The following is a 71,194-nucleotide window of genomic DNA, read 5'->3' as shown; positions in this document are numbered from 1 at the left end:
TCATCGAAACTCTGAAATCAGCGTCTTTATAATGAAAGCTGATAAGTTAATTACTGATCAGACTCTCTAGACTCTCCAGATTTTGAAAATGAGGGAAGAAAGGAGACAGTGAGGCCTTTGTACATGACAATCAGAGTGTGAATTGATTCCTCGGTCGCTCAAACACTCCCGATCCTTTCATGTGTGGCCTTTGCCTTGTTGAGGCGCTAAAGCGTCACCGCGGAACAACAATGCTGATACCCCCGAGGTGCTAACAGGACGCCATGTTGGTCCAGTGTGGCCAGAGTCAATCAATAATAGCATGTGTGATCAGTGGCATCGCAGCCAGTAGGAATCTGGATCAATAGAGGTACGCAGGGAACTTCAGAAACAGAAGATAAGAGAAAATCATGAGCTGCGGTGGAAACAAAATCATAAGACTTTTTTTTTTAATGGGGGACTTTTCATAGTGTGTCTCTTGCTGTGAAATAATAATGACATTTCTGGAGATTACAGAACAAATACTCCAAAAGTCATGCCTGGAACTTCCTCACAGACTTTGCAACTTCTCCTTTAATGGACCGCGGTTGAGAGCTCCTTGAAACTGCTTTCCCACATCAGCTTTGATCTTTAAATGTCCGTTACTGATGTAACCATGCTGTCTCTGAACGGCCGATGATGCAGATTTTATGCACAGAAATGAGCTCCCAATCAGCTTTACTTCAGATATACCAGAAGCTACAATAATATGCAGACCTTGTCGTGCTTTATTGTGCAAAAGCGACAGAAATGGCCGAGGAATGCGCCTCGTGTTGTTTTTGCACAGCTGTGGTTTTATGGAGGAAATGCACTGTGTGTGTGAGTGCTTCCTCCCTGCGTTGTTCCCTTTACACTAACGCTGTATAGAAACAAGTGTCACTGAGAGGAAGAGTCTGCCCAGCTTTTAATCGGATTCACACATATTTTCTGTGAAATTGTTTCTTCGGGTTGAAAGCGTACCCACCCACCCCCTCTTCTCAAGCTCAATTCTCCTGTCAAATTAATGCCCTGTCTTCCTAATTAACAATCACGAGGCAGATGGATGGGTGTCAGTGGAATAAAAATCAGCCTCAGGTGTGAAAACTTTGCCTTCACCTTTTTTAAAATGTTCCTTATCGAGAGGGCTGATATTAACATGTTCCAGGAACGCATCTTCACAGTGAAACCTGTCTGTTTTACCCACGCACTGTCACTGTGAAAACTACGTCATGAGATCACTTTACCAACTCATTATCTCACATATCTGGCCTATCTTTAACTTCAAGGAGCTCCGGTGTTTGACTAAAGCTCTCAGAGTCTGAAATCACCTGATCAAGATTATCTCCTCTGTTCATTTACACACAATGGTCTGGATCATCAATATCTGCTCACTGAGGTTATAAGGCACCAAAGAGGAGCTGCAGCCCCAGTTTGCCCTCTGACCCATTTGAGGTTAAGTTAAGTTTTAGCCACACACTAAACAAACAGTGTTTTCAGAAATTACAAGATGTTATCTTTTAAATAAAAGATAACAACCTTTCTTAGCTTTTTAATTTGGTTATGCCTAATTACATAAGAAGGGTGAAAGTTAACCTGAACCTAAAGTTCTGTTTTAATAGCTAAACCTGACAACCTGGAGTTTAAAATTACTATCAAAATCTGACTTTAACCCCACCCCAAGCGAACTGTTCTACTCTCGGCCAATGATTTCAAAGGACAAGCCATCTTTGTGCCAAACACTTAAATTGAATGTCATCTTTAAGCAAAATTCACTCAAAATTAGACCCAAACATGATCCACTGGATTATCCTAACTCTAACCACCTGATTTAAATGCTTAAACCCAATTCAAACTGGATTTACAGCCAAACCAGAGGATTATCCTAAACCCTACAATTTCAGACGTGTCCTTAAACCAGAGTTATTCTCAAGTAAAAAAAAACAACAACCCAAAAAACAGTTGACTATCCAGTTCACTCATCCAGTTGGGCGAGCCTTTGAAAACTTCACTTTCTACCCTAAATTGGTAAACAGGTTAGACTTGTGCAGAGAGTATGAAACCACTGGCAGCATCTGATGGCAGAAAACAGCTACCCTGGGTTGGTCCAAAGGTAACACAACCCACCTGTTAGGACCTCTAAAGGTCAGTAACTTAACATGATAGTGTGCACAATGCCAGGTTTTGCAGTGGGTTACGTAGCCTACTGAAGATCAACCTGTGAACACTTCACATTGATTTGTAACATGCACAGCCAGCAGCCAGTCAACTTAAAACCACAGCTTGTTGTGGTTTGGTGTGGGCGAAGTAAACATCACATAAACACACTATGCATTTTACTACCTTTATACAGCATCAGGCTAGGTGGTTCCACTTGTTTATAGTTGCATGGCTAAGCTAACCGGTTGCATGCACCAGCGTCATATTTACCGCCCCAATGTGCGTCATCTGTAAGCTAAGACTTGCCATAAGGTTAACAGTGATGCTATGTGATAGATACAGTTACATAAAAAAAGCAAAAGCACATTTTAGCATTGCATGTCAGCCGATTAGCCTCCCTGTGAATATTTCGATTGGATAACCTGGGAAAAAGTCGCATCAGGAAACTCGGGGAAAGTCCCTCCTGATATCATCACTGACTGCATTCGAACAAAAGCCTGCTACCTGCGCTTACACGCTGCAGCGCGTGGAACAATGGAGACCCAAGAGGACTCTATTTGCAGTTGAAAAATTGCATCCACATATTCTGATCAGTACTCGTGAAGTGGACTTTGAACTTTGCAGTTATTGTTGCATTCTGTGCAGCAGCAGGTTCAGCTCTTTTGGCCTGATACCATCCAAAACATGTGTTATCGTCGCAGGCTGTGCAGCATGAAGGCTTATCAGATGGCCTTGTGGCCTTACAATAACAAGGACTCTATCATGCCTTAGCAGGCCCCTATCTGGCAGCAGTGTCACAGAATAACAATAAATGCAGCAATTCACATAAGGTTACTCAAGATGCTCTTATAAACCTGGATAGGCACTGATTGAATCTGAGATTACATGCAGAGGAAATATACCAAACCTAGTCCGATACATGGGTTGGTTGGTGCAATCTTTTACTTTGATGAATGCTACGAATTAATGTTGTTTTTGAAACAAATTTAAATATGCGTCATCTCACATATGTTTTTTCATATTTTTCCCACCAAAAGTGGACTTCATGGCCTTGGAAGATCTTCTGTCCCTGACTTCCACGTCCCAGATTTTGTCTCAAAGTAAATCAAAGCGGAGAATTTCCTCAGCTCAGAGGAAAACCCCTTGGAGGAGAATGAGTTGATAATGTCCCTGCATGCCCACGGCTTCCTCTCAGATAAATAAATACATAAATAAAAACACGCCTGGCCACTTCAGATTTATTGTTCCTCTGTAGGCTGTGAAATAGGGGCTATATTGTTTATAGTAATTAAGTCCATTAACAGATTTGGCCCAGGTGGGTGAAAGGGGCCTCTGTGACATCCTATCACCCCCTTGTAAGCAGCTAGTCCCCACCAGGGCTGGATCACTTCCATTTAAGGCAGTGATGGCCAAGGAAAAAGGGGGATTACAGAGGTTAGCGTTGGTTTGACTGGGCTGAGACTGTGTCACGTTTTCTGGAGTGATAAGAGCCGGAGCAGGAAGCTGTGAGAGGGCAGGAAGGAAGAGAGCTTAGGTCTGGAAGGAGAGAGGGGAGCTGTGGAGATGGAGGATGAGGGCAATGAGAGATGTAGGAAAGGAGAGCAGAGCAGGGGGAAAAAAGTAAAGAAAGAAAAAGAAACAGTGCTATGTGGTGTATTTTCTCTGCACTGTTTCATGCACACAGAGAGGTCGGGGAGAGAGCTGTGCTCTGCTGGGAAATGCAAAGGGAACCTGGGGTCCAGGGGGAAGTGAGTGGATGACTAAATTTGGTCTGAAAGGCCACGCTAACATACACCTGCTTCCCGCAATCAAACAGGCCACACAATGATGACAATATCAAGCATCAGGCTTTTGTCTGTTAGCACCAGACCCAGCAATATGAAAACATACAATGTTATACCGCAGCTTTTCCTCAAATCAAAGCTCTCAAGTGTTTCTGAAACTGAAATGTGCTTGAGCAGGCATGCAGTTTGTATTATATGCATGGTCATGCTTCAAAACATGTGCAGCATGAACATGTCCTTTTACTGTAATCACTCTTTTTTCTCATTTAATTTTTACACAGCTTAGCAAAGAACAATTTCTTTAGTTGACTCTATGAAAAATGCCAAAGATAACCCAGTTTGAAAGGCATAAAACTGTATTTTTGCACAAACAAGGTGATTCTCAAACAGCTGAGAGTCAAACACTTGACATATCTCAGAATGGTGTCAAGTGTGGTGTTAAGAAAATTGTGGAAACTGGACAAGAAGAGGACAAAGGAAGGAAAAAGGTGGTAGGCATAAAAACTATCTACAGCATATGAACAGTATGTGAATGTCATGCTCTGGAGAAATAGGAAAAAAAAATTCAGAAAAGACCGGCCACGTGAGACGCATCTGGCACTTTGGTGGATTTCTCTACACCCTACAGTGGAAGGGTGGCTGTCAAGAAGCCCATTCTTAAGAAAAGGAAACAGGAAGAAAAGGCTGAGGTATGCCAAATTACACAAGAACTGGACTGAAAATCAGCTGCAGCAGGTTATGGCGTGATGAATCCAAATTTGAATTTTTGTTAGTTTTAAACCACCATTAAAATGCAAGAAGGAGGTCAGGAGAGAGGCACAACATGAGTCTGTACAGCCGTCTGTAGAACACGGTGGAGGCTCTGTCATGGTTTACTGCTGCATTTAAGCCAGCAGTGTTGCAGATTTTGTCAAAATTGTTAGATTTTGATCTGTTATGCAATATCACCTGATAGACAGCGGCGTCATTTTTCAGCATGACAATGATCCCAAACAAACTGACCCTGCAGTAAAAGCATACCTGGATTAACCATGGGTTGGCCTCCCCAGACTCCAGACCTCAACATTATTGAAGCAGTAGTCTGGAATCATCTTGACAGAGAACAGAACAAAAAGCAGCCAACATCCAAAGAAGAGCTTTGAATCCCCTTTAAAAAGCCTGGAGAACTATTCTTGAAGACAACTTGAATAAATGACAAGAAAGCTGACTAAGAGAGTTCAGACTGTGTTGAAGAATAAAGGTGGTCATACCAAATATTGACTTTCAAGCTCATTAGAATTGTACAAACACTGCTTTTGCCTGTTATACTGTATTTCCATGCATGTTTGCACATGTTTTAATAAATTGCAATTATTTCCCATTTTCCTTGCAAAATGTAAAGACATAAGTGGTGGTTCAAGACTTCAAGACAGCACTGTAGCACCAGAAAAAGTGAAATTTCAAAGGCCATATCATTAAAACAGGATTTCACAAAGCAATGCGTGACTTCATCTTTCACTTCTATTTTTTTAAATATGGTTTTCACTGTTCGAGAGCTTTAGACGTGCTCGTAGGTGCATTTTGCTACTTTTGGACAGAGACAAGAATTTTCTGCTTGTTTCTGGCCTTTGTGCTAAGCTTTGTGTTCATTTTACTCTTAGAAAGAAAGCTCACTAGTGTATTTCTCAAAAGGTTAAACAGTTATTTTTAGTAAAAGTTGTGATACCACAGAACTTTGCACATTCATTATCAGCTCTGAGTGAGAGATAAATAAGGCTAACCTAAAGGTAAAGAGAAAACCTTTAATTTGCCTTCAGGTCAAACAGGATTTCACATGCAAGTAAAAACGACGCGTCTTGAAACGTTTGGGTTTTAAATCAGCAAACTTACTAAGCTTTAATTTGAGAACTCCCAAGTGAGAATATCAGCCGTTCAGGTCAACCACGCGCTCATCTTTTCTCATTTTTAATCAACCTGTTCATCTAAAAAGGATTTCTCTATTTTGAGATTTTAATCCAGTGACTGAGTTAATCTCTGAAACTAAGGGATTGGAGGAGGGGAGCGGACGTGGCATCAAAGCCACTCAGCATCAGCTCTGCTCTCACAATTACACCCACAAGGCAACCAATAAATCACACTCTCATAATGCTTCTCAGAAAATTAATTTTTTTTAGGCTCGGGTCTCGGTCATGTAGGTCAGATAGTGGAAGCCGGTTTGGTCGATTTACAGGCATTTTTCAGTCAGGTTAAAACACGGGAAGAGACAAATGTAAGCGAGGGTCAAGCATCTGTCAGGCTGTGTTTGAAAACAGCAGCTCGGCTGAATGCGATCTTTGATTTTTCACCTTTGGTCCAAAGATGATGGATGATTCACATCAGCACAATTACTGCTTCTCTATGCAGAGTTCTCATGGAAAATACATTTAAGTAAAAAGCCTTTTTTACTCTGAGACCAGCAGCTTTGCTTCTCTGTTTTACATTTGGTTTGTTGAGTCCTATAGGGAAGGTCAGCACAACAGAGGGGAGCCCTCTGCTGGAACTCACATGCATTACACTTCAGGTTAGTTTGAGCTTAAACCCTTTTAATCTTCCTTCTTTTTTTCAAATGCACATTACTAAATACATACAAGACATCTATCTATGTATCACTCTATCTATTGCAGTAAAGTGCACATGCAGAGATCTTTTGTCCCTTTAAGTGCATAAATAAGAAACTTCCTCAAACGATAAACTGGTTAATCAAGTTAAGACTATATTACCATATTTTCAGCACTGAAAAGCCCACAAAGGCGGTGTAGGCGACAACAACATCATCTTTCCAAAATTACAAAGGCAGACGCGTGCTTTTTTTGAGTCACAATTTACTCAATGAGAAGATAATTCAATGACAAATATGCCTCAGTTTTCTTCACAACTCTGTATTTTATAACTCTGAATTCTTCCACATTCAGGGCAGAGCCAGAGAGTCTAGCCTCTACTTGCCCTCTGATGTATTTATTAGTGGTCTATTACTGTAAAGTTGCTATCAGCAACTTGTGGGGGTAGGGAGGGGTCTCCCAGGCTGCCACTAAGCAGTAAATAAATATGAGGCTATTGTATTCCTGTAGGCTCACTGTCCTTGCTCTCCCATGCTGAGTAAACGCTCACGTACAATGGGAGGCCGGACTGCCTTGTCATTCCTGATCCCCCCTGCATTGCTCTTCTGGGTCCTCTGCCTGGGAAAGCAGCAGCGGAGGAAAGAGGAAGCAATGAAAAGGGGATCAGACGTTAGAATATGTGTCTCATGCCAGAAATAAGGCTGATCTAAAGGTGCTTTTCCTTTTTTTTTACCCTGCAACATCAAAGGAAACACCACCTGATCTCATGTGAAAAGTAATACAAACTAAAATCATTATCCTATTCTTGTTTTTCATGCAACATAAGTAATGTTGACTAAAGCAATGCTACTAAGTACAGCTTTGAGGTCGGTGTTGACGTCTGATGCTTTTTTAAGCGAGTGTTATATGTTTTATTGTATTTTATCAGCTATCATGCAATCCACTCTTTCATTAAAGTGGTTTTAGTGGTTAGGTTAGGGGGTTAGGTTTTAGGGTTAACCCTAAAAAATATCACATAAATTTCACTTGGTTTAATCAAGTGTTAACCTCCATTCTAGTGTCCACTCGAGGCTGTCTCCAAAGGGGGTCAAACTCCATTGACTCCAATGTTAACATTCTCAATGTGATAGTAGGAACTAGTCTGTCTGAAAGCTTTCCAGATGGAAATAACTGTGGGTGCAAAAAGACTTGTGGTGCTGTAGAAATCTATATGAAACTTTCTCCTCTGACCTCTGTAAACACTTTGCTGTTGAGTTTTGGGTCATTTAGAATAAAAAATGTAATGTATTTTATAAATTTTGGACGTGCTATGTCTCAAGACAAAGGATTAGCAGAAGTATTTTCCACTTGCGTGCTGACTAATGACTTTTTGGCAGTTTCACGGTCAGGCAGTGAACGACAGGGGTTTTTATGTTCACTTCACTTTTGTCTGCAGCTGACTCATTGATCCACACACCAGTTTTGACACTGCCCCAATCTGACAGCAAACACTCTTGTATGATTGGGCAGTGCGTGCTAGAAGGCTAAAATAAGCAAAGAAGACCTTTTAGAAACTTTTATATTTTCTCTGGTAGGAATTAATTTTTTTAACAGTGCATTTTTAAAAAATGGTTTGAGCTCTATTAGCTCTTCGTTATATGAAGGCTATTTTTTTCTTTAACAGTCATTCCTTTGACATTTGACAGAGGAATGGTAACTTTGACTGATGTGAGTCTCTAAGAGGAACCTCTTAATGCTGTTTGCAAAGTTGGTGGCTTTTTGTACAGTTTGTTGTGCTAACAGTGCTAACACTTTCAAGAAAATTCTGTGGTTCAGTTTATTTGAGTGAGTTAATGAGTATTATTTTAGGGTTTTATACCACTGAAGTAGCACATGTGGTTCACTTTGCTAACCACAGTAGCTAGCATTAGCACACATGGTGATAGCTATGATGCATAACGGGGTAAAAGCAACCAGTCTTTGCTTTTAGTTGCAGTCATCAGCTTTTATGATAAATTGTAATTTTTAAGTTTTAGTTGCTTGCATAGCTGCCATTTGCACCTGAATTATCTGCTACTTAGAAGTTAAATGTTCTGACAAAGTCAGGTTATAAATGCACGTCTTAGTTTGTGCTTGAGCAGAGTGTGTTATCTCGTGTAATTGTTTGCTTTAACTAAATGGAAAAAAGCAAGAAATTGAAAGTTGGAGAGGTTTCTTGCCACCTCAGGCGGCCTGGTGGAGCTTCCTTTCCAGTTTCTCCACAGGAAGAGCACCAACAGAGCTGCATGGTCACATAGAGTTCCTTGCATGAAAGGAGAAGTGAGGCCTTGAGCAAGGAAGGTTGTGCAGTATCGTCCCCATGGGACGGTATTATTCAGGCCTGACCCGGTCCCGAAGACCTGGGCATGAGGCTGCCAGTACCAGGCACAGGCGGATGCTGCCGTCCTGTAATCACCGATGACATACATGAAGTAGTTTTCCAGATCAGGTTTTCCTGTCCTTCCAGCTGAGAGTAGGGCAAACAGCACAGGAAGAATAACACAAGTCACAGCCCAGCACAGGGAATGTGGCCTTTACAAACACAGCACAAATAAAAAAAAGTTAAAAGGCGTGCTGCTCTCCTCCTGAGCGCCTCTGAGCGAGGGAAGTGAGGCTACGTCCTGAGAGAAGGCTCGGCCTTCCCAGCACCCCCACAGACTCAACAATAACCTGCCAATCAAACCGAAAACTGTTTACTCGGAGTTACCTGCCAGAGCCGAAGCCCGAATCAAGACCACTTTTCTGACATGCTGGGCTTGTCTTGTACGTATTTTGTCTCAGACTTATCTTTATCTCACCAGCCTCTGGGCGTTGAATCAGCTTTTTCCTGCTAATATTTGCAAAGAAAACTTTCCACACTTTGCAGGTATTCTGACACCTACGTGGTCAGATTAGTTGAGCAAAGTTGTATTCAAAGCAGAAAATGTTGCATTTACTAGCATTAACACAGATTTTGCAGCCCAGATTCATGCCTTTTGTTTCTGACCAGATTACCAAAAGACAAAAGCTAAGCAACTCTACAGTCATGTTGAAAAGAGAGTGTACACCCTCTGTCACGTCTAAGCTTTTACATACCTTGACATAGTGAGCTAGCACTAGCAGTTTTTAAAATAAGGTAAATATGACTTCAGATGAACAACAACACATGACATTTTATACCCTGTCGTTATTTATTTAACACAATAAAACCAAAATTCATAAGCAGTGTTTGAAAACTAATTACAACCTTACTGGTTTAAGAGGGTGTGTAGCAGCCAGGTGCTGATAATAAGATGCACTTGCAGGTCTGGAGCATTCAGGTGTGTGTTAACACAATGACAAGGAGGAAAGACACCAGCACTGATCTTAGAAAACTAATTGTTGCTACCCATCAATCTGGGAAGGGTTACAAATAGTGATTTATGGAAGTCCTTTGGACAAGCAAAAGTTGAAATGTTTGATCATAAGCCACAGAACCACATTTTGAGAAAACCAAACACAGCATATCAGCACAAACACCTCATAGCAACTGTCAAACCCGGTGGTGGAGGGTGTTGATTAGGGCTTGTTTTGTCATAACAAGACCTGGGAACCTTGCACAATGATGACTACTTTAACTTCAATGAACTGAAGCAATGTTGCAACGAAAAGTGGGTTAAAATTCCTCCACTTAGATGTGAGAGACCAATGAAGAAAATCATTACTACATGTTATTGCTACTAAAGGTGGTTCTGCAAGCTATTAAATCATGAGCTGTTCTTAGTTTTTCACACACTTCTTCAGCATTTTGGGTTAGTTTTTTTTAATGTGCCGGTAAAGACTTTTTTAAAATTATGTCCTGATATGTAAAACTGTAGAACTGAGACTGCACTTTCTTTTTACAATGACTGTTTATGTTTTGCTTTCCTGCCATGCTAATCGTGACCTCTCGGATATGCCTTGTGACCCTTTGTGGGGGTTCTTGCCATGAAGACAATGAGGCTTTCCCTCCACTGTAACTGCGATATCAGTGCATTATAACCAAAGCGGTTTTACAGCAGCAGCTTAGCACACAATGCTTTGCTGTCAGGTGCCACCAACTTGCCTCGTGCACACAGTCCGCGACCTGCTGAGGGGCCTGGTGAGCTGTTAGGATTTAGACCCTGCTAAGTCAATCAGCGGAGGTGTAAAAGACGCCACCTCAACACAAACTTACAGGTTCCCTTTGACAAGCTGGAGAGAGGTGGAGGAAGTGCACAGAGGTGGTGGATTTAAAGTGGGTTCAACACAACATTATCAGTGTGTGGAAATACTACACAGGTGCAAAAGAGCTTGCAAACAAAACACATGTAAATGTGAAACAACAACCCCCCTGCAGCGTTTTTGTCCATAAAACACAAACATAAGCATTTGCTATCTTACTTTACTACAACATGATCAATGCTACACTAGAATCTATTATGCTAATCATGAGTCAGCATCTATAAGTGAACAAACCGGGATTTTTCTACACATTTAACATGTCACATTTAAAACAACTAAAACGTGACATGACTATATCAGCGAAATAAAATAAACAAACAACAATAAAAGTGTAAATAATGGAAAAGTCTGTTTATCTGCCCCAACCTAGCATGTTCAGCTAACTGGCTTCTAACAGTGCACAAGTAAACAATCTTTACTTCCAAGGCTAAAACCTCTGCAGGATAATGCTAATAAAAGTCTTCTCATGAAAAAAAATTAATGCTTTTTTACTTCCTTTATGATTAAACAAACAATAACGCAAATAATAAATCCAACCAGTTAACGTTCTGATATTACATTTGTCTAGCTAGCAAAGTCTGCACTGTAATTATAGCTCAAGAACAATGATGTTATTTTCCAATGGCTCATTTCCAGGAGGGGATGCAGACATGTGCAGCTTTAAACTTCAGCCTTGATAATGCACATTTAGTCATCATGTTCATGTTTAAAACAAAAACTGTAATGTTTCAGCAATAAGCCTGTTACAGTCATACTCCTAAACTACATATATGGTCTGTGGAAGTTTGACTGGTGTAGTAGCAGTAAGGTTTATGGACTTAGGTGTCGTGCGAAATGTAAATGAGCTTCAAAAAAGGGGAAATATAAGTAGAGTAATTCTTCCTCACAGCTCTGTTGTTATTCCAGAGAAAAAAACGGGGCAGTATTAAATAACAGGAAATGCAAAAAACGAAATGTGCATAGGAAAAGAAAAATTAAAAGCATGACATTAGGCAGCTCTGTGTCATTTAATTGGTGTCTAGAAACATCTCGCTCTCATCGCACACAAACATGCACGTGTATTTTGCAACCAAGCTTCTGGACATATTTGCACACTGAGTCATGGAGCATCAGGAGACACTGAGGAAGAAGGTGTGACGCTGTTTCCTCATGAAAAAATAAATGATATATATGACGTACATGGCATTCTGATGACATTATCTGATATGTTTTTAAGTTGAAAGAAATAGTAGATGCACATCTGAGGTGTTACATCTTAACAGAAATATAAAATTAATCCAGACACAAATAAACACACGTGCTTCTGGTCAGTTTGAGGATTGTGTTAATCATCCTCTGAGTGTTGTTGACACGCGTTAGTTTCTTTGCTAAGAGTATTGTATCTGCACAGCAGGTTACAGCGCCACACCCAGCAGCTCCCTTCTCAGTCTGCTTGAGCCTTTCCAGTCAGCTGTCTGAATCTTGGCTGAAAGATACCTTTCTGCAGAAAGCTATCTTCTGACTTACTTCTTGCACTCATCAGCCCCTTCATTAGGCACACCTGTTCAACTGCTTGTTAATGCAAATATCAGATCAGTCAAGGGAGTCAAAGGCAGACAAGGGAGAAACTCTGTAAGTTCAGTCATATAGACACGGTCAAGGCGACCTGCTGGAGATGAAACAGGCCATAAGAATGGGGAAGAAAAATGAATGAAGACACTTTGAATGTGGCATGTTGGTATTTCAGAAACTGCTGGTCTACTGGGGTTTTCACACACAACCATTTCGAAGGTTTAAAGAGAAAGATCCAAAAAATATCCAGTGAGCAGAAGTTCTCTGGGTGAAAATGCCTTTTTGATGCCAGATGTCAGAAGAAAGTGGCCAGACTACTTTGAATTGATATGAAGGTAACAGTAACTCAAATATCTACTTGTTAAAATTAAGGTATGGGTTTATAACACATTTCAACTTGCTGCCGAAGACCACACTGAGTGCCACTCCTGTCAGCGAAGAATAGGACACTCCAAAATCTGCATGGGCTCTCCAAAACTGGACAGGAGTGAACTGGACAAATGTGTACCCATCTTCTGATGGCTGCCTCCTGCAGGATAAAACATCATGTCACAAAGCTTAAATGATCTCATTCTTGAACATGACAGTGAGTTCAGCGTACTCAAATAGCCTCCAAAGTCACCAGATCTCAATGCATATTGAGGTAGAACAGGAAAAAGGGCTTCCAACCAAGCTGGGAGGTGAGTATATATCCTCTCATGAGGATAGTTTTGGTTTTATGTAGACAGAATTTAAACACGTTCTCTCTGTTGTTTGTCTGTTGTCAGGGGCATAGTTAGAGGTGTAGCATTGTTGTTTTATTCTTGAATTCAGCTTCCGGCCTGCAGTAAATCTTGCTCGTGTGCTGGTCAACTTGAAGGTGACCTGGGTCTTGGTCCTGCCTGTGAGCACAACTACTGAGGATGCAAACCTGTTAGACATGCTGGTGAAAATCCCTTCTATCTGGACTGGTCTGATGAGGTTATTGTAATCTGATAGGCCCAGTTAGGCTTCATTAGACTGGATCATAATGAAGTGAACAGACAAACACATTTAATTGAGCTGGAAACTCTTCTCTACTGCCTAAAATTTCATGTTATTGGACTACATGTTGTTGCAGTTGCAGAGGGGGGAAATGATGAAGCCTTTATTATTTCTTTAGGATTTAAAAAAAAACTGTTGAGTGTCTCACTTCACGGCTCTTCCTGTTTGAGTTTCCTCACTCTGCTCCGCACAGAGCAGACGTCCCTGCAGGATAATACTCGGATGAGCATTATCTGCAGAAAGCAGCCTCAACTTAATCCAAACTGCACCGAGGGCAGGAAACTATTGACGACCTCCGTGTAGAAGGTGAGACGAGAAAAAAGCTAATTATAGCTCACAAAATCTCAAGAATTCCACGCGTTCATGAACACAAATCTCTTTTTAGCTTTAATATAAACCCCAGCTATTTCTGTGTCAATATTGAACATGCAGAGATTACATATTTAATCTCTGGCACGGATACTATTTTATGGTCGAGGAATGCTTTTGCTGAATTACAGCATGTTTGACATTTCGAGATTCCTCACATTCTTCACCGGTGGTAAACTCCCAGCACGCTTCTGTAAGCCTACCGGTGCGATCCAGATGCAAAAATAACCGGGGAAGAAGATGACATAAAATATTTTGCAGATGGTCCAGAAATTCAGACCTGAGACTCTTGTAATCTGTGAACACTTCACATATTTGTCGCGGTCATTGCCTTGGTAAAAAAGTCACATGTGAGAATTGAAGCTAGGAGTAGGTAATGATCTCACTTTAATTCAGGTTTAAAGATGATTTTAAAAAATACTTTGACTCTAATAAACCAGAAACCTGATAAAACGGAGGCCTGTAAATATTGAAGTTTCATAAAACTAACAAAGATATCTGAATTGCCCATCTGACATTTCCACCGCTGTTTATTGTTGATGATATTTTCACCTGAAACACTGATATCATCCAGTTGTTTTTCCTTCAGGAAGTTCCTGCAACTGCTCATTAATTGTTGCTGAGGGGCCAAAGTTTGAGAAAAACAAGCTGCACCACCAGCTCCGAGTTCAAGTTAACTTAAGAGGGAAAATAGGGGCTGAGGGTAGATTTTATTGTTGCATTAATGTCCCTTTCTTGCACCGAATGTTTGTGCGCTACCGTGTTTTTCTGCATTTCGCCTTGCCGTGTTGTTTTGTAATATTGTCATGGGAGTTGAACTGACGTCAGATTTCTTCCTCTCATTCAGGTGGCGGGTGGACTCTAGCACTAGATCTTCATTTTCCTAATCAGCTCTTCTGCTCTCTCCTCCAGGACGGGTCGTCCTTCCCTCGACCTCCGTGCTCGTCCATTTCCTTCCAACTCTTTTAAGATTTCTTGTCCTTTTCACTGACTCATGATGTTTCCTTATGCAGATCCCTTTTAGCCAAGCAGATTTTAAGTAAGGAAGTATTGGTTGTACTTATCCTGTTAGGGCCACCTTTGGTACTATGTTGTAGCTTTTTGCTGCAAAAAATTCCTAATATACATTACAGGTTTCAGAGCAGGTAAGAATAGATTTGCTTTACAGTTTAGTGGAGTCTAGGAGCATTTCATAAATAAACTGGGAGTCCATCCAACATGTTTCACGTGTCTCACTCCTGTCACAGCTGGAAGAGGCTCCAGTCCGTTCTGCAACCATGAACTTTACAGGCAGCAGAAAATAAATAAATACCTTTATATTATTTTTGCAACAATATTTTGCAAAAGTTGACTATTTTCACATATAAATAAATGTTTTTAGTGTCTTCAAAGTCAGTAGTTACCTGTCAAATGAAGATGATTAACACTTGAGAATCTGTCAAAGTCTTATAATAAGTTTTGACAGTGATCCAATAGTCTAACAACTACAGTGACCAGGTAGCACGATTAATGAGGAACCACGGCTGCAACCACACAACATTTTCATCCCTCTTCCCTCCAAACCAGGCTCACGTGACGCCTCGTGGCCTATTACATGTTTATTATGTGAAAGCGGTGCAGCACGAGAGTTTAAACATAATTTTTGGTTGGATAATTGTTTCGAAACACTGAAAAGAAGTACTAAGAAGTAACACGTGTACAGATAAAGCTTATGCATAAGTCTAATCTAACTTTACATCACTTCCACTTTCCCACACTGTCAAGCTGATTGTGACATCACTGGTATGGTCCAATCATCTTTCTTCTTCAAAGCAATCAGCCTTCACTCCCTGTACATTAAATCTCACTACACATCTGTCATTCTCTCTGCAGACGCCTTCATGCAACCCACCTCCTCCCCATCTCTGCCTCTCCCTCATCACTCAGTCTCCATTTAAGCCTCCATCTTCATCTCCACCACCATTGTCTAGACTCTGGGGGTCCTGCCCTGATCCCTGTCACCACTGGGATCACATTCTGCTGTGATGGGCCATCGGCGTCTGACCGCCAAATGCTTCAAATTCAAGGACAGGACATGTTAATGAACATGAATATACCAAACATAGAAAGCAAAAACATACCAGATTATAACAAAACCACCAACTTATGTCTGGAGTCCCGAGGCAGCTCACGTGAAACTTTATAATAAACAAAAATGTAAACCTGAACTCAGCATTAGCAGATCACAAACACACTGTTTGTCCTGCTTTTAGTTTCTGGAGATCCGGCCACAAATAAATATTTTACAATACATCTTTCAGGTTTCAATCTTCTGGTCTCAGACAAGGTTTTTTTGTTTTTTTGTTGACTTCAGGCCTCTGTCCCCTCACATTCATCCAGCACAGAGTTCAACCTCGAGGCTCTGACACACAAAATATGGGACGGGAAGTAAACATTTTCCTAAATGGGTAAACATTTGGCAGCCAAAGTCGTATGAGTTTGGAGATATGTCGATTTTTGGGGCATATTTTTAGAGCCTTTGTGAAATGTTTTAAAATGAAACAGGAAGTTGGGAAGTTTATGGCCCCGCCGCCCACCCTACTTCCCTCGCTCAGCCATGAAAGACATGTGGAGAGAGATAAAACAGTGTGTCAACAGCCTGCCAGAGGCTGAGCAGTATAGCTCTGACACAGTTTAATGTTACACATATTTAAAATAGTTTGTTATCTGCTTATACACCAGTTCCTGCTGTGACTAAGGCTTACATGTGCTTTATAATCAATTATTAATCATTTAATTTACCTTTAAATGCTGATTAAGAATTATAAAGAGGAAAACTCACAGTAAAAAGTTGCAAGATTGCAGAACAACACTGTGGCCACTTTAAAACCTCGACCAAATAATAATATCATTGAACCATTTGAGTTTCATTAAAAGAAGCTCAGTGGAGAATATGTACAAGCCAAAAATGTTTGTGTTCATTTAATAAAATAAAGACATAACAAAAATGCCAAAAGCACAAAGTTTATTTACCAGCATGCATTTTAACAAAATCTGCAGGATTCATTCCTCAAGTTACTGAGATTGATTATTTTAAAAAGTTTAATTTAATGTAAAGATAATCATAGTTTTCTATCACCGTTTTCAACAAGAACATGATCATAAAAATTAATTTGTTAATTATTATTTGCATTATATTTTTAACAGTAATGACATAACATGGAAGAACGACACGCTCAAAATCTACGAACAGAACGTGACAAAAAAACATATGTAACATATATACTTATGACACCAGATGCTATCTGGTATTATAATTGGAATACACTGAAATAATTTAAATAAATATGCCATTCTGAGCTGTTTCATGAGAGCAAGCGTCTGGCTATGTGGCTGCTTTGCTCTTGGTAGCTGCTGGGATCCACTGACTCGGGCCTCTGGGGGCTTGGACCCAGGTACTGTTCAAACTCGCTGCGATCCAGATCGCACAGCATGTCTGCCTTAACCCGTTCTAAGTAGAACTCCAGGGGTGGCCCAGGAAGGCACTGGGGGCCTCCATAGACCCTGAACTCCCTCTGATTCCCAATGGGAGCTGCGGGACTGGAGAAACCTTCCTGCATGTGGCCCTGCTGAGTGTCAAAATACACTTGAGCCTCTGCAGCGTACGCAGGAGGGTTTGAGTATAAGACAGGATTATTTGGGGCTGTGGCTTCTTTTGCTTGATCTGGGAAGTCAGGGGTATTTGCACAGCTGCTGTGACAAGGGGTGTAGTTTGCTGAGGAGTTTGGGAAGGCGTGTGCATTTTGGAAAGGCTGCTGGTGATTCTGGAGCAGGTAGGTGAGGTTGTAGGGGGGTCGGAAGCCTGAGCTGCATAATGAAGGTGGAGATGCTTCTGGAGTCTTGGGGCTTTTCTTCAGCTGCTTCCTCCTGCGGGGCCTGTATTTGTAGTTAGGATAGTCAATGGTGTGCTGCACTCTTAGACGCTCAGCCTCCTGCATGTAGGGACGTTTTTCAGCCAAGGACATGGCTTTCCAGGTTTTCCCTGCAGAATAACACAGCAGTAACAGCTCTATACATTGACTAGCTTGATAAAACTGACCGTTGACTAATAAAATAAAATCCCAGTTTGAGGCCATATCTGAAACAGTTTGTGTTACTTAAGAAACAAAAGACACAGATTATTATCTTACCTAGTATTTTGCTCAGGTCGGTGTTTTCCAGGTCTGGGTTGAGCTGTGCCAGCCGCCGGCGCTCCTCTTTGGTCCAGATAATGAAGGCGTTCAGGGGCCTCCTGACCCTCTGCTGTGCCGCAGCAGATTTGGGTTCGGGGCTGGTGCAGCTGGAGTCCGAGTTCACCGACAGCGGGCTGGAAGGCCCTGAACTCGGGGAACACACCTGGTTCATCTGGTCTCCGGCCGCGATTGGCAACTCTTCGCTTTTGAAAACGGAGGTGTTCGTGCAGAACTGGAAATCTGCGGGGTCCTGACCGAAGTACATGTTTGCAGATGGCTCTGTTGCCGGCTGTCATCCTCCTGATGATGAAGAGTGATATATGTGGGTGCTCCTCCAATGGGAGGCCAGGAGGAGTGGATTTAAGGTGTGAATTCCAGGTGTGTTCTCAGGTCTGTGACCTGGCGACCCAATCAACGATTTTACGAAACTGCAGATTGGGGTCCGTGTAGAGTCTGTCTAAACCCCGCAGTTGTTTTTTTTTTTTTTTTTTTTATATATCTAATTAGAAAAATAAAGTTTTACCCCCCGAAATTAAACGGAATAAACTCAAAGTCAACGTGATAAGATTTGTGTCTTTTTCCACGTGTAGATGGAACAAGAGGGGTTCTGCAATGGGACAGGATTTATGTTTGTGAGGTGAAAATGTGACACATATCTTCTACATAATCTAAAACGTGCTTTAGGTTTGTTAACATACTCAGATAAAAACCCATGAGCTATGCTCTCTTTAACTGGACAAAACACACACACACACACACACACACACACACACACACACACACACACACACACACACACACACACACACACACACACACACACACACAAGCCTCGTTGTTTTTTCCCTCTGACCCACCTATTAAACACGCGTTAGTAAAACCAAATGACGCCTTTTGATCAATAGTGCCTGAGGGCCAGGGAAGGAGTTGATGAGCCCACATCAAAAGTTCTCATCAGGCAAGGCTGGTTACTAATTACACTGTGTCTTTCAGCTCTTATCGGCCATCCACTGTCTTTATCAAAGTTCATTTTACACGACTGAAAGAAACGTGATCACGGCGCGTTTATAACGCGATTACTGCTCGCAAATGTTTGCGAACACGCACATAGACAAAAGCGTTGATAGGCCCACACAAAGACGCATGATGAGCCATTATGTGGGACATCAAGAAGGAGAAATAGCCTGACCTTATCAGTCTCAGCGAAAAGATGAAATAAATAGTGGAAAAGGCTGACTGGCTCCCCGAAAAAAGTGGATTGAAATCCTCAGACATTCAGACGCACAGAAACTGCAGTTGGCGCATCGCTCTCCAATTCCAGTTTAAACTGTCTGTGCCACCTTCTTCACAAAGTTTTATCCTACTTTAATGCCAGTACACACACTTACAGATTTTATTTAGTTTGCTGCGAATATTAAGGCTTTCCTTCACACTTTATACAGTTTGTAAACGAAGACAAACTGTCAGGACTGCAGTGTCTTTACAATAACACACAAAAAAGGAAAAAGTCACCAATTAAGTCCATGCAATGACATTATAGTGATAACAGCAGTCGTTTACAAGCACATTGGGATAAAAGTGACTTTAAATGAATAGAAATGACCAGCCCAGAAACCCGGGAGGCTCGCGCTCCCGCTGTAATGCAATTGCATGCCATTACAGGTGCTGGCTTCCCCTGTACGGTTTCCATGAATGTCTGTCTTTGCAACTGGCGGCATACATTAGACAAACAATAGGTGCATTAGGCAGACAGTTGCAACTTTGAGTCTGCAATATACTGTGCATCTGTGAGACCTGCACCTGCTCTGCATTATCTCTTCAGCAGAGTCACTTACGCGCAACTTTAAAGTGTAAATGTTCTGCGGTGCTGTTTAAAGTACAGAGGGTTAATACACAAGGGTTTGCACTGATCTTAAGGCGAGTTCTGCTAGAATACACATATTGGAGAAAACACAAGTCCCCACTTTAAAGGGCTTTCCAGTGAGCCTCGAAATGAGCCCGTGATAGGAATTTTTTTCTTTGCTTTTGTTTTGGACTTTGTTTTAGCGTCGCAGTTAATCAGGTGAAATGGAGTCTTTAAGAAAATCAATAATGTGTCATGCAGGCAAACTCAATAATAGACGTGATTAAGGTGAGTTGTTTAAACCGTGTTCCCACTATTGGCGACCAAATATAAAACTAAGAGTCGAAACTGAGAAGCTGGTATGTAGCTTTGGTAGAGAAACCAATAAAAAAAAACTTTAAAAAACCAACACAAATGTGGAGGTTATATGTCAGATTTAAAGTCAAATTACTCGTCAGAATAACTGGTGATTTGGTGGTGGGGGCGGTGGGGGTGTCCTTGTTTCACAGCTTGTCAGAATTATAGGTTGAATCCACATCCGCGGGGTAGAGCGGGACGCATGCTCCAACGCGCTGTGAATTGCGCTAATGGATTTAATCAATTACCTTGAATGGCGCAGCGTGAATACAATAATGTTAGTTTCGGCTGACTATCAGCGCGAACTGAGAGGGCTAAATATTAGACAACCTCTCTGTGTGTGTGTGTGGATGTTAAGACATACTACTATACTTGTGGGGTCCAACAGTTACTTATGGGGACAAAGTGCTCGTCCTCACGAGTTTGACGGCATTTCTTGATGCTCAAAATGGGGTTTTAGTGTCAGGGTTACAATTAGGTTATGGTTAGGTTTAGGCTGAGGGTTAGGATTATGCATTCATGTTTCATGTTTAGGGTTAGGGTAAGCGGCTAGGGAAAGCATTATGTCAGTGAGATGACCTCACTAAGATACGAAAACGAGTGTGTGTGTGAGAGTTTAAGGTGAATACATTCTATATTCCTTTTATTGTATAACCCACTCCAGACCCCACCACCAGCAGGGCTTTCTTTTGCTGAAAAATGTTTGAAAACGTGTTAAAAGTCCTTTATGTTTGACCTTATTAATGAATCCTAATCTATGAGGTGACAGTAGGTTATCAGTGCATTGTTTCATAGCCAAACAAGCAGAGAGCTGCCACTGAATGGGCACTATGCTTTCTGAATAGGGATTGTTCTCTGTGGCTTTCTGATCACAATGTGCCATTGTATTGGACAGAACTCATATATGAGCCACTCCTCTCCTTCTCCACTTTGGATCAGTGATGACCAGGCTGGCACAGGTAGAGCTGTGCAGTCAGGACCTGTAGGAATACCAGAGGGCTACCTTGTGAAGGGACAGGTCAGCAGGATCTTGGAAACGCTGGATGATGCCTTGGTTGGATATTTACTAGGTGTGGAGCATGCACCCATTTGGTTTTGTTTTTGTGGTTTTCCACTTGTGGGCTCTAGTTTTCCATCTTTGACGGTGCCCCAACACCCATGCTCTTCTTGTACTATGGATATAAAGTCATTTAAGTTTGCTGACATGGAGACGCTTTCTTCAGGCTTCTGTCCAAAGGAGAAATCTGATCAAAGCCACAGAGGTGCAATGCAGGAGGCCCGTGTCTTGACCTCTGACACTGCAGCACTGTATTCTGCCTCGGCTTCACTGTCATCCCATTGACTTTCCTTACAGTGCCTCATTCATAAAGAGCTGCATTGTTTCATAGATGGAAGGTGTGAAGAGGATATGATAGTGTTGTCTCAGGTGACCGTGATCTTCACGGCGAGAGGCTGTATTGCATTGTTGAAGTATTGTATGGGCACAGCAGGCCAGCTTGAGATATACTCTGTCAAGTCTCAGACACCATTCTATGCAGTGGTCTGGTTCCCCCGCCTCCAGGTTCACTTCTCAATCGCATGTTTGAGCAAATTCAACAGCAGATGAGGCCTGCAGGGTCCCGAGCGTCAGCCTCCACACTCCCCGTGTAAACAGCGCCCTGCCCGGCTGGCCCAACGTCAAGCCAGCTGAGAGGATTACATGCCCCCTGGTGTAGACAGGCTTAATGTGGCCTCATTAACAGAGCACAATGATGCCCCTACCTCTGAGCAGAGATAACAAGCAGAGCTCAGACAAACTCAGGAGCCCGTTTGGTTCAGAGTGTCCAGGCGAGGCCACGGAAGTCCAAGCACTTCTGCACTACTAAGTAGCAACTGCAGACTTTATCGCCCAAGTGTGCCAAAAAAGGAGAAAAAGTGCCATTTCAGCATCTGGAAATGTGAAGATTTTAATGGAAGAGGACATGCACTTCACCGTGTAACTGAGAGTACAGCAAAAGCACAAATAGCATGAATAAAAATCCAGTAATATAATTTTTTATGGGACAAACTGTCTTGTAAAAAGTGTGAAGGAGGAAATTATTTAATGTTTTAGAGGAAGCCTTTTTAAAGGCCTTCTGCTTGTCAGTTGACTTGTGTGTATGTGTGTGTGTGTGGCATTTTTGGATCTTATTTTATTTTGTGCACTAAGTGACTAATTAATGTAAGCAAAAATCACTGATGAGTAAATTAAACAGTGCTCTTGTGTTCACAGTATTAAATCACAGCCTCCAATTCCTCTGTCTAGCTCCTTCCTCCTTAAACTGCTTTCTAACTTCATTTCATTTGTCTGTCATTCAGAGCTGCTCAGACTGAGACTGGCTAATGAGGCGAAGCTACGATCTCGCCGCAGAAGCAGCTCCATTCTTTGTAAATTAGGAATTGTATCCTACACTGATAAGAGCCTAATCTGCACAACTGAGTTGACATCTTTTACTTTCCAGAGAGCTGAGCTCTGGATGTTGGATGTCCTCTGTCCCACGGTTGGAAACCAAACTTGATCCCAGACCTCCGCCTCACACCTGTGCCCGGCACACAGAGGAGGAGTCGTGCATTTAACTGTAATTAGCCTTGATTATTATCTGAAACTGGCCTGAGACTTGCGAGACACAGCCATGCACAGCGTCTGTCTTAAACGGCTCATTCAAGGCAGCAGATAATCAAATCGATCTGCCGTGCTCAGCACCGACAACAATGTCTGAATGTTTAATTAAACAGTGTGAACTGGTTAGACTCAGACATTAGATTATTTGGAGCAGAAACCAGAGACAAAGCGCCAGTCTAAAACAAATCTTTTTAGCCAGCTGATTGAGGAAAATACTTGATTCCACTTTGTCATTCTTCTGTGCAAACCTTCAGGCAGCCACATGCTCACAGGGCTGATGTTTGTGCCTCTTTGCACATAACAAAAAAAAAAAATTGTTTAGCTCGCTCCTTTTCTCTCTGTTGCTCGTCTGAGACCTGATACAAATTCAAAAGGATCTGCTGCTTTGAAGATAAGAGCTGTAGTTCTGCCATAAACAATGATTGTGCTGTTTCTTTCCTGTGGCGTGATTTATTTAAAGTATTATGCTTTAAGGATTTGGGCAGGTTTTCCTGGCAGGGCCGGCTGTGTATGTATCCACTGGCCGTATTGGATACTTGAGGATTCAGGAAAACACTCAGGGAACCACAAGGAAAGTCATCAAAGTGAAACCTTTGGCTCGCGGGGTGAAAATTGACTATTTAACTGAAGCTCACCTTAAAAATGATCTTCTTTTTTAACCGCTTAACGAAAACTTTGCATCACTCCTTTTTACTATTCTTGCATAATTGAGATCTGCCTGCATTTACTAAGGTGGCAGTGGGGGTGGGGGGTGGGTTTAAGACAAACACAAAGCTCGTGGTGGTGCACACACGCACAGGCATATGCTTCCTTTGATAAAGTGTTTTTATAACAGCACAAATTCTATGGCAGCCTCCCTCAAGACAATATCTGTGCAAAATACCAAGTTATTTATAGGGAGTGTGCCATTTCAACTCCAAAAAAATAAACACGAGCGTAATAGTGAGCTCACGAGAGATGCGATGAAGCCGCAACCAGTGAGATTGGCACAGGCTTAATTTATAGAGTGCGAACAGGGGGCAAAATAAAAATCTCATCAGGATGCACTGAGTTTTATTAGATATGAATGATGTCTTGATTCGGCTTTCATGTCTCCAAAGCATACAGAGGCAAGGTTGTATGTTTTTTGCCTGTGATTGTGTTCCAAAATGGGGGGAGGGGGAGGGATCTTTTGAACGTCCACACCAGGATACAGCTGCCTGTGACTAATTTCAAACTCCCCTTCTAGGGCCTAGGCAACCCATTTCACAAGTAACACACATCACCAGGCATCTGTTTCCTGTTTTCATTCTTTGAGTTATCTTATTTTCCTTATTTCCCCCTCACCTGTTACAGTTCACGTTCCTTCCATCATGCAGCACGGGCCACAGTCGTGCTTGGACACGAGGCCGTCAGATGTTAGTCACCGAGTAGTACTCATCATACTGTTTGTGGCATAAAATCGACTAAATTTAACTGTATTAATAAAAGGCAATACAGTGAAAAATGTATTTTTCAACATAAAGTTTAATGGCAACACACAGACTACAGTTTTCCATACAAAATGAAAACGCTTTCAACACCCCCAGGTCCCTATACATAAACAGTATTTTTCTCCTAACACCTACGATCTGTAATATTTCAGCAGTTTTTCATCAGTTGGTTTCAGGATCTTCTTCTCGGGCATGTTAACAACCCAGCCTGGAGAAAGGCCAAAGAAGATCTGTCGTATATCCTTCCTCATGGCCAGCATGTGATACAGTTCATCCTTTGAAATATCTGGCAGAATGTAACCATACTTCTGCGCCAGGGCTAGCCGGGCCTGCTGGATTTTGTCCGGGTCTGCCAAGTAACCCCGGTTGTCAGCACTTGTGTAATAAGGGAGCATATCCTCCCCGGGCAACATTCGCTTTGGAATCGGCTGCCCACGGACAAAAAACGGGACGGGCTTGATGAGGATATCTGCAAAAAGTGAGAGCACATTTTCAGGCTTTTTATCTTAAAAAAAAAAAAAAAAAAAAAAAATACATCAACTTGGGCAAGTGGATAAGATCAGTCATTAATGAGTTACCAAGACTTATGGGATCGTAGAAACTGGTTGTGATGACCCCTCCGTTCCTTTCAATAGCAGCTATGGCTCCTTCAGTCGCTCTCTGAACCTCAATGTTGATTTTTGCAGCAAAAATGTCAGCACCCTGGAACAGGACAAAAACATGAGCTTTAGTCCGAACTGGCTAAAAATAATAACTAAATAAAAATACTGAGGAGTCAAGACCAGCATCTTAATCTGTTACTGTCACAGTGACATCACTGTCATGTGGTGCCACCTACTGGTATGTGTACTGAAATTCTTCAGTTCTAACCAATTAGATAACTTCACAGTGATTTTAAAGCCATTCTTACAGAATAAAACCTTTGCTGGTCAAAGTATAAGCTGTTCAAATTGTTTTCTTTGTCTTGCAGCAGCTATGCATAAAGTCTTCAGCTCACAGGCTCTACTGATGACAGAGAAAATACATTTGTGTGTTTTCCTCGTACATATTTAAGATGTTCTGCTCATAAAACAGATAAAGGAAATGAACAGGTTATCCATTAAGAAACCTTTTACTTTCAATTTCCATGGAAAGGAGATCCTCTGGTGTTGTAGCATAGCATTCATAATTTATTTGACCTCAATAATCACATCTCTTAAATCTTGTTTCTGTGTTGACACTAAATACGCCAGGAAGTAGCTGTTTGTCCTCAGACGATTGTTAAATGATTTTAAAATCAGCTGTGATGAGAAATCAAGCTGCCTAATTTTGCCTAATTTGATCTCTATGAAACAGATGAACAGATCAAAAACCTCGTCAACAAGCTGGACTCCATAGTCGCGCTTCAGGGGCTGGATTGTGACTCCTCTGGCGTTGACGAGCTGGGTTAGGTCTATAGGCTGAGTCGGGTCCACTCTTCCCAGGTCGATCAGGTACTGCAGCCGTTTTAGCGTCAGAGGGTGGTACTGCGGACGGCGACTGAGGAGGAAGAAGTAGTACAAATCAATATCCACTGCTCAGCAAAATTAAGGGAACGCTCGATCATAGCAGCCTAACACAAACTGAGTTAAACTTCAGGGATATATATCTGTCCAGTCAGGAAGCGGAAACCACTGTGAATTCATTCGAGGTGCACCTCATGACTGACTTTTGTTTATTGCTACTGGCAGCATGAGATGGTAACTGCAGTGCATTCAGGCTGCACAGGTAGTCCAGCTCTTCCAAGATGACAGATATGCAAGTGCCATCGCAAAGTTTCCTCTGCCACCCACCACAATCTCCTCCCTTCAAAATTGTGGAGGACATACAAGGGGATGGGACATTACATGGGGCAGTATTTGATCTTTTGTGCAAGAAGGAGAGGAGCAGCATTGCCCATGCTCTACAAAAGGACCTCCTGCAGGGTGCTCAGGCACATTTCTGGCTGTCAGACTCCATGAATGTGGCATGAGGGCCTGATGTTCTTCAGTGGAGTCTGTGCTCCCATCTATGAACAGAACAAGGTGCCGGTGGCAGACCTGTCACTCCAGGTGTGCACTCACAAATGCCAGTCCAGCTACACAGCATGACTCTAATGCTGGTATTAAGAGATCAGTGTAGGTAGTGCTGTGTAGATAAGGTGTACTGACTGACAGATAAAACAGGTTATAAATAAAGCTTTATGTTTTCTGATTCGAGCTTGGTGGCAACCAAGTGCATCTGTCATTTATGCAAATTCGGCGTTAGCTTCACAGATAGAAGACATTTGACGTTTTTACCTGTGCCCTTCATTGAATCCGTATTTTGGTATGGCCAGGTAAAAGGGGGTCTGCCCCCCCTCGAAGCCCAGCCGAGGTCGGTTCCCTCTCTGCCGCTCTCCTTTGTGTCCTCTGCCGCTCCTGTTGCCACCATGCTGCCCTCTGCCCCGGCGTTTGTCCTGCGACACAGGAACATTTAGGACCATCTCCTCTAGCTTGCACATAACTTCATGAGAACAACTATCTCCGCTGGATTACTTTAGCACACACTAGCTGCGTTAGCCACAGATAGCTACAAAATTTACGAGAGATTAAAACTTACCGTTTGCCGGGCTCCTGGTTCAGGCCGTAGGTTCGCTAAGGTTATCCGCGGGAGGTTCTGCAAAACATCTAGTGCTTTACCGCCTGGTTTCTTAGGGAAAGACATGTTTCGGACGCTCACATGTCAAAGGTAGCAAACCAAGGGCATAGAGGTCACGTGACAAAGAGGGCAGCGGAAGTATTTCTCGTCGACGCTGTTACGTTTCAAAATAAAAGAAAGGGGTTTGGCGCTCCTGTTTTCCAAAATAATCTGTGTCAATATGCAATTTTTATTATTTAGAAAACAGCCAAAATGGTCTGGCTCACGATAACATTAATTAACATATCTTGAAAATGTCCCAAGCAAAACCCAAACGTTGCTAGAATTATTACTAATATTCAACATTATTACACCATTATTATCTTTTACGACTTTTTTGTAGTTTTGCCTCTGCACACCACCACTGTGGATTTTAAATCAAACAATCAGTATGTGCAACGACTAACAAGTGAAAAATGACCTGGGGAGGAGGCAAAAATTACCTTGGGGTTGCATCAGGAATAGCATCCAGTGTGAAAAAAAATCCTCCAAGTCAAAACATGTAAAGCTACCTGCTGTGGTAAGACCACGTGAATAAGGGATCAGCTGAAAGTAGCATATTAATTTTAATACTTAGATAAAAATCCTTTGCAATCAATGATTGCCTGAAGTCTGGAACTCATCAACGTCACCAAATGCTGTCTTTTCTCCTTTGCGACCCTCTGCTTGACCTTTACTGCAGCCACTTTCAGTTGCTGCTTGTTTGTGGATGTTTCTGCATCCAGTTTTTCCATTTCATAACCAAAAAGCATGCTCTGTTGGGTTGAGATCAGTTGACTGTCTTGACTATCGAAGAGTATTCTTTGCTTAAAAACCAAACCTAAATGAAACAAAAACTCTTGAGTTGCCTTTGTAGTTTGCTATGGGTTATCAGTAATCACTTTTGCGGCATTTGGCTGAATCTGCGAAGAGAGTATTTGTACACTTCATAATTCATCCTGCTGGTTCTATCAGCAGTTACATCATCAATAAACACTAGTGATCCATTTCCACTGGCATCCATCCATACCATAACACTGCCGCCACCATGCTTGACAGATAATGTGGTACACTTTGGGTTGTGATCATCCTGGTACAAATTCACCTCGGTTTCATCGCTCAAAAAACATTTTTTTCAGATCAGTATTGGCTCTTTTAGATGTTTTCTGGAACGATCTAGTTACCACAGCTCTGCAGATCATCATTGTTCTTGGAAGTCTGTACCAATACAATTCTCCATTCATCAGGCATTTCCTCACTCTCTAAGATCACGTTTAACAATCTGGTAAAAAAAACATCCACTGCCCTCTCTCTTGGACGTCTCCATACCTCCACAGATATATAATCTTGACCAGCTGCTTTTACACTCTTGATCCTCTTCATAGCTGCCTTTGCTTCCTCCTTAGATATAAATATATATAATATATTCTATATATGCACTGGTCTACTTATTTAAGCTATTTTGCTATACATTTGTTTAACTTATCGTAACAAAGCAATCTCCCCACTTATGCTATAAACAGTATAGCATAGCTTATGTTTAAAATTTGAATGCCAAATATGTAAAGGTTCTTCTTTTTTATTATTATTTTTTATAAAATTTTGAATTGTGTTTCTTGAGCTGTGCAAATCACATTGTCTGTAATATTCAAGTACAGAAGTGTGGTGTGGAGGATTTAACAGCCCTCAAAGAGGCGCTCATCGACATTTCACTCACCCAATGGCTGATGTGCATTTGTAATCGGGCCGCTAACGACATCCAATCAAAAAGCGGAGGGGGCGGGACTACGAAGCGTGCCTGTCTTTAGCGAGTAGAACCCTAGCCGTTGGTGTTGGTGTGGTTGTTTCTAACATCAAATTTCAACTTCCAAGAAGAAATTCACGACTGCCAGCAGGGACAGGGGGCAGCGATACTTTGACCTCCATGGTCGGTCGGTATTTTGTCCTTCAGCTGTTTTATAATTGAACGGCAGAGTTGGACAGATCTCGACACGGATTGACAACAAAGGGGGGGGGGCACCGTTATTAGCTAAGAACAGCTAACTTCTCCCGACATAACAGCTGCCTCAGCGCTGCATGTGCGGCAATAACATGTCAGCGCCCTTACCTGCCATTGTGCCTGCTGCCCGTAAAGCCACCGCAGCGGTGAGTTAACAAGGCGACACAGGTCATTCACATGTTAGTGAAAAAAAGCAGCTGTTATTAGACAATAAAGAGCCTAGTTTGTACCCGCATGTGCGAATAGGTGTTGTTTGTTTTGACAGGTTATATTTCTGCATGGCCTTGGCGACACTGGGTATGTAGAGAGATTTGTTTACTTCTTGTGTGTAATATTGGTGTTCCTTAGTACCCAAGACACTTTTCCTTTCGCTTTAACTGATTTAACTGTGTCCAAAATGACAGACATGGCTGGGCAGAAGCTTTCGCAGGCATCAGGATACCACATGTGAAATACATCTGTCCACATGCGTAAGTATATAGAGCAGTTATAACAGGAAAAGCAGGTTTTGGGAAAGTTTTAGAAAGTCTGTAAGCAGCTTATGTAGACTTGAATGCCATATTAAAGGCTCTGAAGATGTATAAACCTGTTGACACATTTAGGGCAGTTAGGGCAAGCCATAATGTTACTCTTTTCCACTGGTTACAGTCCCACCATGCCTGTTACTTTGAACATGAGGATGAACATGCCTTCTTGGTAAGCCTGGCAGTTAAGGAGGATTTTTCAATTGAGAGTGTGGCTGTTGCATGTCGGTTGAGCCTCACATGTATGTACTCCCTTTCTACAGGTTCGATATCTATGGGCTGAGTGCGAATGCAAATGAAGACGAGGCTGGAATTAAGAGAGCGTCAGAGAACAGTATGTTGATAGAAGGATTTTGATCCTTTTAAGCCTTTTCTTCAGTCACATTCAAACATAAGGGGTTTCCTTAATTTCATTTCAGTTAAAGCTTTGATAGACCAAGAAGTGAAGAATGGGATACCTTCTCACAGGATTATCCTGGGCGGATTTTCGCAGGTAAGTGTGGGATGTGCAGGAATGATATGTTATATAACCTTGTTTTTTGTGTGTGTGATTTACAGGCGGTGTTATGATGGCGCATTACTGCCACTGAAAGTTAAAAAAAAAAAAAAAAAAACACTGAGTGAGGGATGATAATATCTTATGGAAAATTATTTTTTTAAAGTTTGGTGATTTTATAGGAAGAAAACAGCAGATTTACCGGAGAAATGTGTCAAATTAATGAGAAAAAACTTGGAAAGGTTGTGCATTTATTTTTTTTGTTTGAAAGACAAGACATTTACGGATTTTTAAAGTTAAGTTGGAAAGAAATTCACAGCCAATGGAAACACTAAAAGAATATGAACAGCACTTCCTTTTCAGTCATATTTATTCAGGCAGACAAAAAGCTACACTCAATTCTAATAAAATATGTACTCCTTCGACCTGGACTAACAGCACCGGTCGCTGCGTACAACTTTAATCTTGAAAAAACACTTGATGCTAGGTGATGTTTTCTTGCAACTGCAAATGTGCAGTGAGGAAGGTGAGTATAATCATACAAACCACGTAAGCAGTTATAGTAAGCACTTATCAAGGAATTATTAAAGCTACTTTTGGCTGCTCCTTCATTCACAAGGTCGCCATATTGGGTCACTCCTTATGTTTGATTTGGCAGATATTTTACACCGGATGCCCTTCCTGATGCAACCCCAAAGGGATTTGTGTCTCCTTTTAGTTGAATGTGTACATAACTCAGCCATGGAGCCATAGTAGAAGGCACTTATTATATAGTTTATTATTATGCTGTAAGCAGTTAATAGAATGGCAGCCAGCAAACATAGACTGAAATTGGGTTAAACAGATGTACTGTATCTACAGCTTAATAATTGTTTGTTTAATCTATACAAAAACGAACTGAAAATTGAACAATTTGTTCTTATGCTTATGCGCAGGACTATTTTTTTTTGCTTCTGAGCAACACGAAGCCCTCTGATCTGTTTCTTTCAGTTGATATCAAACAGCACGATAACTGGAGAGATTATTTGATTTAAATTATGGATGTATTTTGTGTGCAGGCACATCTTAAATTTAAGCAAGAAAAGCACAGAAAAAACAACTAGGCGCTGTTTTCATGCACTTTAGGCACTTAAAATACAAATAATTTATTTCAAAGTAAATTATTTTGAAAGAACAAAAAAGCACTAGAGCCTTTAATCATGCAAACATACTCATGGTTTGACACCGCTAAATGAGCCCTGTATATAAATGTGAATTCACTTTATTTGACTGACAAATGTGTATTAATGAAGAAGTGTATTTGTCATGTTTCCTCTACACCCGTATTCTTTGTATTTTTAACCTTTAACAATAAGAGAGGCCTGTAGTGTACAAATGTTCTGACTCAGAGGAGTTACTTTATTTTTGTGTTTTCTTGGAGCTGTCATACTTACACTGGGAGTTGTTTAATCTTTATTTAGTTGGGTATGTGGCAGTTAGTTCCCACCCGTGGATTATCCCATAGATTTAAAATCCTGTTCGGACGTTTATCCAATGAAAACTGACACACACTTAGGTTTTGCTATAAAAAGTGGACTGTTTGAACCAATCAAGTGTGGATTAATCAAGTGCTGTCCTCAAGCTGAGGTTATGTTGATGTGTAGTTGTAATCTGTTAGTGTTAGGCTTAGTATCTTTGTGAGAACGACTGTTTTTTTTGTTTTTGTTTTTCCCCAGGGTGGAGCATTGTCTCTCTACACGGCTCTGACGACTCAACAGAAACTTGCCGGTGTGGTCGCTCTCAGCTGCTGGCTTCCTCTCCACAAATCCTTCCCTCAGGTAGAAACATTTCTGAGGGTGCAACCTACACTTTTAGACAGTTACACCTGAAATTTGTAGTTCTTAAAATTTTTGATAATCGACACTTCATAAAGTTGTCAATGCAAGTATTTTCTTTTGGACCGGTTAAAAATAAGCACATATATGAGTGTTTCTTTTTACTTTGGGTTGATGTCTAATAAATTTGGTAAGCACTGTATATATACATGTAATGCTTCAAATGTTTTATTTCTTTTTTTAACAAACTACTCCTTTAATTGGATTACACTACTGGGATATCCCACAGCCAGCTCACATTCAGTCATAATCAGATAATAAAAATAATCCTAATCTGTTCTATTCTCAGGCGGCTGCCAACAGTGCTAACAAGGACATGCATGTCCTGCAGTGCCACGGGGATGCCGATCCCCTGGTTCCCTACGCATTCGGCATCCAGACAGCAGAGAAGATGAAAGCTCTCATCAGTCCTGCCAACATTACCTTCAAGTCATACCGGGGTCTACCTCACAGCGCGTGTCCAGAGGTGAGGGTGGGAATTTAAAAAAAACCCAAAAGGCACATTTGACTGCGGAGCTTTCTGTGTCGGCTCCATCTGAAATGCTTTTTGCATCTTTTTGTGTATTTACAGGAAATGGTGGATGTCAAGCGATTCATAGAAAAGCAGCTTCCTCCTATCAGCGACGAATGAACATGAGTGTGTCCGCTCACCTGATCAATATCAACAGAGTCCTTTGAGCATGACTCCAGTGAGACTACATGGACTCGAGGACCACTGACTTACTTGATAATTAAAAAAAAGAAAAAAGAAAAAAAAAAGAAACCTGCTGCTACTCATAGATAAGAACGGAGCTGTCAGCCTGCGAGAGGCATGACTGTACTGATGCTGCATCCTGACCTGGAGCCACACACGACCCTCAGTGTTACAGTAGAGTAACTAACAGTAGTTGCTTGATTGTGAAGCTACTTTTCATTGAGACGAGCCATTTCTTGCAGGAATTGTATGTATTATAACAACTAGGGCTACATTTCATGGTTTAATACCTACTCTCTCACAATAAATGGCCTGTTGTTAAATGTTTTTCTTTTTCATTAATGTAGCTCTTGTCTGGTGATGAATTATTAATTAAGGCACATCGCCAAGCTAAAAGGCCGAATATTTATTGCTGCCAGCTTCTCAGATTTCTTCTTTTTTCAGCTCCTCCCTTTAGGGGTCACCACAGCGAATCATCTGCCTCCATCTCCCCCGATCCCAGCGTCCTCTGTCACACCAACCCCCTGCATGTCCTCTTTCCCCTCATCCATGAATCTTCTCTGGGGTCTTCCTCTTTTCCTCCTGTCCAGCAGCTCCATATTCAGCATACTTGGTCAAGCATATCCACTATCCTTCCTCTGCACATGACCAAACCATCTCAGCATTGCCTCTCAGACTTAGTCTCCAAACTCCCTCCGATATACTTATTTCTACTCCTGTCCATTCTGGCCACTCCCAGTGAAAATCTTAGCTCGGCCTCCTGTCTTTTTATCAGAGCCACAATCTCCAAACCATCATAGCACTACCATATTATAAACCTTCCCTTTGACTCTTATCTCTAGCCATCTTTCACCCCTAACTGTGATCTCCACCCGTTCCACCCTGGCTTTACTCTCTTTCAATTCTCTTGTGCACTTGTCATTGCTTTGGATGGTTGATCCCAGGCATTTAAAATCATCCCCCTTCACTTTTCCATCTGCCCCCATCTCATTTAAACACATGTAGTTTCTCTTCTGCTTTCTTTCATTCCTCTTCTCCTGCATTTGGGTTTACATAATTGTAGATACAGTATTTGCACCTGGGATTTCATCAGCCTTCTTACCTGATTAAGTAGGACAGCCAATATGTTATTGGCTGTCCTAAAGTGTAAATCGTTTCTGAAAACTGTTCTTAACACACTGCAAAAACTACAGTACTACGTGTGCAATACATAATCAGGTGAAAGCATAGACTCCACTGTGAATGTTCATGACACAAGAAGCAACATATGATTGTGCTTTATTTATGTGAGAACTCGTATAGTTATTTCACACAAATTCCTTTTTAAATACACAAATATATCAGTGGTCATGGTCATGTATTTAGTTTGTTTTTCCCTGTTTTGCTTAAATTAAATATAGACTAGTATCACAGTATTGAAACACAAAGACAAGATCTATATCTGGGTATCAGCTCGTCAAGTTGTAAAAACTTTGATCTTTGAGAAGAGCTAAAAGCACCAACGTGTGAAGTCATTGTCGCACCATTCGTTTTAGACCAAAGGTGCTAGTGTAGAAGATCTTATTCCAAGGCACTTTCCTTCTTCTTAATTTTACCATTAAATAAAAACTACTAGTTTCTACAAGAACTGGATATGCATTAAGGCTCACAATATACCTAAATACAAATGCAGTGCTCACAGATACATGCGTTCCCTCATTAAACAAGGTAGTAGAAAAGTGCAATGTCAAGCGCTAGGGAGTATATAAAAATATAGATATGTTTTAGACAAGTAACTGATGCTGAACCGAGCATTTGTTCTTGTTTGCTCCAAAGGTTTTGGTAAGCTAATCGTGGGTAAATAAACAGCAGTTACAGCTGGATAAGTAGTGTTCATTTTCACGTCTGTCTTTCTTTAAATAGCAGGACTCCAACATGAACACGAAACTCCTTCGGGTGGGACGCATGCGCTAAAAAGCATTGTGTGGCAGTGGAGAGTCTATGGCTCAGAGGGAGACTGAGACTCCTCCAGGCTCTTCAGCAGATCTGTGTACGCAGATGAGTTTATAAAGCGGGGGTACGAGTCTCTCTGCATCAGCGTGTAGATCTGCTGCTGAGCGTCGTCGAACGTGTGCGAGGTCGGCTCAAGCATATTGCGGTTTATCACTTCTCGGACGCGTGAATCCAAACTGACCTGGAGAGGACGAGGAGACAGAAGAATGAGATGGCATTACACCTGAAACAATCACAAGAGTCATGCACATCCTAGTGTTCAATAGCACGGATGATGGATTAAAAAAAATGCACATATAAAAAGACAAAACAACTTCCACACAAGGATTCTATACTCTGCGTGACACTTTGAGATGCTTGTTTAACTGCTCGTTACTGCAAATGCGTTATTAGCCAATCACACGGCACCAACTCAATACATTTAGGCATGTCGACGTGGTCGAGATGACCTGCTGAAGTAAATGTGCCAGATGGACTGGTCTGAATATTTTAGAAACTGCAGATCTACTGAGATTTCTCCACACAACCATCTCTAGAGTTTAAGCAGAGTGGTCTGGTATCAACAAGGCTTTTTCACCCAGAGAACTGAGGCTCACAGATATTTTCTCTTTTTCAGAGCTCAGAGGAGAACGGTCAGCCTGCTTCAAGCTGGCAGGAAGGCGACAGTAGCTCAAATAACTGCTTGTTATAAGAAAGATATACAGAAGAGTGAATAAACAACATGCTGAATCTTGAAGCAGATGGCCTACACCAGCTGAAGACACACCGAGTGATCTGATGTCAGCTAAGAACAGGAAACTGATACTACAGTTCACACAGGCTCACCAAGACTGGATAAAAAAAGATTTAGATTTTTCGATTTTTCTGTTGCCTTCTATCAGCGGTTCAGGCTTCTGGTTTAATAATGTGCGGGATATTTTCTTGGCATACTTTCAGTCTCTTAGTACTGACTGAGCGTTGTGTAAACCACAGCCTACCCGAGTACTGATGCTGACCACGCCCATCTCTTCATGACCACAGTGTTCAAATCATCAGAAACTGGTCTTTTGAACATGGCAATAGATTCCAAGGTGACCAGATCTCGATACAATACAGCAACTGTTTGATGCTGTTGTGTCATTATGGAACAAAATCTCAGAGGAATGATTCTGGCACCTTGTTGAATCTGTGCTATGATGAATGATGGCAGTTCTGAAGGCATAAGGAGTCCAGCCTGGAACTAGCTACATGTAACTAAGTAGTCAGTGAGTGTATCTCAACGAGGCTTCCTGCTACCAGCTTGAAAATGTAAAATTACTGCTTTAACCACCTTTGACTCAAAAATATCTACTTACATGCCTTCTTTTGACATAATCCATAAATTAGTAAGGCGACTTCAACCTGTCAGTTCAGATGCCTTTTATATGTTGTTCAGTTGTCTCTAGCTAGTCTTTTTTCCTTTTTTATGGCTGGTTTATGTTACTGGTAGCTACACTTACTGCTGGTGGGTTATTAACAATACTGTTCTTGCAGCCTGTCATTAACATGATATTTATAGTACTCCACTTGTTGTCATTGCTGTTATACTTTGACACCCTGACTCTATATACACTCTACACCCACCCTAAAAGAGCCCCTTTGAGACTTTTGGTGAAGTTGATCTTAAAGCTAAAAAAGCAGTATAAAATCTGCCTGCCAAACAGCAAAAGCAATCTGCAATATTACGCCTTGGGAGTGAGAACGTGTTGAGTGTCAGCATTTGAACTGTAGTAAAACATATGTGATAATATGGTTCCTACTTGGGACAAAGAAACTGAGCTGATTATTCTTTCATACAAAATTTATTTACAATAAGTTAATTTTCAGATTATGAAAAATGTTTTGATATTTTAAAAATGATAATTTATCATAACATATCTGAGAAGAACAAAGCTAGAGAACACATTTAGGATTTTCTGTTGATAAACTTAGATATTATCATTCCAAGTATTATTTACTCACCTCTTTAGGAGAAAGGATGGAGATGAAGTCCTCATAGATCTGGCGGACTTTCTCCTCGACCACAGTCTTGTTCGTCTCCTTTTTGAGCTCCTCGCAGGCGAGCCAGAACATCATGTTCTCCTCGCTGAACTCTGTTCTCAGGAACTGCCTGAAGCAGCTTCGCCCGGCTGCACTTTTCATCACCTTTTCAAATGACATCGCCCAGGAGCGAGTGTCTTCCAGAGTAGGCTTCGGGCTGGAAAATAAAAGAATAATGGATGCGTTGGTATGTCACCGAATTTCCACAGCAATGTCACAGATTCTGTATCGCTGAACTGTTTTCTCACCTTTCTTCGCAATTAGTGGTTTTGTCCGTCCTGCTCTCAAACGTGGACCTTTGTATTGTTTCATCTTCGTTTCTAACAGTCAAACTGAAAGACAAGTAACACGGAGAGCTTTGACGCTTTGATCGTGAATGTTTTTAAAGCAGTTTGTCACCCAGTTTTCAGTTTTTCACCCTGCAGCTTGAGCTAGACATTCAAAATTGGAAATAAGAATCTTCTAATGTGACCATTTGTTATAAGACAGTATTTATAATTCAATGCATGGCCAAATACGTGTGGAGGCCCTTAAGGAGACATGAAAACATGATAACCCACAACCAGCTGTTGTTTGTGTTTGTGTCACACTGATCTTAAGGCTGTAAACTCAACATTACATAAAACACATCTAGCTCAGGGCTGTGGGCCTATGATCAGAACTAATGGGATCCTTAGCTACATTAGCCATGCAGTGTGCTGACATTGCCATCAGAATTAAAAGTAATGCATTTGTTCCTCAGTTGCTGTGACCTGCATTACGACTGTATTTGTCCTTACAGCCAATAAAAGAACATTTGAAACATTTTGCTTGTGGCTAAACAATTTAGAAATAACGGCCGACTGCTCATAATTTGTTTGCAGGTGTACCAGCTAGCCTCAACGCAGACATTGTGTAAGTATGTTACATGACGATGCAAGTAGCAACCTCTGGAGCCGAAAACTGCATTTCCTCTAGTGGCCACTTGAGGTTGGCTCCATAATCGAGTCAATACCCACAGACTTCAGCGTTAAAATGCCCAAATTTAGAGCATGAAAAAATACGTTTATAATCTGGTATTTTTAATATGTAAAACTCATTGTTCAGGATACTGGCATTAGCAGCACAGCTGTGCGGCTTCACAGCTGTCCGGGAGTCAATGTATGGGTCTGCGGTTGTACTTTTGGAAAAATAGATTATCTGACTAACGTCATGACTTGCTGTGAGGTATAGCCCTCCAAGATGTTTGTGCTTCATCTTTGCCGAGTGAGACTGTAGTATTTTTTCCCTTTTACTTTGGACTCAGTAGATCCAGACTTTTCACACGACTCTATGCAACGTGCAGTCACTGGTTTGACCGCAATCTCCCCGGCATACCAAAAGTATTCTAGAGTCAAATGTGAGGCCATCTGTCGAGCAGCTAAAGCTTGGCCCAAGTTTGGTTCATCCAACAGGACAACGATCCCAAGCACAGGAGCAAATAAAACAGGACTCTATGTAGTCCTGTGAAAATCTTCTTTTTCACATATAGCTAGAGCCTGCTAACTAGGCTTGGTAGAACTAGCTGATCACTTAACACTCCACCCTCTTGTCTAGATACAGTTACTTCTGGCTCCCAAAAAGCCACCATGGTGGTGACCAATACACTAACCTCAAAATGCAGAGGCCAAAAGCAATGTGATGGTTGTTATGGCCTTGTTTTTATGGTGTGCGTTCAGGAGCTGTCACGGTTTGCCGGGGCAAGCCGTGTGGAGAGAAATTAGGACCCAAAAAGCGGCAGCTCAGGTGCAGGTGAGCATTTATTAAACAGGAGTGCTAAACAGTAGTGGAGACAAACAAAAGCGACGAGGGTGAGCATGAACTACAAAAACCTAAACTGGGAAAACTAACAAAACAAACCAGAAACGAAGATGCAGGGAGGTCCGAGGAAACACACATGGAGAGACGCAGGGAGACCGAAGGGAAACAACACAGACGAACCAGCAATCACTAAGACAAAAGACTCGACTAAAATACACTCAGAGAACACAGGGAGATTACACACAGGTGGGGAACACAGCTGGGAGAGATAAACCTGACGAGACAAGGGAGTCAAACTGAAAACACTCACATCAGACGCAGACCTTCACAATAAAACAGGAAACACATACACACAAAGACACAGACTAGGAAACGCGGAGTTAACACAGGAGTAGACGGCAGAACAGAACACTAAACAGGAGGAAGAACAGAACCAAAATAACACTAATAGAAAACGCAAAACGCTGGGTCAAAAGGACCCAGGATCATGACAGGAGCAGTGTTTTCTATGGCAATATATAACTCCTTTATATATAGCATTATAAGTCTGCTAACTCTTGACATTCACAGGGAAAGTGAAATACCCCAAATGCAATAAATGGACTTTAAAATTTCTCCAGCAGCAAACAATCAAAAACGTGAGGAACCACTGGTCTAATATTATACAGTCTAGCCTCATGACTTCCCTTAAATAAAACTAAGAGGCCAATCCCAAATGGTATACATTAAAAATGGACTAGTGTCTACATACCCTATATGTAGACACTAGTCTGAGATAATATCAAAACCCAGAAATACTTTTAATTTCATGCAATCTGCAGTCAAAAATTCTATTGCAAACACTGATTTCCTACAGTGTAGTGCAGCAGGAGCACTATGCATTCTACAGTGGCTTGCAAAAGTATTCGGCCCCCTTGAACTTTTCCACATTTTGTCACGTTACAGCCACAAACATGAATCAATTTTATTGGAATTCCACGTGAAAGACCGATACAAAGTGGTGTACACGTGAGAAGTGGAACGAAAATCATACATGATTCCAAACAGTTTTTACAAATAAATAACTGCAAAGTGGGGTGTGCGTAATTATTCAGCCCCCTGAGTCAATACTTTGTAGAACCACCTTTTGCTGCAATTCCAGCTGCCAGTCTTTTAGGGTATGTCTCTACCAGCTTTGCACATCTAGAGACTGAAATCCTTGCCCATTCTTCTTTGCAAAACAGCTCCAGCTCAGATTAGATGCACAGCGTTTGTGAACAGCAGTTTTCAGATCTTGCCACAGATTCTGGATTGGATTTAGATCTGGACTTTGACTGGGCCATTCTAACACATGGATATGTTTTGTTTTAAACCATTCCATTGGTGCCCTGGCTTTATGTTTAGGGTCGTTGTCCCGCTGGAAGGTGAACCTCCGCCCCAGTCTCAAGTCTTTTGCAGACTCCAAGAGGTTTTCTTCCAAGATTGCCCTGTATTTGGCTCCATCCATCTTCCCATCAACTCTGACCAGCTTCCCTGTCCCTGCTGAAGAGAAGCACCCCCAGAGCATGATGCTGCCACCACCATATGTGACAGTGGGGCTGGTGTGTTCAGAGTGATGTGCAGTGTTAGTTTTCCGCCACATATAGCGTTTTGCATTTTGCCCAAAAAGTTCCATTTTGGTCTCATCTGACCAGAGCACCTTCTTCCACATGTTTGCTGTGTCCCCCACATGGCTTGTGGCAAACTGCAAACGGGACTTCTTATGGTTTTCTGTTAACAATGGCTTTCTTCTTGCCACTCTTCCATAAAGGCCAACTTTGTGCAGTGCACGACTAATAGTTGTCCTATGGACAGATTCCCCACCTGAGCTGTAGATCTCTGCAGCTCGTCCAGAGTCACCATGGGCCTCTTGGCTACATTTCTGATCAGCGCTCTCCTTGTTCGGCCTGTGAGTTTAGGTGGACGGCCTTGTCTTGGTAGGTTTACAGTTGTGCCATACTCCTTCCATTTCTGAATGATCGCTTGAACAGTGCTCCGTGGGATGTTCAAGGCTTGGGAAATCTTTTTGTAGCCTAAGCCTGCTTTAAATTTCTCAATAACTTTATCCCTGACCTGTCTGGTGTGTTCTTTGGACTTCATGGTGTTGTTGCTCCCAATATTCTCTTAGACAACCTCTGAGGCCGTCACAGGGCAGCTGTATTTGTACTGACATTAGATTACACACAGGTGCACTCTATTTAGTCATTAGCACTCATCAGGCAATGTCTATGGGCATGTCTATGGCCCATAGACATTGCCTGATGACATTGCCCATAGACATGAAAATGTCTATGGGCAATGTCATCAGGCAATGTCTATGCACTCAGACCAAAGGGGGCTGAATAATTACGCACACCCCACTTTGCAGTTATTTATTTGTAAAAAATGTTTGGAATCATGTATGATTTTCGTTCCACTTCTCACGTGTACACCACTTTGTATTGGTCTTTCACATGGAATTCCAATAAAATTGATTCATGTTTGTGGCTGTAATGTGACAAAATGTGGAAAAGTTCAAGGGGGCCGAATACTTTTGCAAGCCACTGTATAGTTTCTTCCTCATTTGAAATGAGAGAACATTTACAGCACGTTCAGGCTGATCCACTGGGACCGTTTGCGTAAATAGTATAGTGTGTCAACTGTCCAGCTCATCCTGTGAGTCTCACCTGTGTGGAATTAAAACGTTCCCTCTGCCTGAAGTAGCAGCTGGCTGTCGGCTAATTGGTTCAGGTGAGAGTCCATTGTGAACCATCCCACCTGGGAATGTGGTGTTTGAAGCCGCGCAACGATTAAATTGAAGTCATACAGATGTAGAGTAAAAAATGTATTACTCATCCCCAGCGGAGTGAATCATCGCAACCATGTTCTGCACACAACAGGTCGGCTGTCCTCAGAGGAAGCAAAAGCAAATAGTTGATAATTCCAAAACAGGTTTAAACCCCCCGAGGCCTCCATCCGACGAGAGCCGGCGTCGGTCACGGGACCACTGAGTTTCTGTTTTTCTGGGATGGTGTGTGGATGGTGCTGCTGGTAAATGAATGAGAGGTTGGAGTCAAAAGGGAGGTGCATCTGTTGTTGAGCTGTTACTACAACATACGTCTCAGTTTATTCCAGACTAATGTGGAAACTATTAGATTTTTATTTGATTTAACGTTATCTGGTTTATGTCTCTGCAAATTAAATATCATTTTTTGGACAAACCAAGACAGTTGGCGGCATAAACTTTTGCTCTGGGAACTTGTAATGACCACTTTCTTCATGATTTGCTGTTTTTGGAAGCATTTGGGAGCAGGGACCACTTACAGAGGACAAAATACTCCTAATAACAAGCTGAATATACACATTCACTACCATTTGTACTCATGTGCTCAGCACTATTTGCATTCTAAAACTTTTCAAGCAAAATACACCAGACATGTGATGTGATGACTGAAAATCATATGAGAATTTCCATAGCTTCAAAAGTAAAAACATTAAGCTCATGCTACTGCACAAAAGTCCTGGTTTAGAACATCAGCCAGAGGTGTTGGCATCAAGGTTGATGGAAATATGAATGCCGAAAATTACCATCTGATTTGATCCACTATGCAATACCATCTGAATCACATTTGAATGGTAATGGCTTGATTTTTCAGTATTAAAATGATCACAAACACACTCATAATGCAGTAAAAGCATAGAGTGGTTGTCTGTGAGTCATGGATTGGCCTCCCAGTAGCCTGGACCACAACATTACTGAAGCAGGGTGGGGTCATCTTTACAGAAAACACAGCAAAAGGCAGCTAACATCCAAAGAAGAGCTTTGAATGTCCTTCAAGAAGCCTGGAGAACTATTCTTAAGACTACTTAAAGAAATTACAAGGAAGCTTGTCTAAATAGTTCAGGCTGTGTTGAAGAATAAAGGTGTTCATACCAAATAATAACTGTCAAGCTCATCAAAATTGTACAAACTCTGTTTTTGTCTTATATACTATGTTTCCATGTATGTTTGCACATATTTCAATAACACATGCGCCCGATTTCCATTTTCTGAGGAAAATATACAGACATGAGGGTGGCTCAAGACTTTGCACAGTACTGTCCCTATCTGTAGATATACCCATTTTAGTAATACAAGAATCTTATTGGTTGCAGAGCTCTAGGGATCCTGAATTGCATTTTGAGAATCCTGCAGCTCTGTGGGGAAATGAGTTGTGAAAACACTGGATTAATGTGATGATTGGTTGTTTTCCTGGTCCACTTACTCAGCAATCAATAAACTCAGTGTTACATCAGTTGATTTTTCAGTTTAATCTATCATAAATGACAAAAATGCTATTATAGTCTGTGAAATCTGTTTCACAGAATTGTCAAAAACTATAAACATTAGCATAGTGAAGTCACGAAACCAGAACACTTTAACGTTTGGGCGTTTTTTTTCCATCAGGTGCTTATCAGCTGAACCTCTTCCTTCCCTCATGCCTCTTGACAGGCTATATGTAAAACATTTTGTCATACTCGCCATCTTATTATAGAGCATGAGTGCTTTATTTTCGTTTGACATATTCTTGTTTTTAACTTGAACAGGAAATTCAAGGAAACTGCTGCATATTTTTATTTCTTTTTAAGATCGGTTTCATTTCCTGTGTATATTTCATTGCTTTTAAAAGAACTGTCCTTTTAGTCTTATTGCTCAAGCCAGTAAGCATTTATCTATTATGCATTGCTATAGTTGTGCTTGCATTCTGTTTTAGATTTCTAATTGGATTTTTTTCTACTTTAATTTTACTCAGGTGTAGATAATATACAACACTGTGCGTTCTGGCTACGCTTTAGTGCAGTTCACTGGGCAGGGTTGTTCAGCAGTTTGCGAGTGTGGCGCACTCCTTTCTGTGGAAACTAAAGTGATTTGTGGATCCTTAAACACGTGTTTTGGAAGTAAAAATAACAATTGGTGATCAGTGGGAGACCTGAAAGCAAAACAGAGATACTAAAATTGGTCAAAAACAAGATGTCCCTCTGGGTCCACTTGAGTGGAGCTGTGGCAGAGACATAGAATAATGCGTGAAGACAATGGTATTCAAAGCAGCAGCTCACTCAGGAGCAACAACAGCACTTTGCATCCCTATGCCCAGCCCTACACTAGCTAAAGAAGGCAACTAGCCTCCCATTTGCTATCTGCTTTCACTGCATGTAGCCCCCAACCAGCTGCAAACGACACCCTCCTTCCTGAATTGTACGTAGCCACACCATTTAACATCTTGCTCCTTGTACACACGCATGCCATATGCTCGCTGCTTGCTTAAGTCCCACAGTCTTATTAGCTGTGAAATTAGCCACAGCCGACACCAATCAGTCCTGCTGGATCATCTCAGCCACATAACAACAGCCGGCAACTCATGCAAAACTCATGAACCCGTGAAATTTAAGGAAATGTAATTAATGAGAGTCATCAGTGTATAAATCTGTGTGTGGATGTCCCCCACACTCCCCACTCAATATGTGTGCCTTGGTCCACATCTTTCCTAGCTCCAGCCCTGCTGTGTGGGATTCAGTGGAGCATTTCTCCTTACCAGGAACAGCTACAGCAGCAGCACCAGCAGAAGCAGCAGGCATTTGAGGCGTTGGTGGGGGTGTTTCCCATTCTGTGGCGCGCTTGGAGGACACTGGCAGCTGCTTCTTGATGAACCTGCATCTGTCTCTTACGCATCTCCTCCCGCTCTGAGCCCATGGACTGAAAGCAGAAGACCACAGTGAGAGAGCTGCGCGGAAAGCAGGGTGGTGGTGATGGTGGTAGGAGAGGTTTCAATGGAAGATCATTACCGCATTAAGCGGAAGCATCATACGCAAAACATCACAGTCCAAGAAATCGCAAGAGATTAGAGATCTGACAGTCGGCGCGCAGCTCTAAGGAGGATTGAGGGGAGGGAAAAAAGCGACTCAAGCCTAAATGATATGGAAATCTCGTGCTGAAATCCGTGCTTGCTAAATTGAAACTACCTGAGGTGAATAAACGTGTCTTGCGGAATGCGCGAACACTTCACGATCTGGATGCGAGAGGTAAACTTCTGCACAATGCAACAGCAATCGACATGAAATATATAAATATATATATGAATGCAAACAGCTCGAGAAGCCAGTGGAATTTTTTTTATCAAGGGTTTGCTGGATTATGCTGAATGTAACAAAACCCAATGTGATGAGCAACAACCCCTGCCCCCCCTCTCCTTTCCTCTCTCTCCCTCATCTCCCCTCTCCGTCTGTGAGGGATGAGCAGTAATGATAGCGACAAGGCGTTACTCCTGGACCGCAGCAATCGCATCCTCGGGAGGATACACAATACAAGGAAAACAGTCTCCCTACAGCAAGCAGCCATTTATAGGAACATAATGCAATCATTATGATCAGAAATACTGATAATTTCGCGTCTACTCACATTATTCTCTCTCCCTTTAGAGGCAAAAAGAAGCAGCAGATCTGCTAATATCTAGGTTCGTTTAATGATCGATGATTTTATTTTAGCACGGATGACAGTGTGCACGAATTGTCCAGAAATTAATTCTAATATTCCTGGTTGCTGGAGGAACATCCAGATAAGAATGCTTCAGCCTCACTGGACCCTGTAACTACCCGCCTTATTTTCCAAAAAAGAAAAGAAGAAGAAGAAGAAAACTGCACAAACAGTCGTGCTTTCAGTCGTTTTTAAGAGGCTCTCACTGTTACAAAAATATAAATGTGTACTCACTGTGTCACCATGAATGCCAAAATACAGGTGATTTTTGGCTCGATCACGTCCGTCTGCCTCGGCTTGACACAAACCAGTTGGTTTCCTCTATGCGCATGCGTTTCCTGCAAGTGTGAAAAGATTTTTCTGCGTCCGTGCATTAACTGCCAGAACACAATGTGCGCTGTCTGTTACAGCAATGGCTTCTTCTTGACAGATGGGGCAGGAAGTCTATTGCGTGGCACAGATAATAAACAGGGATTCTTGTTAATTATTATTCATGCGGGGTTTTGTTTTGGGGGGTACTGAAATCCTCCTGGTATATAATCAATAAAGTTTCTGGGTCAATTTCTATTCAATTAAATTACGAAGAAATATTCTTAAGTCGTTGCCTGTATCACTCATAAGATGGTTGGTAATGCATTTATTTTGCAGGGTTCATTTTTGGATTCTGGAGTCAGTGGTGGCAGATATTAACACGCTGTAGACGTCACAGCCCTGACTAATTTAATCAAACATCTGGAAGATCCAAATCAGCATCTGCACCTAGTGGGCTCCCAGTGTGGTCAGCACCACTTGAATCCACCAGAGGGCAGCGGCGCTCTATTTAAAAACTCCAGGGCCTGGCAGCAGACCCCCAGGGGATGCTGAACCCAATGGAGGGCAAATCAGGAGAAGTATAATTTGATTAAGTGACTGTTAACCAAACTGAATCTGAATTATAAAAAGCAATCCCTGCACTTCTTCAGCCATGACAAGATTCTGTTTTATGTAGAGAGCAGGCTGCATAAACCCATCTGTCCTCATGCTGGGTGGAAGCCAGGATTTTAGATCAGTTCTTAGCTCTAAAAGCCTCTGGCTTTTATTAATCATTTATTTTACACAGTTCATGTAACCACTCAGTTATTTGTCTTTTCTGAATATGCAATAGGCTGTTGTGCTGAGAGTTAATATAGAGTCAAATATAATGCTGCAGTTAAAAAATGTGCTGGAGTTTTTTAGATGAATCCTACTTTTTATTGTACGTCAATCCATGTAAACCTATGTAATTTAAAATCATTTAAAATCAAACCTATTGTTTTTGAAACTCTGGCGTCAGTCTCCATACTTATGTTGCAGCTTCTGAGTCGGGTTGTAACACCATGTACTGCAGTGATAGGTCTACATGGTGTTACAGTAACAGATGGGTAAACATAGGTGTACTTCTAAATGACATCACCTCACTAATGCTTAATAGTGTGACATGATTATAAATTGCTACAGAATATAGAATATCTCAAATCATATTTTACAGTGTTGTAAAAAGTATTTGATTTTTTTGCATATTTCTCACATTTAAATATTTCAGATTATCAAACAAATTAGAAAATTAGACAAAAATAACCAGAGTAAATCCAAAATGCAGCTTTTAAAGGATGATTTCATGTATTCAGGATTTTTTTTAGTTATCCAAACCTACATGGCCCCGTGTGAAAAAGTAATTGCCCCCTAAATCTAATAACTGGTTCTGCCACGCTCAGCAGCAAGAACTGCAATTATGCCTTTTTAGTAGCTGGCAACGAGTCTTTCACGTCACTGTGGAGGAATTTTGTCATAGTCTTCTTTGCAGAATTGTTTGAATTCAGCCACATTGGAGGGTTTTTGAGCATGAATGACCTTATTGAGGTCACGCCAAAGCATCTCAATCTGGTTTAAGTCTGGACTCGGACTTAATTACACTCTAAAACCTTCATTTCTGTTTTTTTTAGCCTTTCAGAGGTGGACTTGCTGGCGTATAATCGATCATTACCTTTCTGCATAACCTAAGTGTGCTTGAGCTTCAGGGCCAAACTGTCATGTTATGCTGTGTTAGTAATAAACAAAGCAAGCCCGGGAATCTAAGGTTTCCAGAAATCATTAAACATATAAATATGGGACTAGGAAACCCCCAGCTTAGAGGGATGACTTGACAAAGGACACATGGAGACTGAGACAAAATACACAGAAGGTAATGAAGGAAGAGAAAACAGGTGCACAGCTGCAGAAAACTAACCAAACACAAGACTGAAAGAACAGAATGGGAACGCTAAAGGGAACTAATAAATGAAGTCATCTATAACTAACACAAGAAAATACAAAATAACACCATTAACAAAGAAGTATAAAATAACATAGAACATGAACATCAATTATTTCTCAAATCTCAAAAGGAAAAATGAACTAACAGAAAACACTAAACCAAGGGCATGAGACCCAGGGACCGTGACACAAAATGAAGGCTGGACTTTTGCCTTCAGGTAGAGTTTCTGGTAGAGAGCAGAATTCATGGTTCCATTAATTACAACAAATCACCCGTATCCTGAAAGCAGCTCCAGACCACCACACCACCATGTCTGACTTCTTGGTACGGTTTTATCTGTATGTAGAAAATATGCAGGAAAAAATCAGGACTGTAAATGTGTGTTATTTATCAGTAGTTTCAGCAAATAGAGACATTTATTCTAGAGCAGGGACTAATTTTTTCATAAGCAGAGATACCTGAATTAATTATCACTACAAGACATATCATTTAAAGAAAAACAAATAACAGTGATAAGCTAAAAGTTCACATTGTAAAGGTATTTTTAGCTCATCCCTATTTCCCAGTGGAGTCGCCTTAGTGAGTGGGTCTGTATTTGGTATTTTGGAGTTTGGATGTCTTTCTTAACACAACTGTCACATTTATCCAGGGTCTGGACCGACTCTAGTAGTACGCTGGCTTATGACCATGTGAGGCTGGGGTTGTGTCTTCTTTTGCATGATCTATTGCATGCAGAGCAAACATGCAATTAACTATTTTGGAGCTAAAGCTTCACAGGTAAATACAAACTTCAGAAATAGCGTTTCCTGCCACATTTATCATCTCATGGTGACCATTTGTATGAGTATTGCCCTCAAGTTGTGGGTGAAATGACCAAACTGCATACAGTTAAAATCAGCTCCAACTCCTACAGCAATAAAATGCTGTGTTTATACCTGTGAAGGGTCTAAGTGGCTCCTTCAACACTGCAATCAAAGGTTTAAATACAGAGTTCAAAAATGATTTCAAAGTAAGCCTTAAATAATATTTTGTGTTTATTTGCAGACTGCAAAAGGTAATATAGAAAACACAGTTTTGTTGTCCACAGTTGTAGTCTTTGAACTTGTGGACACCAATTTAAAAGATTAAATCTATTCTGGAGACAGTAGCTTTTCATGCTGTATTATTCTGAAGTGTTGCATAATCTAACCAAAAGAGAATGTTTTCCTGCAGCAGAGTCCCATCCTGCAGTGACCTCGCAGGCTGCAAAAATGAAGCCAAACCACAAGTGCAAAAAAATGCTGTCCCCTGAATGGCCACTTGAGGCTGGCAGTCATTTTCCATAGATTGCCATGTTAAAATACCTGACTGTAGATGAGAGTCAACCATGTTTATGCCCTGGTACAAGTAGGCACAACTACATGGGGGTTATTTTTGCTTATAACTCACCCATTTAAACTAAATTGAGGCTTAAAGTTAAGGATGTGGCCAATCTGATAAACAGTAAAGTTTTACACAAACTGTCTGGTAGGCCTCACCTCAGGTAATCCAGTTCACTAAACTGGACTTCTTATTATCGTGAGAAACCCTTTGGAGAAATACAGTTACACTATATGAGTCAGTCCAAGAAAACGTTGCACCAGTTTTAGTGGGTGAAATCTTATTCTTTGTCTTGTCTTTGCGTATAGGGTTGCAGTTTGCTAACCAAGCTTGCAAGCGTTACCTGATAATTTAATACTAAAATCTATAATCAGAAATACAATCACTTGTGCTGCCCTAAAAAAGCCCCAAACCACAAAAGACAACATGACAACAGCTAAGATGCTAACTTTGAGGCTTCTCAATTTTTCTGACCAATGTGTGACCTCATGCGCCTTCCATACACACATAGGGGAGGAAAACTAATCACCCTGAATATGTTGATTTTTTCACTGTGCTGCACATTTTGTGAAATGAGATTATGCACTTCAGCTGAACTGGCATATGCAGCAGTGGAAATATGCTAGCTGGTTGGCTGACAGCAGAGGGGGAATGCCCATGCCTTTCCACTTTGTATGTGTGACGCAGCTATAAAACATATTCAACACACACAAAGTCTCTCTCTCTAAGGTTCGCAATAAATCAAACATCTCGTCGCTCTAGTAATCTTTAAGAGGAATTGCCTCTTTAATGCCGCCAGCTCTCCGGTGAGATAACTGTTACTGTGATCTACAGCTGGAACATGCAGTTATAAGCACATGTGTGAATCTTTTAATCTTATCACATGGATGCAAGCGCCTGTACCCTGACAGCCAATAGGGCTCTCCGATATGGGTATCATTTTCAATTCAGTATGGTATCAGTCTCAAAGCTTGTAGCCCTGTACAAAATGATCCAGCCTTCCAAAAGACATTCAGTAAATCACCCACCCAGCTGTCTGTCGAGGCAGTTTCCAGCAGAGTGGAACGCACGAAATGTGCAGCTACACTCGCTCCGGTTATTATGTCTCTCATTTCACCATCTTCATTAAAAGTCATTACTCCTTCTTTGGCAGTGAGTAAAAAATCTTTAAATGAGTTGAGGCTCAAAAGTAATTGTTTTTCACTCATTTTTTGCTCAGTGATTTAAAATAGAGTTACACACTGCGAACTCCTCGCCAGACTTTATCTCAGAGTTACAGAAGTTTCCACTATAATGACTCCACTTCCTTGTTTTTTATTATCAGCTCTGCAGCTTGACTGGCCATGTTGGGCTGTTGCATATCTGAGTGAGTGGGAGCCAGAAATATCCCGAAGGCCCCTGCAGGGCACTGCTGCACAGTATGTTTTTTTGGAGGATATACCTGAATGTGTCCTCGGGTGAATCACATCCACACAGCTGAGGGATGTGGCTTAATCCTGGGACTTTAAGTGAAAGTAGAAATGCAGAAGCAGAGTACTTAGTAACACGTGAAAGCCTTGCTCATATATTACTGGATGGGAATTACTTGTGAATTATCTCATATATAACTTTAATGTTGCAGCTGCTAAAGGTTGAGCAAATTTGATTAACTTTATCGCACATTAATTTTCCCCCTGGGATCAGGAATGCCCCGTCTTAATCTATAATAAACATGTATTTAATCCTTTCGGCAGCATAGGGAAATGCCGGTTAGCGCCGTTTCCTCACAGCAAGGAGGTTCCTGGGTTTGAATCCACCAGCCAGCAGGGGCCTTTGTGTGTAGTTTGCATGTTCTTCAGGCCCCATGTGGGCTTCCTCCGGGTGCTCCAGCTTTCTTCCACAGTCCAGAGATGCACATGTTAAGTTAGTTGGTGATTTTAAATTGGTCATGGGTGTGAATTTCTGCGTCTGCATTAGTTCTAGGACAGGCTGCTATCGGTTACTCCACCTCTCACTCTGTGACAGCTCCAGCATCCCTGTGACCCTGACATGGATAAGTAGAAGAAAACGAATGGATTGATTGTTATTATTTGTATTATTAAACTATAAGTAACCAAGGACTAACGTTGCCAAATATTTTGTGTGGTGTTATAGTGACATAGAATAAAGAAAAATACAAGAAATACTAAACTGAAGTACTGCAAAGTACACCTGAGTACAAGTGAGATCTTTTGTGGCTGTCTTACTGTCTTTGGTTGCCACCACATTGCCAGAGTCACCCACAGATTGCGTGGAAGATACTGACTGACACTTGTTAACTATCCAACAAACCGTAGTGAAACTTGAAAGAGTGCAAACTGCAAATGAAGAACATCAGACTTTAAAGTAAAAGTTGCACCTTTTTACAGTTGAAACCGACATGTTTAAACATCTCGAGATCTCTAGGTTTGTGTAACTGGGGCTCGAGCAATCAGTTTAACAGGAACTGCCAGCAACATTTAACAACCGCTCACAGCTGGTCAGAAGTATTAATTTGTCCACAGTGACTGGTGGTTACCGGTTGGGCGCTAACCAGTCTCTAGGCCTGTGTGCCTTGAGCCTTACACTGACATCAATAACTATTGTCAATGCCATGATATGGTGATGTTTTAGCAGATTTTTATGTCTTTTACGGCCAAGGTCACTACTCATATTACATCATATCTCTCAAACACTTTCATTTAAGGGTGTGACTGCTTGTGAGCTCCTTGACTTCTCAGTACTTCACATGTTACAGTAACCTGTGAATTGTGCTGAACTGTGAGCCGGATAAGATACGACGACACTGATGTTTTGGCCACTTGGGGACATTAAAAACTGACCATTCACATCAAGGCTAACATCACATCTGCTGCATTATAAATCTGGTCTTTAGTGTACAAAATAGTCCACTAACAGATGAGTGAAAGTTTTTCCTCTCTTCTTTGAACTTCAGTGCATTTATAGAAACACATTTCCCTCTGTCAGAGAACTGCAGCTGGTTTCCGGCAAACTGTTCTTACTGGAGGAAATTGGTTTGCCACAATGTTAACCAGCCACAGGCAACTATAGGGATCAGAAGAACAGAGGGAGCAGAAGACCTCCGACTGCATACAGCTTAAAGGAGGGGCGTCATCAGTCGGCAGACACTTTCATTTCGATGAAATGAAAACTTCAGAAGTGTCTTAATTTGTTTTCCCTCCGAGCCCTTCGTAGATATTTAAAGTTTTGGTTGCCGCTGTCATTTTCTTTGTTGTTGCGGAAAGCAATACCCTGTGACAGATGCTCACAATGAACATCCGCTATATGACTCTTTGCAGCAGGGAGGTGGAATCATAATGATGAATATTACCTTTGGAGGGCTTGCAGTAGAGCGTAACACTTTTATTTTTTATTCAGGACCTGAATTAAAAATGTATGTTTACTGACAGTGCAGGCATGCTGATTAATGCTTCATCCACCTTCCAGATCCCAGTGTGGAAGACTGTGCTATATTCCTCCTGTATCTGTGTGACATTATGACTTGCTTGACTTGTTTTGACACATCTGATGACACCTATAGCACTGTGGTGACAAGTATATGTGAATACTAAAACTAAACACAAATGAGAGTTATAAAAATCTCGCATTAAAGCCACGGGCATAGAGCTGCTCCTCTAAAAGCCTCCACTCTTCTGTGAAGGCTTTGCAGAAGATTTTGAAACCTTGGCTGCAGGGATTTGCTCTGTTAGCCGGCATTAGCGATGCTGGACACTGATGTTCAGAGATAAGGACTGGCTTACTATCAGAGTTGAGACTTAAAGAAAAAAGTTTTCTTTTCTGGAGTTAGTGAACCAGGGTGTCACCTCATTACCACCAAGCTGTAGCAGAGCCATCGTGCTGACATGATAAGAGACTTTTGTTTTTACAGCAAACAGTGAAAACCAAGCAAGGTGGTAGTTTGTATCGTTTGACTGCAAGTTTCTGGTATATATCCTTTAGTTTGGTTTAGTTGAGTCAGGTGAACTAATATTGCAGATACTTAAAATGTCTTGTTCTTTCCTTTTAAGTAACTTCTGTCAAAGCCTTGTACTGTACGGTGGCCCTGAGAGGTCAAACACACTACAACTTAAGACAATCCCAGAAATAGAAAAACGCTGCGAAAGCATGCAAAACACAACAGAAAGTGGAATAAAGCACAGTGGAAATAGAAATATGAAAATCTCACAAAACACAATGTTTTTTGGGGAAACAACAAGGTGATGGAACAGCAGTGACAGAAACCAAAACGAATGATTGCACTGAGACACATTTAAAGGAAGCGGCGGATTAACTCGTGTTGTGAAGAAGAAGAAGATGCATGTGAGTTTTAATTTCATGAATTATATAATACTTGTTATGAGCCATTTACAGTTACTTTGTCACTTCTGTCGCTGTTTTGTCATTTTCTTGCATCCAGTAACGTGACAATAATTTTTTCATTTTACTTTTGCATTGTTTTTCTATTTCTGCTATGTTTTATTTGGCTTCCATTAATTTTGCAGCATTTTTCTATTTGCTGGTGATTTCTTAAGGTGCAGTGCATTTGACCTCTCAGAGCTACAGTAGAGTGACTCTCCATGAAACAAGATTTCAGCTGTTAAACCAGAATAGAACCAGTTCTGGGCTGGTGGAAATGTCCATTGGTTAAAATACGATGATCACATATAAATCAGGGAAACTGCCTTGTTATTAACAATAAAGGTGCCGAATGAAAAAGAGATTTTCTTCTTGTTTTAATTAGAAAAAACTCTAATTTCAATAAGACACTTTACTCGTTATACCCTGTTGTTCAACTTGTGCAGCACAAGGCTACTCTGACTTTATTTTTAAAACATACAGTGACGAAGTGCTTCACAGTTTGAATAAAACCAGTATAAATGTCCCAGTATACAGATTCTTGAAGACTTTGGAGTAGTTCAGTCAAACTCCTGACTTGAATCTGATTGAGATGCTGCAGCATGACCTTAAAAAGGTGGTTCATGCTTGAAAACCCTCCAATGCGGCTGAATTACAACAATTCTGCAAAGATGAGTGGTTCGAAATTTCTCACTGCCAGTCATTGCAAACACTTGATTGCATCTGTTGCTGATAAGGGTGGCCCAACCAGTTATTAGGTTTAGGGGGAAACACTTTTTCACACCATTGCATTTGTATTTTTGCCACTGCTTCTTGCAAGTCTAGTTACAATTACAAACAGAATTCGACATTTTTGAGCACTTAAACCAACAAATACACTTTCCTTAGTCCTCTAATGACACAATACAGCCACAGTGTTAAATATACATAATATAATATAGTTGTAAATGCTCTGTTTTGTGCTTCTTTTTTTCCCTTAAAAGTGCTTGTTGCTTACATATACACTCATAGGCAAAGAACAACAGGAACACCTAGCATAACATAAAGCTTTTGAATACACTCGCCCTGTAGTGAGAATGCATTCCCAGGGGAAGGAGTTGTAATGAGAAGCACAGAGAGCAGGTAATGGAGTGACAAGTACCAAGGTACTTCATATTCACGCCTCATTCGCTGCCAAAGAGGAACAGTTTCCAGCAGAAGGTGGAGGAAGGCAAACACATGAAAAGGCAACAGCAGACCCCCTTTTGCATTTGGTGCTGATTCCTTGGTGTGTTTTTGTGTATTTTTTCTCTGCAAACTAAAATGATTCACTGCATCATTCTTTGATTTCTAATCTGGCTTCCATTATAAACTGAGTGTGTACCTCCTCCTTCCTCTCCACCCCCCATCCTTCTCCTCCTCCTCTCTGTCTCCCGGTGCTCACACATCTTGTGCAGAGGACTGTAGTGACACCATACATCTTGGTGTTTTCTTCAAAGTCAGGCAGTCAGGTGGACTCGGACTGTTTTTAAACATCTTTCTGGAAGCCTGTTAAGGTTTAATGTTCTGCCACAGCTATTACTCTATTACAAGGCTCACCTCATCTGCTGTGGACAGCGACTTGAAAAATATGGCAACTAATTAGGGATCCCTCTCAGTTAAAATGAAGGTCGGGAGAAATGGAATATGTTCCTCCAAAATAATTGGACTGAGAAAGTGATGGCTTGCTGATATAATACTGCACTGACATAGAAAAAAATAAAGTCAGCGACTCGGCTTCCACCTTTTTGGTTGGTAGGATTTGTCGAGGATCCATCGTATTTGTTCTCATGAAAAAATATATATATACACAGTACTATATAGATGTATTACATATAGTACTGTTAGAGCTGGGCGATATAAGATTTTTTCATATCACGATATGTTTTTTTCATTTCAGGCAATAACGATATATATCACGATATAAGCCAAATAACTATATTTGTAAGATTTAAATGTGCCGTTGCTCACAAGTAAAATGTGAAATAATTAGCAGCTTGTTTTAATTTAAATATTTATTTCCCATAATAAGTTCAACAGGGTAGATGTACTTAAGGAACATGAGACTTCAGTTTCAGATAAATAAAGGCAAATATTGCAAACTACACAAAAGGCAGCCGCTAAAGCGTTTAAGTTTCAAAATAGAACAAACAAAACAGACCACTAAATTGTCAATTCCACTTAGAAACAAAATATTAATTCTAAAAATAAATCTTAGGTCGTTTTACAGAAGAACAGACAAAATTGACTAACTTTTGTCAATATCAAATAAACTGAGAACTAAAAGGAAATTCTCAATCTCTCCTTGTTGTATAGCTTAGCTTTTCAAACAGTTTTAACAGTTACTTTAGTCTGACAAAAGCCGAATGACGAATTAGCGCTTTCAGTCAGAGATTGAGCATGCACCGCTTTATTGTATTTCCAGACTTGCTTTCGGCACAATTTACAGTGCGCACTACTCTGTTTTTTGTCAGACTTGAAATAGCTGAAATACCTTCACACTACGGAACTTCTGTGGCCCTTCTGTTCGACAAGCTCTCCGGCATTGGAACCATCATCTGTTTTTTCTTCGGTAACCTTCGCTCACGCTCTCGGTTGATTTTTCTCTAGTCGGCAAACTCATTTCCTTCATTACCCGGGCTGCACGGCTGCAAAAACAAATACACATGTGCGCCTTGGCGCTTGTGCTGTATGTAACAAGTCACGTTATGTGACGCTGCGGCTGTGATTGGTTCGGCTCTCCGCTACTTAATTTGGATTGGCTGTTCTTTTTTTTTTTTTTAAGAGGACAAGAGAGATGAGGTCTATCGCAATAGTTTAATTTTTCTATCAAGAAAAAGTTATTTCGCAATACATATCGTTATCGTTCTATCGCCCAGCTCTAAGTACTGTACATTTAAAACAGGCTCCAGAAACACGTCAAGTATGACTCTTATTTCTGCTGCAGCAGGATGATTGGCTTTACCCCCTGAAAGTCATTGCAAATGAAAGCAGTGATGCAATACTAAAGTGAAGTTTTTCAGGCAAGACTTTAAACTTTCTAATGTAAAATTTGACTATGTTCATTTTTTGTGCATTTCGGGTCACAGAAATGATTCCCTGAAAGCTTTTTGCCTAGAATTGCAAGGCACTTCTACACAATCTACATAAAATGCAAGAGGAAATCAGTAGGTACCAAAAAAAAAACCTAGCAGCAGTTGTTAACTTAAGGGGGGGCTCATTATGCTCAATTCTGCCCTTTATTTATATTCCAGGACTCCACAAGAGCTTTGTAATTTTATTCATGGCAAAAAAGCCCCTCGGTTCATCATCTGTCTGAAAAAAGCCTTTTTAGTCCGTGCCTCTTTAAGCCTCGTCTTCTCCACTAAAAGCCAGCTGTTCTCTCTCCCAGGTTGTCAGATATGCTGGTTTGCCACAGTCACTGGCATCTCGGAGCTGCTTTGGTGCTGCCATACACATGCTGTGGCAATATTGGACACTACGTTCAAATGTTGGGAAGGTGTGGTGGTGCAAATGATTGTCTGCCTCAGGGGTCTTGAACCTGTGGCTCTTTTGCCCATCTCCACTGTGGACCCCTGTGGCTTTGACAAAGAAACGAGATGAACATGAATATGGAAATGAACAGAATTTTTAAAAAATATTTCTTTTTATATATATTTATTTACTTCAATACAATGCTGTGGAAAAGTCTTGAGCCACCACTTATTTCTTTATTTTGGGATGGCTGTAGCTCAGGGGGCAGAGCAGGTCATCTACCAACCAGGAGATTGGTGGTTGGATCCCTGGCTGCTCCAGTGTCCAGTCTGCATGCCTACGTGATTTTAGGCAAGATACTACACTTCAAGTCGCTCTCCATTGCATTCATCAGTGTATGAATTTGTGAGACTGTTAGATAGATAGGTGCAGAAAACAGTGCTTGAATGAATGGGTGTGAACGGGTGAATGTGGCATTTACATAAAGGGCTTTGAATGCTCAAGTAGATCAGAAAAGCAACAGAACCAGTCCCTTTACCATTTATATTTTTCTTCCAAAGATCCAGACCAAGTTTTTACAGGGTTCGTACGCCTTTTTCAGGGTCAAATTCAAGCACTTTTTAAGCACTTTCAAGGTCCCTTTTCAAGCTTTTCCAGCCCCCCCCCCGCCCGCCAAAAAAAAAAAAGAAAGAAAAGAATGCATGTTTCAATTCGCATCACCTCAGTAAGACCATGTGAAAAGACACCTTTGCTCCCCTTTTGTTAAGACACAGAAAAATACCCCACATAAAAATACTGCAAAAGGAAACGGCCGCCTTATATACATAGTGTATAAACTCAAAATGCACATTTCACTTAAAAATTAAGATGTGAAAATGTGAACAAATCAACTTGTTAGATATTCTTCTCCTGTTGAAAAAAAACAACAACAACAAAACAAAACAGAAATAAGTCTTCTCATCAGATATTGATGCTTCTTTCCTGTGTGACAAAAAATAGATGTTTGTTTGTTTGTTTTTTAAGTTAATTCCCAATAAAACTGTTTTATTGCTAACTACATTGCTGTCTGTATTATTGCTGAAGTCCTAAATGATCACCTTTAAAGTGTTTGTGCTAATAACATCATGTCAGACAGGCATGGAGAACAGCACTGACTGAGAGGCTTTGAACAGATCACATAGTTCAATTCAACATATAAGACTTTAAGAATGCACAAACATCTACTTAAAATCTAATTTACATGTACATTTTTTTAAAAATATGCACAAGTTTTGCAAACAACAAAGTTATATGGTACTATTTACCTAAAAGAAAAATGCAGCCAAGGCTCAGACGTTTTTTATATAACCATTTAAAACTATTTACAGAACAATCAGGTGCTCTGCGTCAAATAAGAAGGCACACAAATTATTTATGCAACTCCAAAAAATAGTTTGTGTCACTGTAACACAGATGAGAACAGCACAGGGATAAACCTGCAGGTTTGACGGCAGGTGTGTCACTCAGCGTTTACACTGTAACCTGCCTTTGGTGGCTTTTTTGCAGCAACTGTGACATTCACTAGTAGAACTGACACACAAAACAAAAACTACACACTAACTACACAAGACAACACAAACGTCACAAATCTCTCACGTATCAAAACTCTCTCTCTGTCTTTCGCTCACTCGCTCTCTCTCTCTTTCGCCGGTCACTCCTAAAACTTCCCCCTCTTCCCAAACGACCAAATTGCACATGTTGCCATATCATTTTTTGATTGGTCGACATGGTACATTTTTCCACCAATAGGGAAGGAGTGTTTTTTCTTTTTCTTTTTTCACTCACAAGCAAAGCGTCTTTGCTAGCGCTCTCCATAGAAAACGCCGTTTTTTACCGTTTCTTCCCGGAGTAAACGCCACTGTTTTATTAAAAACAAAAAACACCGGTTTTACGTGGCCTATCAACACAGTTTAAACACTGGTATATAGCTTGAAGTCCGCACGTTCGACCCAAGTTGAAATGGAGACTCTGGGTCGACCCCAGAGGGTTAATCAGAAAGCCTTAAGTTAGCTAGTTATGTATCGGGCTAATGTTTAAAGCTTTCACTTGAGTAAATTAACTCATATCACTGCTAAGTAATGTTAGCTAAGTTCACAGCATATTCCATAATAGCACTGCCATACTGCATCACACTCAGTGCATTTCAATCATTTCTCCAGCGAGTTTGATAGCTAGCAAAATAATAATCATAATTTTTAAAAATTGCATGCGTAACGTACACGTACTGGAAAATTATTTACTAGCACTCACCTATCATGCGACTGGAGAGCGCAAACTCCGCCACTGTCGTTTTCCATCATACACTCATTTAAACAGCAACCTACAGGTATGTTAGCGCACTCATCCCCGACTGGCCGAGGGAGGGGCGGGACACACGTTGAAACAGACGCAAGGAAGCCCAGGCAGGAAATTTTGCTTTTACATTTTGCGACTCATTTTTATTTCTCTATCTGATAAGAAAACTATTTAATCAGATAGTTATTTGTGGTGAATGAAATACAGTTACATTTTCAAGCACTTTCAAGCACCACATCTGAAATTCAAGCATTTTCCCAACCTTGAAAAGACAACATTAAAATTCAAGCATTTTCAAGGATTTCAAGCACCCGTACGAACCCTGTTTTTAATTCACTTAACATTCATCTATGAGCAGTGTTGGGAAGGTTACTTTTAAAATGTATTCCACTACAGAATACTGAATACATGCCCCAAAATGTATTCTGTAACGTATTCCGTTACGTTACTCAATGAGAGTAACGTATTCTGAATACTTTGGAATACTTAATATATTATCATGCTGTTTACAACTACATGAATGTCCTATTGCTGTGATTTATTACTGTTACTGAAGGTCCGCGGCTCCGAAACGTAGTAAAGGGACCTCTGGCTAATACGTCGGGTTCGTGTCGGGCTGGTAGCCGAAAACTAGCTTTACTTTGTTGTCTGGGTCAACTTTGCTTATGGAGACAGAGAGAGCGTTGAAAGGCTTCTCCAACGGAACTTATTTTTTCCGGAGGAAAACACGAACACGGTGTACAGTTGAGTCTTAATAGCTTACTTACAGCTGGGCTCGTCAGGCACTCTTCTTGGCTGCTGTGGTTATTATTATATTTACATGCTTCCAGCTCCCGTTTTTGCTCGTGACAGCTCGGACTTTTCCTTTCTCTCCCTCCCTCGCTCACAGACACATAACGGGTATGGTAGTCCATTCTCCCTGCAGCACGGACTACACTGCCCATCAGGCTACATGCTTTAGAGCTATGCCTGTAGCATTCTGCCTTTTAGCTTAGCACAACAACAACAACAAAAAGCGCTCTCACCCAGGAAACACGCAGAGAGAGCGCGTCACCCTGTAACCATGGCAACCGTAACGCTGCCGCCTGGAACAACAGAACGTAGCTGTCAAACAAACCCAAACAATCCTGACCCGCGACAATATGAAACAGGGAAGTACCGCCGTGTATTCCATTTATTTCAACAAAGTAACTGTATTCTGAATACCACCTTTTTAAACGGTAACTGTAACGGAATACAGTTACTCATATTTTGTATTCTGAATACGTAACGGCGGTACATGTATTCCGTTACTCCCCAACACTGTCTATGAGTCATTCAGTGCCAACACTGTTTCTACACGTAACCGACAAATTACGTTTGTGTGTAAGTTCAATAAGGAAGATCTATAATCACTCATCTGCCTGCTTTCCTGGGTGTAAGGCTGTTTCTTGTTCCTTACATCACCCACAATCTTAATACTGTCCAGTCATCTTGTTGCTTGCCTTCTTTGGGCCAATCAGCCTCTGCTACCTCCTCCACCTGTTGCAAAAACACATCATTTATTATACTTCCTTTAGTTGAATCAAAATTTCTTTACTTGAAAACCCTCTCAGTCATGGATTGCCCTCCCTAGATCTCAGACCTCAACATTATTGAAGAAGTATGCGATTAGAAAAGAACAAAAAACAGCTGACATCGAAGAAAAACTTTGAATGTCCTTCAAGAAACCTGGAGAACTATTCCTGAATATCTCTTAAAGAAATTAGAGTGTTAAAACGTTTTAATTAAATCGTAAAGAGTCCCAGAAATGTTGTTTTCACTCAAGGTTTTGTCACATAATAGATGCATGTTGTTTAACCTTACATACATATATTAAAAAAAAAGCATAACTCATAAGTGTATCCACCACATTTAAACTGGTTACATTTAATTAACAGTTAACAAACTGTCAAACAGAATACAACTGTGTAGTTGCAGCTCCAGTAACATGCCACTTGTGTAGGTGGAGGGGTGTAAATAAAATGACACGTTCTTATATAAAAAAGCCCGTGTTGTTGTGTCCATGGACTCAAATGTGGTGCAGATGTTCTCGGTTTGTTTATGTAACAGAGACAATCGTGAATACTCGACACATTATTGTGGAGCAGTGTTACATGCTGTAGTGTTAATAATGCATCATCAGTGGTCTGCGCTGCACTGAGCAGTGCACCGAGTCCACTCTGTAGCAAACTGTGTACAATGGATGAGTGTGTGAGTGAGTGAGCAAGGGCGTTTTCTCTGCTTTGACTAAATTTATCACAAGCCTCATTCATATTTATAGCATAACAAGCCGAATATCCAGACTGTTAAACAAAATTACCTTTTATATTTACAGACAACAGCTTGCAGGGAAAAACACACCAGCCAACTTTGAAAGGACTTTAGGGCTTAGTTATTGTCATTTTGTTGTGTCATATCTATTTTTCATGAAGTTTTTCAAATTCTTGGTTTAGTGTTTCCCTACTAATTCTTTCCTCTCTGACTTTCTGTGTTTGTTTTCCAGTTTCCCTTTGTCTCTGTCTTCATGTTCAGTGTGAGTCTTCTTGTCTCTGTGATTACTGCCTTTTGGATACTTCCATAATTATATTGAAGGTTGATCTTCTTTTATCCTTTACATTAATTTTGCTTCCTCCCCTGATTCCCTGATTGTTTTCATCTGTTGATGATTGTGTGCACCTATGTCTCATTCCCCTCATGTGTCTAACCCCTAATCAGGGATTAGACACATGAGGGGATTATTGTATATATACAGTACTGTGCGATTTATCGAAAAATACACAGAGATACATGGAAATACAGCATATATAAGGGAAAAATAGAATTTGTACAAATCTAAAGTCAATATTTGGTTTGGCCACCTTACACTTGAACATTGCCTGGTGTCTCTTAGACAAGCTTTCTTGTAGTTTCTTTAAGTAGTCTTCTGGAATAGATCTCCAGGCTTCTTGAAGGACATTCAAAGTCTTCTTTGGGTGTTTGCTGAAGTTTAGGTCCTGGGGAGGCCAATCCATTACCAGTCTATGTGTGTTTTTCTATCTAGGTATCGTTTAACTGCTTTGGGTGTTTAGGATCATTGTCATGCTGAAAAATGAAGCAGTGGCCAGTCAGACTCTTATATCTCACTTTTCAGCCACTTCACTTTGGGAATTAACGTTGTTGGTGCAAAACACTATTTCATGCTTGTCAATCTGTGTTATCTTTGGCGTTTTTTTTGTAGTTTCAACTGAAGAAATGGGAAAGAAAATTTGTTTTGGAATAAGACAGCTAGTAACAAGGAGTGAGTCAAGACTTTTGCACCGTAGTGGAGCTCAGCCTCTCTAAGTTCTTTGTTAGGACTTCTGTTATGTTCTCCTCTTGCATGACAGACTTAGTCTCTGCTTCTGTGTTTGTTTCTTCATCACTCACCTGTTTTCACTCTGTGCACTTACACACCACTCTCCATTTAATCATTAGTTATTGTTAATCTCTGGGTCTCTTCCACAGTGTGTCTTTTATCCTGTCCCCCTCCCCTCACCCCCAACCCGTTGGGGCAGATGGCTTCACCTCCCTGAGCCCGATTCTGTTGGAGGTTTCTTCCTGTTAAAAAGGAGTTTCTTTCCCACTGTCGCCAAGTGTTTGCTCATAGGCGGTCATCTGATTGTTAGGGTCTTTACCCTACATTATAAAGCAACTTAGGGTAACTGTTGTTGTGATTTGGCTGAATTTATATGAATTTGTTCATGGTCGTGGTAAACCATTTTTAAATCTATTACTTAGTGCTTTTTCATTTATTTTAGTTAATTTTTTGCATCGTCGTATAGTATATAACCTCTTCTATATTTCTGGATGCAGATCTTTCCTTATTTTATTCTACTGCCTGGAAAAATGCCTTGTTGCATCATCACTAGCGCCCACAAAACAGTAGGTAATTCACAGTTAACACCATTGGCATTTTCCTGTTATTTTCAGCAGTCTGTTTATGACAAATGTAGCAGGAGGACTCTGGGTGGCAGATACATGCCCACTCACATGCATCAGTGCCTTTACTAGGCTGGCGGCCCATAATCCTTTATTATCACAACAGAAAAGCGTGCCTCTAATGACACAAACGCAAATTTTCTATAATCTAAAAAGGGAATCTCTGAAACAAAAAACAGCACATTTTAAAAATATTTACAAGCTTTTTATTCGGGAACTGTAACTTTTAACTTTTTAGTTATTTTATTATTAAGCAGAATGTTGCATGCCAAGATGGCAATAAAGGAAAGTGGACTGAAGCAAAACCCAGGGCAGACTGAGAGAGAGGAGAGGTAGGTTAGTCCAGGCGACGAGTTCCACAGAAATATTCCAGAGGATTATGTTTGACGTGGGTGAGCTGGCTAACTCAGTTTGTGTGCGAAGGATGCTTAGAGTCTGATTTGTGTCTGGGAAATGAGGAGGGTGAGGTTTTCTTTGTGCCTAAGATGTTATAATGATATGGCATTATATAAAAAAGATGTAATTGAAGGGTTCTCTGATGAAGGATGTCAGAGTTAAATTACCAGTTTGATGGGAACAGGTAGCTTACACTGAAGAACTAGCTGCTCTTTGGCTACAGAGGTAACATTGGAAAACAAAGAAATAGAGATGTTAAACTTGAAAGTTTGCAAATCTATGGAAGAGCCCGATTACCACTAATGAAGCAGAGCATGTGTTGGAAACTGGGTGTTGGAGCCGGTCCTAAGGACTGGCTGAAAATGAGACTGATGCACAACAAGGGAGTCAGCCGAACAGCGGGAATCCAAGGCAGCCCCTCATCTGTCCAACCCAACCTGCACTTGAAGAGAGTTGGAAGACCAAAACATGCAAATGGCTGAAGGTTATGGCGTGCAAAATGTTGCTGCAGTGTTTTATGATAAGCCAGAGCTGTGGCTTCCTGAATAACTTCAAAACTGCTAATGGATGCAAGGTCTGTGTTTAGAGTTTTGTGACATGCAGCAGCCCAGTGTCCTGATTATTTGTTATTGTTTTTATCCTTGAGTGACTCACAGTGATTCATGTTCAGTCCTTTTAAATTTTTTACTCTAATTGGTGAAACTGGCTGCTTATTTCTAAAGGCGCGAGTTTTCTTTTGGATGCAGACATTCAAGGACTTGTAGACTCAAATTTCCTGTAGCGTGTTATTAATGATTAAATCTCCATATTTGATTTACTTTCAAGTGTGGAGCAATGCCTCAAAATGCCTGTCCCCTCTGAGAAGAAAGATGGTTCACAAAGAGGTAATATACATCTTGACGGCTGGAAGAATACAATCTTTTTTTAAATATCGTTGTGAACAGATGGCCACATAATGTCTCTGGTCTCCACATACACAAACTGTAGTGTGTTTTTAAAACAATAAATAACACTTTTAAGCCATTACACATTTTTTACATGATAAACTGAACGTTTTTGACTGAAACAGCCATCACTTCTCCGGCCTCAGTGTCAGTGTCATAAACCCAGGGATGGACCAGTTGAGCTTAAAGTCAATTAGAAATAGGCACGAAAGCCTGAGATAATACATGTCACATTTTTTTTTTCTTATAGCGAATGTTTTCTTCTTCTTCACTTTGCTCGATTCAATAAAATGATAGTTGGAAATTATTCTTGAACACAAATGATCACTTGCTAGTTTTAATTCAATGAGGACATTCATTGACGTGACTTCAAGGAGTTCCTCGGACTGATGCTGAGGTCTGCAAAGTGGGTCCACTCTTTCATTTTAACAGCCAAAAGTTACTTAATGCTGAACTAATTCCTGTGAGGTTTCTGTAGAGAAGATATGAAGTGTACAAATCTTAGCAAGCTTTCCTCATGCCCAAGCGACAGAGCTCTCTAGTTACAGAATTAATTATGATGAAAGTGACTGAAAATGGAAAAACTCACAAAGGAAAATAATTGAGGTAGAATGATGGGTCAACAAAACATTCAACTTTAAATTGATTACCATAATTTTTTCAGCTTTTAACTGTATTTTATTATTGCAGCCATGATCAAAAAATAAAAGTACATCTTTAATTATTTTAAACAATGCACTTTTCCTTATGACCTCATGCTCATATCAGGTGTTAGGAGAAATGATCCATAGGGTTGTTTAAGTTTCCAGTCCAGGCTTAGATGAATAACTTTGCGATTTTACTGTGAGTGAGAGCTCGGGCAGCGTCGTGTATGCTGAAGTCATTTAAGGAGAATCTGTGACATGGCGATGAGTCAGAGGTAGAAATGAATGCGTCTTAGAGCCAGAGGAAGTGGTTCAAGTAGATACTTCAAATAGTTTTTTGTTTGATAGAAGGTAAAGGGGGTCACTAATCTAATGTTGGCCTTTGGCTTTCCAATTACCACTATTCAAAGCAGCTAGATGAATGTGACCCATCATGAGCTATGTCTTTCATTAGTGCAACAATGCAGAATCCCTATAGGTCCATGTCTGTCTTACATGTTAAAATGAGAGGAGCTCTACAGTTTTCTGTTAGATAAAACTGTGTTTTCTTGTTCAAACGCAGAGCTCAGACATGAACTCTACTGGAAACCAGTCAAAGAGCGTACGATGCTGTGCAGGAAGAGAATAAGAGGGCAGTTTATGTTTCATTAACACACAGAAAGATAAGATCTTGGATAATTTTAAAACAATGTTGCCAATATTTTCATGTCCAAGGTGTCACGATTTCTGCCCGTTTAAACTCTTTGTGTGTTTACAGCATGCACAGTGTGATAAAGCTGTGACAATTTGCACATGAACAAGTGAAAGTCCTGTCAAGAAAAATGTGCCCGCTCTGACCAAACCAGTGAAAATGCAGTGACAGTGTCCCCCGCAATGCTAATTTCTCAAGCACTGTTTTCTCTCATTTCATTAGGATGTGGCTCTTTTTCATGCACAGCAACAGAATATTGTCACAACACATTTTGACTTTTGGTGCGATATAAACAATAAGAACTTGTTGGTAGATATTCATAAATAAGGTACTACTGTGTTTTTCCCTTCACTTTTTCCCTTGTTAGATCAAATCTTTTTCATGTAGCCCTAATAACACATACATGAGAAAGCTGTAGTATTAACATAACAGTGTTAAAAGACAAAAAAAGATGGGATTTTTTTGTCTGTTTAAATTCTGGACCATTGAGTCTTTAATAAAGATCGGAAAAAAAGAGAAAAAAACCCCAACTATCTAATAAGCATGCACGGGATAGACAGACTTGTACAACAAATACTGGGAGAAAAGCCAGACAGGAAAACATCAAAGGAGATGCCCCAACACACTTAATTGTCTGTTATTGATACAGAAACAGTAACTTTGGGGACTTTCAGATTTGTGAAAGCCTTCGAAAAAACGTCACTGATGTCAATGAAAAATGCATGAACGCTAAGGCAAAAATAAATCAGTTTCTGTTAACACCACGAGAAGATTAAACTTCAGCGGCTGTGTTCTACAGCTTCAAGACTAAAACACGAGGAATGAGGGGATAATACAGCAACCTGGAAACAAAGATAGTAACTGTGCAAATACAAAGTGGCAACTTTTGGGGCTACAAAAAAGTGGTCAGTCTGCTGACTGTGATTCAATCCCCGTAAATCCCCCACAGTGAAATGTTCACCTGTACAGCAGAGATAAAAAGCCTGGTATAAACGGATTTCGGCTTTTGGTTTAATTTTACTCCACAAGACAAAAAAAATCATTTTTAACCAGCCCACTGATGTAAATTGCATTACTGTGTAAAGTTTGCATGCTACTTTTAGCAAGAGGTGGAGTCCTTTTTGTTGCTCTACAATTCAGTTGAACTAAGATCAGTTTCTTTAGTAATTCTGCATTCAGCAAAGTTAAAGGTGCTTCAGTAGTAAAGTTTTTTGGCACTTAAAAACACCACTGCCACATATTCACAAATAGAGCCTGGTCAGTGCTCTGGGTATGGCTAATAGACAACAATTAACTGCCGCCATCTTGGATTTTTAAGTGGGGCTACTTTGGCTTCCTGAGTTGGAAGTCCAACTCAAGTGGATTTTCCAATTGAAAATTCCAACTGGGAGCTTGGAAATTCACACTTCACTAGGAGTGGACGATCAGTTCTTGATAACCAAGCTAGCTAGTCTGTGCTAGCAATAGCATTAGCACCCTAAATGTCCTGTTTGATTTCACAAAACAAGATGACAACATCAAAGATGCCAAACTTGACATCCTTTGGCTGTTGCTAAACCAATACATGTGCATTGATATTATAATGGATTTGTCTATATTATACATGCTCAGTAGTAACAAATATATAGATGCAAAAAGAACATTTTTTTGCTTCTCTCGGTTCTTCTTTCTTAGTCATCCTAGCATTTCTGTGGTGCCTTTCTATTGATAGCAAACAAAAATTGACATGACATTTTGCTCTGGCATTCATACTCCCTGAAATAATTTTATAAAGGAAAACGTGTTTGTCACAGAGAATCGCTATTTTTAGGCAATCCTCTAAATGCTGCAACAAAGGAGATGAGTCCAATCTCCCTATAATAACTCATCTGGCAGAGAAGCTTTCAAAGTAGATCTGAGCACTGTGTTACTGTACACCTGTCAGGAGTGATCGCACATGGTCCGCAAATACTGCAAAAGCCACGGGGATGTTAGTGTTGGAAGTCAAATTACTGTATCCACCCACTGATTTTTACTGCTCTTGGTTTATTGTGAGCTATAAAAAAGATTAGGAGTATAATCTACCTTAATGAGCCTCATCTATAAAGGCAGGCTGGTTTCATACATCCTTGGAGAAATGGTGTGGGCAGACTTGGGTGAGTTAGACTGAAAAAAAAAAAAAAAAGCTAACAAACTGAAAACAAACATAATCTATTAGCATTTTCATTTTCTTCCACTTATAAAGGAAACTGAAAAAAGCAACAAAATGCTGAGATGGTAAAATAAAAAAGAGTCAAAGCAACATGATAAAGTTTATAATTCATATTGGAAGTATCAATTAAAATGACCCTTTATGAGTCTCAGTCAAGATACCTGGTGAGACCAGAGCACAGAAAGGTGTGCATAAATAATATTATATTTAATCATCTATTAAGGAAAATGTCATTAAGACCACCTCCATGCACGCCCTCGCCAATATGTACGAGCAGAAATACAATATGAAAACATCAATCAAGACAAGGCAAAGAAACTCCAATGCCAAAATGAATAATGATCATTGCAACAGAGTAGAAGGTTAGTTTGTTCCAAGTTAAAGTAATTAGGTTTTGAAGAGTGTTGTGCATAAACTCCAATAAGGAAAAAGTGAATTTTGGAGAAGTTAAATTGATAGATTTCTCCTGGAGTCCATGAGTTGTTATAACCTCTGTTGGTTACACTGAATGTATTAAATATCTCAGCAAGTAGCAGACAGATTTCTTTGTATTAGACCTTCATAACTGAAACCAGTTTTGATGATTTCCTAACTTGGGTGACCTCTTAGGCCTCAGTCTTAGGCCTAGAGACTGGTCTGTGACCCAAGGCAAACCCTTGTTGCTTGAGAAAAATGTGTATTCACTGACCTGGCTGTTGATGGGTGAAATAAATTAGTACTATACCAACAACTTCCTTGTGATTGCTTTGAGTCCTGTAGTTTCTGTGGTGCTTTGAGCTGTAGTTTGCATGGAAGACATCAAGTTGCCTGCAAACACTCTGCAACTACTTACTGAGCTGTGGTGAAACTTGCAACACCAACCGCAATTAGATAATGTGCACCTTCAAAGTATACATGGTACCTTACTGCAGCTAACTAATATATTTCAAAAGGTGCAATTTTTACTTTCAAGTTGAACAATTTCTGTTTCTTTGCTAAGATGACATGAGAGGTTAGGTTTGCAAAGTTGTGGGGGGACCTTAAGAGAGCTGCGCATAAACAAATCCCTCGAACCTCATTGAACTGAAGGAGCCTTATAAAAGAGAGTTTGTCAAAGTTCCTTCACATTGATGTGAGGGAGTGATAATGGCACACAGAAAACAATTAATTAAAGTTATTGCTGCTCAAAGTGCTTCTAGTGCCTCAAGTGCCAATGCTGTGGAAACAGAGGTAGTACTGAAGAATAAAAAAAGAAATTACCCAGGGATTTATTTCAGCAAGCAAGTTTTCTCTTGCAAGTCACCTCAGCCATCAGGTGTGATCATGAAGAGTGAACATCAGCTCCAAAGAGCATGTCAAAGTGATTTTTCAACATAATAAGTAGTTTTACTGTTGATACACAGTTTTACTTTGAGGTGATTTTCATACTGTGGTGTTACTATTTTTACTTCTCTTTGTTAATCACTATGGAAATAATAATAGTAACATTTTTTCATCTTATAAAGAGTGGAGAGGACAGCCAGAACATATTAAAAAAAGGAAGCATCAAACCATAAACCTGCATTAAAAAATCTGGTCCATTTGTCTCATTTATGTCTCCACTTACCGTTAGATAAATGTTACATGGCAAGTTTCCACTGCAAAAAACGAACAGCATGCATCACTTAAAATGCATGAAATTAACAAAATTATTCATATCAGTAAAGGCGATTTGGGATTTTTGCCTCAGCTTGATTTGTCCTGAGACAAAAAAGTAAACTGGCAACGACTGAGGTTGTCTTGCTTGAGCAGTTTATCGTTGCTTTGAATTTTCTTCTGATATCTAACACGGGTTTTAGCAGCACAAAAATATCTCCAGTATCATTCTCTAATCTCTGGTATCATAAACCTGTAATCAGGTTGTCTTTGATCTTGTGTTTTCTTTGCGATTCGGAGCCCTTTCTGTCAGCTGAATCGACCTGATGAGCTGTGCTTTGATGAGCTATATCAGGCCCCTCTTTTGACTGTGATGGGTTGAATTTTGTCCTGCATCAATTCATGGCAGTGAGTCACATGAAATTACCCTTCCTCTCCCTGAGGTTCTACCTGGTTTAAGCATACTGTGTTATTTAAAATCGCTCTCACTGCCGCCTTTCAGTCAACACATCGGCTGGCTGGGACAATTTACATCAAAGTAGAAAAATTGCTGCCGTGTTGGGATTACATCTTTGAAAGTAAATGGACAGGATGGAAATTACGTGACAGCCATGGCTCAGGACGAAAGACCACTTCAGCTTTGTTGCATCTTGTAACGGCGTGCAGTCTAAATGTAATGTACCGCAATGCAAAAACTAGATTTGTGAAGAAATGTGTTATTCTTATACTGAATTAAAAATACATTTCAAGTCTTGTAGACACTGATGACACATGTGGGAGCTCATTTAAATTTTATTTTGGAGTCTCACCATGGATCAGTTATGTGGGTGTGTAGAGGCAGGCTAAGAGAGAAACTTTAGATAAAATGAACAGGTGTACAGTAGAACTGACATAAAGTCTCCTCGCCAAAGCAAAGAAGAGGAGACAGCTGATGAGCAAGGGCTGTGAGGAACAGAAGAGAAACTTTTAACTGTTCAAACCAACTGATTACGGCCTGACTACTGATCTCAAATCTAAAATAATAAGATCTGTGACCACCTGCACAGTCTTTGGAGCTGTATTAAGTTTTCTTTTAGGGTTTTTTTCCCGCTGGGTAACAGGTTGTTTAGTGTTGATGAAAAACAAGATCATATTTCCAGTCTGAGCAAGCTTGTTTTGGTAATCTGCTGAACACTGCATGGGAAAAGCCAGACTTCATTATTTCCAATCATGGCTTGTCAGCTCGTGACAGCCTAAAATGTTTTGACACTTCCTGTTTGGACATTTAGAAACTGTATCTATTGCTTAAAAAAGTGTCCAACTGTCCAATCTAGACTGTGCAAATGATATAAATCTGAAGTTTTCTACTGATTTAGCAGCAGTTTGAATCTTTCTAGTAGAGACAAAACAAAAGTCAGTCATCATCTGACTCTCCATTATGTATTTTTTTACACACTCTTCTGGTTCCATTTCATTTCTATTTCCAGTGTTTCTAAGCTTCGGCAGACAGCTGTATTCAGCAAATAACCCACAATCCACTGCCTGTGCAGCACCAGAAAGTAAACAGACTATACTCCATACATAAAGCCTGTCAGTGGTTTACAATGGAGCCAAACTGAAACCTTAAAAGCTTTGTGGTTAACCCCCATCTTTTGTTGTTGGGGTGATATGAGAAAGTGAGAACCTGAATGAAGCGTAGAAAACGTGGGCAGAATTAGCAATACATTTTATAATGGCCAGGATGCATTAAAACTGGACAAGATTCACAAATACTTCCCAAAAAATACCCGCAGAATCTGTTAGCAGTAAAAAACAAAGAACAAGCCAATATGAGGAGCAGGCTGTACATTTTCTGTAATAAATGATGATGGAATAAGAGGTCATCATATCAAAACAATGATGATGTAACTTTAATTCATCCCCCTAAACCTTGCCAGTCTGCCTCATTCACATGGCTTGTGAATCACTCCAGTCATACTCTGAAACATACATCTGTTTGAGGCCTAATAAGTAAATTCAAAGTAACCTAAAGCAGAAGGAGTGTTCAGAAGGATGGAGCTTACCAGCTATTTAATTATACAAATATTTGAGTAGATTTTGAATGACAGTCAGAGACTTGTTGGCAGG

The 71,194-nt window shown here is 40.7% G+C and overlaps 4 protein-coding genes and 1 long non-coding RNA gene across 8 annotated transcripts; 2 read left to right on the top strand and 3 right to left on the bottom strand.

The window, feature by feature from the left end:
- The first annotated feature begins 12,345 nt into the window (after positions 1-12,345).
- On the top strand, positions 12,346-15,959 carry LOC120442048. Of its 2 annotated transcripts, none has more exons than XR_005614488.1 (4): positions 12,346-12,639; positions 12,714-12,984; positions 13,446-13,633; positions 15,569-15,959. It is a non-coding gene; the product is annotated as an uncharacterized LOC120442048 (long non-coding RNA). The 2 variants fall into 2 exon arrangements; XR_005614489.1 differs by lacking the exon at positions 15,569-15,959 and adding an exon at positions 14,609-15,087.
- A 1,081-nt stretch (positions 15,960-17,040) lies between these two features.
- Positions 17,041-18,172, bottom strand: sox32 (SRY-box transcription factor 32). Its single transcript, XM_031759724.1, has 2 exons — positions 17,866-18,172; positions 17,041-17,717 (listed from the first exon to the last, which is right to left on the bottom strand). Exons 1-2 carry the CDS (start codon positions 18,170-18,172, stop codon positions 17,041-17,043), a joined length of 984 nt encoding a protein of 327 aa, XP_031615584.1.
- A 6,062-nt stretch (positions 18,173-24,234) lies between these two features.
- On the bottom strand, positions 24,235-26,999 carry mrpl15 (mitochondrial ribosomal protein L15). Its single transcript, XM_031759743.2, has 5 exons — positions 26,819-26,999; positions 26,518-26,675; positions 25,573-25,738; positions 24,799-24,922; positions 24,235-24,689 (listed from the first exon to the last, which is right to left on the bottom strand). Exons 1-5 carry the CDS (start codon positions 26,921-26,923, stop codon positions 24,352-24,354), a joined length of 891 nt encoding a protein of 296 aa, XP_031615603.1. The 5' UTR covers positions 26,924-26,999; the 3' UTR covers positions 24,235-24,351.
- A 1,660-nt stretch (positions 27,000-28,659) lies between these two features.
- On the top strand, positions 28,660-32,785 carry lypla1 (lysophospholipase 1). The gene is made up of 9 exons (XM_031759761.2): positions 28,660-29,020; positions 29,140-29,171; positions 29,279-29,344; positions 29,523-29,570; positions 29,662-29,732; positions 29,818-29,891; positions 31,610-31,711; positions 32,058-32,234; positions 32,340-32,785. The coding sequence occupies exons 1-9, from the start codon at positions 28,952-28,954 to the stop codon at positions 32,397-32,399; spliced, it is 699 nt and encodes a 232-aa protein (XP_031615621.1). The 5' UTR covers positions 28,660-28,951; the 3' UTR covers positions 32,400-32,785.
- On the bottom strand, positions 32,664-58,697 carry LOC116335971 (regulator of G-protein signaling 20). 3 transcript variants are annotated; one of them, XM_039617723.1, is made up of 6 exons: positions 58,586-58,697; positions 45,034-45,137; positions 43,862-44,022; positions 36,761-36,844; positions 36,435-36,669; positions 32,664-34,635 (listed from the first exon to the last, which is right to left on the bottom strand). In XM_039617723.1, the coding sequence occupies exons 3-6, from the start codon at positions 44,017-44,019 to the stop codon at positions 34,441-34,443; spliced, it is 672 nt and encodes a 223-aa protein (XP_039473657.1). In that variant the 5' UTR covers positions 44,020-44,022; positions 45,034-45,137; positions 58,586-58,697; the 3' UTR covers positions 32,664-34,440. The 3 variants fall into 3 exon arrangements, with proteins under 3 accessions (XP_039473657.1, XP_039473658.1, XP_039473660.1); XM_039617724.1 differs by lacking the exon at positions 58,586-58,697 and adding an exon at positions 47,217-47,276; XM_039617726.1 differs by lacking the exons at positions 43,862-44,022; positions 45,034-45,137; positions 58,586-58,697 and adding an exon at positions 40,976-41,076.
- Between the last annotated feature and the right edge of the window lie 12,497 nt (positions 58,698-71,194).

Source organism: Oreochromis aureus, linkage group 9 (assembly GCF_013358895.1).
Source record: "Oreochromis aureus strain Israel breed Guangdong linkage group 9, ZZ_aureus, whole genome shotgun sequence".
Classification (NCBI taxonomy): Eukaryota; Metazoa; Chordata; class Actinopteri; order Cichliformes; family Cichlidae; genus Oreochromis; species Oreochromis aureus.
Note: the sequence above shows the minus strand (reverse complement) of the source record. Positions and strands in the feature narration are given on the sequence as shown.

Bases quoted from the DNA above. Each gene is read 5' to 3' on its own strand.
- sox32 (XM_031759724.1), bottom strand. From the start codon at position 18,172: ATGTACTTCGGTCAGGACCCCGCAGATTTCCAGTTCTGCACGAACACC. The intron at 17,718-17,865 runs GTAAGATAATAA...GTTATTCTGCAG, and splicing joins CGACCTGAGCAAAATACTAG to GGAAAACCTGGAAAGCCATG.
- mrpl15 (XM_031759743.2), bottom strand. From the start codon at position 26,923: ATGTCTTTCCCTAAGAAACCAGGCGGTAAAGCACTAGATGTTTTGCAG. The intron at 26,676-26,818 runs GTAAGTTTTAAT...CCTGTGTCGCAG, and splicing joins AACCAGGAGCCCGGCAAACG to GACAAACGCCGGGGCAGAGG. The intron at 25,739-26,517 runs GTAAAAACGTCA...CTTCCTCCTCAG, and splicing joins GGATTCAATGAAGGGCACAG to TCGCCGTCCGCAGTACCACC.
- lypla1 (XM_031759761.2), top strand. From the start codon at position 28,952: ATGTGCGGCAATAACATGTCAGCGCCCTTACCTGCCATTGTGCCTGCT. The intron at 29,172-29,278 runs GTATGTAGAGAG...CCAAAATGACAG, and splicing joins CATGGCCTTGGCGACACTGG to ACATGGCTGGGCAGAAGCTT. The intron at 29,345-29,522 runs GTAAGTATATAG...CACTGGTTACAG, and splicing joins AAATACATCTGTCCACATGC to TCCCACCATGCCTGTTACTT.
- LOC116335971 (XM_039617723.1), bottom strand. From the start codon at position 44,019: ATGGGCTCAGAGCGGGAGGAGATGCGTAAGAGACAGATGCAGGTTCAT. The intron at 36,670-36,760 runs GTGAGAAAACAG...TTTATTTTCCAG, and splicing joins ACCACTAATTGCGAAGAAAG to CCCGAAGCCTACTCTGGAAG. The intron at 34,636-36,434 runs GTGAGTAAATAA...CGTCCTCTCCAG, and splicing joins CCATCCTTTCTCCTAAAGAG to GTCAGTTTGGATTCACGCGT.